Source organism: Perissodus microlepis, chromosome 11 (genome assembly GCF_051167445.1).
Source record: "Perissodus microlepis isolate ML-2025 ecotype Zambia chromosome 11, ASM5116744v1, whole genome shotgun sequence".
In the NCBI taxonomy this organism is placed as follows: Eukaryota; Metazoa; Chordata; class Actinopteri; order Cichliformes; family Cichlidae; genus Perissodus; species Perissodus microlepis.
Genome location: NC_140471.1, coordinates 23,437,938 through 23,500,747, shown reverse-complemented (window position 1 = coordinate 23,500,747; position 62,810 = coordinate 23,437,938). Strand labels below are relative to the sequence as shown.

General features: G+C 41.2%; 2 protein-coding genes across 6 annotated transcripts; one reads left to right on the top strand and one right to left on the bottom strand.

Moving 5' to 3' along the window:
* Positions 1-5,399: 5,399 nt before the first annotated feature.
* Positions 5,400-34,155, top strand: fam131bb (family with sequence similarity 131 member Bb). Of its 5 annotated transcripts, none has more exons than XM_084943379.1 (9): positions 5,400-5,634; positions 16,787-16,824; positions 19,554-19,589; positions 19,970-20,063; positions 22,440-22,664; positions 22,780-22,920; positions 25,368-25,675; positions 26,575-26,838; positions 30,464-34,155. In XM_084943379.1, exons 1-9 carry the CDS (start codon positions 5,607-5,609, stop codon positions 30,677-30,679), a joined length of 1,350 nt encoding a protein of 449 aa, XP_084799505.1. In that variant the 5' UTR covers positions 5,400-5,606; the 3' UTR covers positions 30,680-34,155. The 5 variants fall into 5 exon arrangements, with proteins under 5 accessions (XP_084799505.1, XP_084799504.1, XP_084799507.1 ...); XM_084943378.1 differs by having other exon boundaries at positions 5,402-5,634; positions 19,970-20,072; XM_084943381.1 differs by lacking the exon at positions 19,554-19,589 and having other exon boundaries at positions 5,402-5,634.
* Positions 34,156-36,061: 1,906 nt separating this feature from the next.
* clcn1b (chloride channel, voltage-sensitive 1b) lies at positions 36,062-61,936 on the bottom strand. The gene is made up of 23 exons (XM_084943383.1): positions 61,551-61,936; positions 54,923-55,145; positions 53,827-53,958; positions 53,572-53,700; positions 53,306-53,439; positions 51,979-52,056; positions 48,712-48,790; positions 46,892-47,017; positions 44,858-44,942; positions 44,615-44,716; positions 44,068-44,152; positions 43,555-43,710; positions 43,351-43,420; positions 43,157-43,267; positions 41,319-41,532; positions 41,091-41,224; positions 39,669-39,850; positions 39,499-39,583; positions 39,323-39,405; positions 39,005-39,049; positions 38,783-38,887; positions 38,025-38,111; positions 36,062-37,735 (listed from the first exon to the last, which is right to left on the bottom strand). Exons 1-23 carry the CDS (start codon positions 61,602-61,604, stop codon positions 37,280-37,282), a joined length of 2,955 nt encoding a protein of 984 aa, XP_084799509.1. The 5' UTR covers positions 61,605-61,936; the 3' UTR covers positions 36,062-37,279.
* Positions 61,937-62,810: the final 874 nt, after the last annotated feature.

Genomic DNA, 62,810 nt, shown 5'->3' with positions numbered 1-62,810 from the left:
TTGGTGACTGAAGTTTGGATCAGGCAGTGAGAAGGCAGCTCCAGGGTCCAATGAGTGTGAAGGTAAAGCAAAAAACAGGAGGCTGTTGGAATCAGAGCCAGACAGACTGGAATGTGGCCAAGCCTCGGAATGAACAGTTCCTCCACCCCTCCCTCGCTAAAGTGCCATATCCCCCCCCCCTCTCTATAATGCTGGATTTTTTTCACCACTTTTCTTCTCCAATTGCTTCATTTCTCAGTCTGTCCTCCTTACGCTGCAATTTTCTTTCCTTTCTTTCTTTTTTTAAATTTTACTTCTCTCTGTCCACCACATACTGTGCGTGAATCAGTACTTGTAATACCTCAGTGCTTATGATTAAAATCCTAACAATTTCCTGTCCATACAGAGGCATGGTCGCTCCATCTCTCTTCCCCCCCCCCCCCCCTCTCTCTCTCCCTCTCTCTCTTTTAATAATTTCTTGAGAACGTGGGAAACCATTTGTATGCAAGGTGATTGAAATGTTTTTAACTTTGAACTGCTCATCCAGAATAAATTAAATGATCCATAATAACTTATCTTGTACATAAATGCATCTTTAGCTTTTTAATTTTGTGCCCTTGCTTTTTTAACATTAATAAGGTAATTAGGTAACATTTAATCCAACTCAGGTTATCCAGTGACCCCTTTAAAGAACTTTATGTAAGAAATAAGGCTAACTTCCACTTTTAAATTCAGCAAACAGTGGTTTCAGCTGCTTTTCATGGCTACTGCACCACATTAAGAATCGGTAAGCCCTATATCCTCAAAGCAAGAAGGTCCTGGGTTTGAATCCAGGCTGCATCTTTTCTCTGTGGAGTTTGCATGTTTTCCTGTTATCTCTGGGTACTCCGGTTTCCTCCCACAGTCCAAAGACATGCATGTTAGGTTAAGTGGTGATTGTAAATTGACTGTGTTTGTGAATGCAAAACTGAATGGTTGTCTGTCTTTCTGTGTTATTGCTGCAAGCGACTGATGTCCTGTCAAGGCTGTACCCCACGTCTCTATGGTCTCTATGATATGGCCTGCAGCACCTCCACGACCCTGAATTGGATAAGTGGAAGAAAGTGAATGGTTCTGTTATAACTAAGATAAGATAAGGCACAAGTTACCCAGTATACTCACTATCAGCTTCAGCATTAGAGTAATGCACGCATTCTTCACCTTCTATACAATCAGTAGCCAGTTTATTGAACAGATAGCTAAACACTAATACAGACCAAGATAATTATCCTGCAAATAAATGTCAGTAAAGGTTATACAGATGTTATCTTTACTTTGTTTATCAGGTTGCCAGCCTGAAAGCAGGCTAAATAAATTTAGACTGGAGTGTGAGAAAAAGCCGATGAAGAATCTTTCATGTGAAAATCCAGTATAAACACAAAGTGCAGCCTGCAATAGATATGCAAAGCAAACGGCATGCACATAAATCTGCAAAGCATAAATTCCAGGTGCACATCAGCCAAGATGAGAACCTGCATATTTGTGGCAAAACATGTCCTCGTCACTCAGCACTGAGAGGAAAAGTCTCTTCGCTGCCAAACTGGCTTCCAATCAAAGCCAGGGTTAGACTGCAGTGTCCTAATCCCCCCAGCAGGTGTCAGACTGATATTCATTACTGTGCTGCACACAGCCCAGAATCAAATGGCTTGAGGTTAGAAGATTCCCCCACGTTCTCTGACAGCAAGCAAATCGGCTCGAGCTAGAGATGTGTTAAAAGACAGAGGTGTGTAAGGTGGAAACCCACAAATTCAGACGTGACTCTTAGAGATGCTGAGAAGCTGAAGGAAACGAGCTGAACGCAGAAACGTATCTAAGGACGAACATGCTGCATGGTGGTGGTGGTCTAGACAAGGAGGGCTGGAGCGAGAGAGAATGTAGGGTAATTGCGGGAGAAGAGGAAAGAGAATTGTAAATAATAGAAGACAGTTGGGAACTCCTCGTACGCAAGGTTTTGCCTGGTGTAACGGCTGCATAAACACATATACGCACAAGTCATGCACAGAGAGACTCTATACCACCCACACACAAATATAAAACAGCCCAAAAATATGTGTGCTGAAGAATCCAAGCTAGAAACTGTGGCTCAGTGCGCCAGCTAATAATACACATAAACTCTATTCTCCCACTGGCTAAAACAAAGCTAATGACATAAACTCGGTCATTAGAGAATGTCTTATCAGAGACTGCCTCTTCTCATAACAACATTTATATTGCTCCCTTGTTCCCACCCACCTCCTACACCCCCTTGCCTCCTCAAAAACAAACAATTTAGTAATTCCCTCCCTTTTTTTTTCTCATTCCCCCTTCATCTTCTTTTCTCTCCTTGTCTTTCGCATCAGTTCTCTTTCGCCAGTTTCAGCCAGATGCCACCCCTCCTCTCATCCCCTTTCTCCTTATGGCTAACTTAGCGAAGGCAAGTGTGTAACATGTGGTTCCAATTAACACATATAATGACACACTCTAGCAGTTAGATTCATCACAAAAAAGCCAGACAAAACAGTAGACAGTCACCGACTAAAGGTGGCAGAGGGTGGAGAAAAAAGGGCCTTTCTCAAAGGAGTTTAACCAGTCTGAGCTAGTTTTTAATACTACCTTTAGAAAGACTGGAGCAGGCATTCCTGTGCATCAGCCAGAACGCCTTTAGATTGTCTGAACAAGACAGTATTGAAGCTGGTATTCATTATCCTTGAGGTGTAACCTACATAGCAGCCAGGAGCTGATAAACAAATAGTGACAGGTACATGAAAATCATTGATTACAGAAATTATCTGGGTGTGAGTCCCCAAGGCAATATTAAACAGGAGCCACTGCATCTAAATTCAATGCAGCATCATCACCCGAGATAAGAAAACAAGAGATGCGGTGACAGGAACATGATAGAAGTCGTCTGTGTCATGTGTTGCGAGGCCGTTTTACGTCACGGTATCTGCTTCTTTTTTTGTAGTCTCCGCGTGTGAGAGAATAAGTAATGAGACGGCGACGACGATGAGAGGCAGTCACATTTGTGAGTGGCCTATGCATCATGCGTGAGATTAGTGTCAGGAATTTCCTCCATCTATGGCTGACCTTGTCTCACATTGCTAGACGGTATCATAGATCACCATGTTGTCACAGACTGTCTGAAAAGGCTGCTGCTAAAATTATTTTCCATTATTGATTAATGTGAAAATATTATCCTCGGTTAATCTTTGCTTTACAAACAAAAAGAAAAAGAAAGCAGTGAGAAATGTGTTATAATATCTTCTTTTGTTCAGCTGAAAACAACAACAGGAATAATTTGTTATGTGAGAGATTTAAAAGCGGCGTCTCATGAACTGGGATTGTGGGTACGACGTCTCTTTAACGGTTAATCGATTTTCAAAATAGTCAATCAATTAACCCTTATAGAAGCACAATGTATAAAGTGTTGTAGGAGAAAAGGAGTATAAAACGGGAATCCTATTGACAGGGAAATGCAGGTAAAGCAGGATAGATACGCCTAGATTAGCTGAGGATTTTAGAGACTTCCACTGACTGACATGCAGTGATGGGCAGATGGAGTGAGAACTGAGACAGAGATTTAAAACAACAGCGTCAGTCAGTCAGCTGCAAACAGGGTTAGAGGGTTCAGGTTCATGTTATAGAAGTGAAGCTGACCCCTGCAGAAACCCCTGTGGGAGTTGACAAACAGAGCTAATACACATGGAAATCCAGAGTGCAGGGATTGGCTGGATTATGTATGTATGATTTCTAATGTCTGGCAACCCCCCCCCCCCCTTTTTTTTTTTTTTTTTGCAGCATCACAACCATGACTGTATATTTCCAAGTGACCATCATTTTCTTTCATCCATTCTGGAGTGCTAATTTTTATTTCACACAGCATCCTCTCCACACCTCTCCCGCACATGACTCCACTGTTCTCTGCCTGCCTTGCTTCTCATCACTCCCTCCATCTGCGCCTTTTTTCCTTCTTTCTGTTCTTCCCTCCATCCATCTGCCCAGCTCTTTTCCCTCTCTCTCTGCTCTTTACCCAGAGAGTTCAAAGTCAACAAAAAAAAAATGACCACAAATAAACCTGTCTCCTCCGCCCTTTTTCCACACACACACAGCTTCTTGCTGTCCAGACTGCTTAGAAACAGCACACATCAAAGTAAAAATAAATGCACAATTTCATAGAAAACCGATGAGAGGAAAGGTTTTGGTATGATGGCGTTATAGATATAGTAGACGGAGGGTGCAGAAGTCATAATGATAATTGTTTTGGTTCATATCGAGGTCTTCTTTGAGCGCTAAGTTTAGTTTAGGGAGCAGTGATGTAGGGCTTTTAGGGAAGGGCCAAAAGGCACATGCTGTGAAGAAACTGTGAAACAGGTTGTGTCACAATACCCATTTTATCTCGATTATCTTCTTTTCACCCTCTTTAGAAAGCAAAACTGTGGCTGAACGTAAAACGTGATTAATTACACAGACTTAATGGAAAGAGGCACAGGTCTAATGAGAGATGCAGAAAGAGCTGTAGATTAAGGAGACAGGTTTTGTTTTTTTTGGGTTTTTTTTACCAGAATAGAGAAGAGTGTAGCAGGCAAGGCGAAAAGGGGATAAAAAAGGCAAAAAAAGGGGGAGAATGTAATCCTTAGTGAACAGAAGAAATAGACGCAGAGATGACTGTGGGCGGATCAATAGTGAGGGATGACAGAGGGAGGAGGTGGAGACTCAGCAGCAGTTTGACTGTGAAGGAAAACCCTCTGCTGCTTTTTTCCTCTCTCCTCAGGATTGTTTCATGTTGGTGTATGAGAATGTTTTTTGAGCGATGAGTGTTGGGGAGGTTGGGGAGAGGGGGATGCAAAGAGGGAGGAGGTGTTGGGTGATTGAGAGGGAGATGGCGAGGGGAGGAGAGGAGCGAGGAAACCGCTGCAGTGCATTGTTAGGCTGAACGCACACGGGAGAGGGAGACAGAGAGAGAATCCCCCATTTTAGCTCAACAATATTACAGCAGTGCAGTGATATCTACAACAATGGCAGACCGACACTCTCAGCACAGCTATTGATCTTAGTGATGGCACGTCACTGCACACATACTCAGTCCAATTGTTGTTTGACCTGTCTTTAAATGACTGCATGTGGTGGATATTCAGATATTTTGTCATCGTCAGACTCTTTAGGTTAAATTATTTGCGTGAAAAGTCAGAACTCCTGCCACTTAAATTAAACATTAAAAATTAAATGTTACAGGTAATAAAATACGTTGATATCCTTATTATTGATAACTATAATAAAAAAAATATGATACATGTTTTGAAATAATTACAGTAATGCATCACATCTTTATTTAGTCCTAATCTTTTCCCCTCAGGCATACTGACTTACTAACCGGATCTCTTCTAAGACACTGCACTGGAGAGAGAGCAGCAGGGAGAGAGAGGGGGTGAGGGAGAGAGAGTGATCGAGCAAGCGCAGGAGGGAGAGAGAAAAAGAGACGGCAGCGGAGAAGCGAGAGAAAAGAAGCCAGAGCTGAGAGAAAGAGAGAGTCGCAGGAGGAAGGAGAAGGAGAATGCGCCGTGTCTGGGTAACACTTTTACGCTTGTGTCCAGGGCCTTTGTGAATACACCATGGGATGCATCGGCTCCAGGAGACTGAGTAAGCTCCACTTCTCTTACTGCGGGCTAGAGGGAGGTTGGGGTGAGGGGTGCAGGGGTGCAGCGGAGATGCTGGAGGATGCGGGTCCATACAGGAGCAAAGGGTTTGTGTAGACTAGGAGCAGTCTTTGTATGTGTTTGTGCACGGGAGCTGCTTGCCTCTGTTTCTGTGCAGTCTCAAGGCAAGCTCTGGACGTGTGGTCACAGAGGCAGTATGCACAGTATACCGCCTAGATGTCAAAAGCAATATGTGTTAAAATGTGCTACTGTGTGTGTGGCTGCATCCCCCACCTCCCTGCTCCCCTTCTTCCCTCCTCCCATCCCATGATTTATGATGCTGTTTGGCAGTATGTATATGTGTGAGTAGGAGGCAGAGGGATGGAGAGGAGAGAGAGAGAGAGGCGGGAGAGGGAAGCGCGGTGAGACTGCTTATTTATAGGGAGACATAGCTTGGAGAAAGAGAGAAGGGATAATGCCATTGTTTGGGACATTTGCACAGTTTATTGTTATTTGCATGAATAATAGGCATAGAGTGGAAGGGGATAACGAGAGAGCAGGAAGAATTTCAGTGCAGGCAGGGAGGAGAAGAGATGGGCGGATGGCGAGGGAGAGAGGGGGAGAGGGGGAGAGGGAGGGGCAAATGCATAGGCGAGGGTGTGTGGCAGTGATGGGAGTTTTCAGGTGAGGATAGTCCTGGATAAACCCGTAGCTGTCGTGTTGACAGCGCCGGCACTGAGACCGAGAGGTGCTGGGGGAAAAAACCAAAAAGCTCGGGTAAACAATCACTTGTTTGCTTAAATGTATTCGGGTATGTTGCAGTGCACGCTTACGCGTCCTAGTGTGTAGCATCAATCACGTGCCGAGGTAAAAATAAACACAGACTTTCTTTGCTGTTAAATATTCATGTCTCACTTAGCACATCCAGCTCTTAAACATATTTATGGCACAGCATGGGTCTGGACACGGTGGTCACTCACTCTTCTAAAACACTCAAGCACAGCCTTTACAGGGCTACCAGAACCCTGTTGCAAACAGGGTCCATGCTGCGCCTTTCCCAGGCCCCTTTTTTTAAAACTAAATGTAAATTCTTCTTAAAAATATCTAGAATATGCAAAAAAGAGTACAAGATGACACAGTTAGGAAGGCAGGTGTGAACTGAATACAGCAGAAACAGCAAATCCAGCAGCTCTGGCTGTTTTTTCTTGACACAGTGTGTAGCAGCAGAAGAGACTGGGATCCTATTTCAACACTCACATCAAGACAGAAGACCCTACAAGCCTCCAGATGTTGGAAATAATGTGACTGAAATAGGCAGAAAGCTTTGAAAAGGTGCCCCATTAATCTAATGGTGAGTCACCTGAATACTGATGCTTGTTTTTATACATGCGATCATGGAAGCTTAGGAATTTAATAAGGCAGCTCTAGTAATTGCAATTATGTTTTCGAGTCAGGGATAAGCGATAAAGATAAGGGAGAATATGTTTTTAGACCAGCAGCCCAGAGCAGTAGAGATTGTAGATCCACTAAAAGGAATATTTCCCTTCAGTTTGCAAGTGTTATCTTAAGCTGTGTGCACTAATGCGTAAACAAACAGTAGTTAAGAGAAGGAAGGCTGGGCATTTTCAAGCAGCTTGTGTGACTCGGTCTGATTTCCTTGTAAGTAACAGAATCAGCAGCAGTGCTGCCTGTCCAAAGGCGGGGTTGTGTTTATCCTGGGTGAGAATGGCTTCAGTGTGTGCTATTGATCGACCAGCTCAACTGCAGTGCACGCTGCCAAACAGAGATCAACAGGAGGAGCAGCAGGCAAAAGGAGTGGATCTGTCTCTGCACGGGAGTAGCCCTGATGTATCTGTCTGCTTTCTATCTCTCCCAGCTCCATTATATCTGGGAGTGCACTCTGTGGCCAGGCTCTGATATCAGTTTGTACTATTGTTCGATTCTTCTCACAAACGATACGGCTGTGCCCAGCCTTTGATATAGTATACTGCATAGTATCCCTCAGGAAATAGTTCTATATTGATTCTGTATTTTTTATATTAGAAATGTGAACCAAAAGCTTTATTTGCCCCTTATTTTACTCTAAAGGTGTCGGGTGTCAGGTTAAACTGAAAGATCTCATCCGAAAGACTCAGTAACTGATGCACGTAGGCAAAAATAAACTACAAATTTTTAAGGCTGTGCAAATATTTTATTTGTTCGCTTGTTATTTTGCCAGGCAAAGGTTTGGCTTATAGCCTTATCGACCTAATTGCATACAAGTACAGTAGGCTCGCTACAGTATATGATAGTGGTTGTTTTGTGTTACTGATTGTTACCGAGTCAAGCGAAGACAGACGTACAGACAGCAGATAAACTGTCTGCATCCATCCATCACCACTTCAGAGGGTAAAAGGCCTTGAGATGCAGCAGATGGGAGATGCGCATTCTTCTTAACCTTGTCAGTGACAAAAGGCACTACATTCTATGACAAAATTAGAGTTTAATTGCATCTTTAAGAGGAACTTCCCGCAGAAAAGCCAGTGTCAGTGTAAAACTGTCACAGCCCCACGATGCCGATCATATTTCTCAATGTAATGCAGATAATCTAATCAGTAATAACTGTGGCAAAAGCTACACTTGAGCTAATTTTCCTGTGTCCACTTACCAGGCAGCACTATACCTGCAACTCCTTGAAGCATTAATCACTATAATTTAGGGCATTGTGTGCTTTGTGACTGTAACTGCTGTAGTTCAGGCTGCTGTGGTGAAATTATAGATATGAATGTGGGACATTGTGATGACTTTCACCTGTTTGTGCAGCCCTTTATCTAGACTCGTCACTACCAGTTAGCTGACACACTATTTGCTGATTCAATAAGCAGTAAGAGCCAGTTCTAGTATGAGTGTGAGTGAGCGTTTGTGGTTGTTTACTTGCTTAAGGCTGGGCATCGATTCACAACGCTTTTCTGGGCCTGAGGTGACTGAAATGCGTTTGTAAGAAAGAGTATTGCATGTGTAAAAGGATGTTTTGTTTATGATTTGTTCTTTCATTTTATTTTATTTTTTTATCAACATCCTATTAAATAAAACTAATTAATTGTAGAAAATCATGTTTACATTTAGTAACATATTATTAAAAAAGTAGAATGTTGGCATTCAGCCCATTCAGTTTTCAGAAGTTTTGGTGTCTTTGTGCCTCCATGGTACTGCATGTGTTTGTGTATGGACCCCCAGTTTACCTGCGTCTTGTGGTGTAGCGGTCTTACTGAATTTTTTATGTTTTGTGTGGGTGTGAAAGCGCCATGTGCACCAATGTTACTTCAGCGCTTTCTTCCATTGCTCTGTTTCTGCTGCGTTACAGCGAGGGATTCCCTGCCATTAAATTTAAAACCGAACACCCCCGCTACACCATGCCTTTACACACACACACACACACACACACACACACACACACACACACACACACACACACACACACACACAAACACACAACAACTGACACCATGTCCCGGATTTGCCAGTTAGCAGTCTGCCTGTAAACTAGCAAATCTGGCAGAGGTAGAGTCTGATTGATTGGCTTCTGTTCAGGATAGAAAAGCCTTGCGCTCAGGAGCATATTCAAGGTGAATGACTCAGTGATGTAGTACTCAGAGACTCCTGGTGAGACCTGATGACCATTGTGTGTGTGCGATGGTATGTGTGCTCAAAGAGTATTCTTATGTTCAAGGATTCTAATGTAACAGATATAACACAGGGTCTTAACCTGAAGGTGTATGTGTGTGTGTGTGTGAGCGCCTCTTTGTCACTTCTCTGATGTGCGCTATTATAATTTTCCTTGTTACCAATACCAGGTTACAAACCTGGATGATTATAGGTAGAACATTGTATATTGTATATGTGCATGCAAATGTGAGCTTGTGTGTATGTGGCAGATCAGAAATAAGAGGCCTGTGTGTGGGCACATGATGGCAGGCGATTCTATAAACAATGTGACTCAGCCGCAGAGTGAGTTATGAAATTGAAATATAATGCTGTGAAGGAGAAAATTCATCTCTACAGTTTGATCTCTGAGTGTGTGTGTGTGCTGTGTGTGAGAAAGAATGAATATATGTGCGTTTGTGGATGCGCTCGGCATTAGTGTGCGACCGGCACAGATTGTCTCTGTGTTATCTGCAGCTACTAACCACTTCAGTGCTGATAAAAAAGGCCATGTTCTCACAGATGGGAAGTCTCCTTTGAATATCAAAGAGCAAGGAAAACAAAGATTTCCTGCATGCAAAGTACACGAGCTGCCTCATACTTTAATGATTTCTTCTCTTTCTACAGGTTTCCATCCATTTATCTAAACAGAACTGGATAACAGCATTTCCTCCTTTTCAGGTCTAAATGTTCATTATATATTTAACAGGCTATTAGGGTGTTTATTAGAGTCACAATGATGGGCTTCAGGTATATCTGCCAAAGGCTTTTAGTTACCACACTGCACAGGTGACTGCTGGAAGTTATTCACCCCGTATCAGTGATGGAGACCTGCTCGGGATAGCAGCCACATTCGTGCAGAGACAGATTAATGAAGCGTGTCAGGAAGAGGGCACAAACCTTAGAAATGCCATTTCACCAGGTTAATGGTCGTCTCGTGCTGTGTTATAGTGTCAGTATGTGTATATCAGGGTGTCTGCATGTGACTGGATCATGTCCTGAGACACAGTTAGCTCAGTTTTCTGCCATCTCTCCCAGCCATCTGGGCTCTGGTCCTCAGCTGTGTTCTTGCTGAACTCTGACGCTCAATAACCCAGCATCTGCACATATCACTGCAAGAGGGCTGCCATCCAAGCCAGTACCCCATCGTGGCAACCAGCCTTACTGCAGCTGTCACGGTAAACAAGCACCAAACCCCCTGGATCCTCGCTGTTATTGCTGCAGGGCACTGGGTGTAAAAAAGACAGATGACGCTCAAACGATTCCCACTTCAGCAGGAGCCGTCAACCCACTACAGCCAGAGCTGGAGTTGACAGTGCGGCCGCTGCAGATCTTTAGTTGTTCGTTACGCACAGTCGCGTTACTCCCTTTTTATTCCCTCCCTCTTCAGTCTCTCTGCCCTTCCTCCCTTACAGCTACTTGCTCCTTTTCCTCGGCTGAGCTAAGCTGGGGGTATCCAGAGCGCTGCACTGCTGTGTGTGCGGTGGAGGAGGGTGAGTGCCAGGGGAAGAAAAGCTGGCTCAGAGCTCTGGTCATGTGCTCTGTTGTTGTTGCTGTTTCCTCGAGGAGGGATCCGTCCTGCAGAATAACACATTCGCTCACTGTGCCGCTGAGAGCCCAACAGCATCACCTACTCGAGTGCAGAGATACAGTGTATGCCATGATAAAAAGAAACTACTGAGATGCTGGATAATGACTACTGACCCATCATATATAGAGATTTTCTGTGAACTACGAATAACTGACTAAAAATAGCATGATTCAGACACAAACTCTCATGCCTCACTTCACAAAATCTTCTTTGATGTAATCGCAAAGTAAATATACTGTGCATACAACTATAGCTGTATACACAGTTAATGTAATGTTTCTGGTCCATTGCTGTGTAAAGGCTGGAGGTCTTCCCAGTGGTAGGTTGTACCTACTCTTTTGCCATATTGTGATTCATGCGTGGGGAGAGTGACTGCTAATCTGCTAATTGGCCAAATGAGGCTGAGGGATGCAAGGGAGAGAGACTGTAAAAGCTAAAGTGAGGGAGAGTGGGAGTGGCATGGTGTGAGTCACTGTGCAGTGTACTATACACTAGGTTGCTGGAGGCTAGACTCAAGTGAATGTGCATGTATGTTTATGTAGTTTGTGTTTGCTGGGCAGATTTTTAACCCAGATGGGGAAGAAATCTGGGACACTCTCTCCCACCCAGGCAGAAAATGAGACATCTCCCCAGCTACCTGATATCAGCCAATAAATAACCCCATCACACCTCAATCCTCAGTGCTAACAATCACACATGCATGATTAATCCTTCCGAGGTCACACAGAGTTCATTTCTAATCGTTAATTTATCGCTTGAATATTGATGCGTCCGTCCACTCATTGGATACAAAGTGGTCTCTTTATTTCTGCAGTTTGTGGCGGAACCATCAGCTAATCTACGATAATGTTTCTGCCATATTCCACGAGTCAATTGAAAGAAAAATGTGCATTATTATGTATGCTGTTAGTTCCATTTAAACATAATCAGAAGATTTAGATACTGTGATCATCAGTGGAAATGTTTTATGTGGCTCACATGTGTCACTAGGAAAGGGTTCATCCCTGTGTCTGACATTCATCCACAGTTTAAGTCATATTAGCTCATCAGTTCTAGTCATTATGGCAGGATTCAACTTCCTGTCTTTGGAGCCGAGTGACCAAACTGAAATTTTACACAAAGTATTATCAAAGTAAAATTATAGTCAGATCCATAACTGTATGATTACAATCGCACAGTGAAGACAGCAGAAAAATAAATAGCCTATTTAGTATTTGATTATTGTCTGTAAACATCTGCATATGTACAATCATGTAGCGTTTACAGAGTCTGTAGTTTGGTCAATAGCAAACACGCTGCATGATAATCATGTTTGAGCACGCTTTTCTTGCATGCAGGTAAACAGTCAGTGTGGAGAACAAAAAAGAAATCGCACTTGCCAAAATGTATTCTCTGTGTTTTTCTGCACTTGTAAACACTGACAGGCAGGAGGAAATAGAAATCGTGGCGTGGATCACCACTGGTTACACATCAAGCCAGCAGTCTAACTTATGCGTTGCCATATTGGTATTTGTTTGACTCTTCATTTAAACATTGTTAAGTTTAAAAGAATGTTTATTTAATCACCATGTCCAGGCTGAGATACAACTGTTAACAAACTCCTTGTAATTTTACCTTCAGACCTAAACTACAGGCATCACTTTCAATGTCCCTTAGGTGAATTTAATCCAGTAATATCTATCCAAGCAGCTATTTATACATACAGTAGCGTCACACATCTCCTGTGCAGATGTCCTGAGGTATTAAGAGAAACAAAAGAAAAAAAAACTTTGGATGGTTGAGGAAAACTGGGTCGAAGAAAACAGGATGATAAACCACAGTCTCTCCTGGAAGAAACACTTTAAATATATTAAAACCTACAGACTTATGATATATGCCAATACTTTACCCAAAATTCCCACTGAAATGAGTGTGATTCCTGTGTCCAAAGAAATATGCACATCCCTTCCTGCTGAGTAAAGAGGGCCAATTTCTGGAATGAAGCCTGTCCCTTGTCCACTGCCCTTGCAGTGATTTGATGTGACTGGATGGAGTTCAGAGGGAAGGGTAATATCTGAGAGCCCAACAGAGACAGACCAGAGCTGATGTTTCTGAATCACTGGGTCAGTGGGTCACAGACATCACTGGACATCTAGAGAGCCAACAACTCTCTGTGTTTTTTTTTTCAGAGCTCCCGAGGAATCGCTCATGATTGCCAAATGCAGCTGTTGAGAACCGCGATTGGCTCAGCAACACACAAACACGCAAACTCAGACACATACGCAGACTCACAGTGTGCTGATACAGGAGTAAGCCCCTCTGAGAGTTGTACACACAGAGCACAGACCCTCTGATACAGAGGAGCACCTAGAGACTGAGGCCGTGTTTAAACTCCATTACCGCCAACGACTCTCTAATTAAACCAATGTTTTAATTAGGATTTGGACAGCCAGGAACGAGGAGGGATAATAACGTTCATTTATCCAACAGAGAGGGTGTATTTCACACAAGTCACACCTACAATATGCAGGGTGGACAGCTTTGTATTTGATCTGCCATTTTAAGCAGTACATTGCTAAGTGTGATGCAGGCGTCAATATTTATTGGTTTTATAGGGACACAATAGAAGCAAAGTAGTCTATTAGAAGTCTGCGATATGAAATCTTACTTATGTAAATGTTCAAAAGTTTACTTAACAAGATGCAGTTAAAGTATGTTAGAGACTGCATGACCACAAATAGATTAATCAGCTTTCAAATGTCATTTTTCTGTACAGTTAACTACAAGTTAAGATTGCAGATTGATGCAGTGGTGTTGTTTCCTCTCTAGTATACTTCAGAATTTGACCAAAATACAATCACTGATTAAATTTCCTCTGTTGCTCTCCAGCACTGGTCTGCATTCTAGTGATTTGAAAGTAAAACCTGCAGGGGGCTGATAGAAGCTCTCAGCTAAACAAGGAGGTAATGGTCTTGATTGAGGCATAGTAGACTGACCAGGTCTGAAATGCAGAATAACAAAATTTTAATGACAGCTTAAAGGGTTCAGCCAAGAGTCAAACTTGGGAGAAAAATCTTTTATTTACTCCAGTCTGCTTCACCATGAACACTTAAAGGCTTCAACAAAAGGAGGAATATGTTGGTTTGTTGAATGTGTTGCCATGAATGCCGAATGAAGGTAATTACATTTTAAGGTCGTTGTGTAGTAACTCTTGTTGTGGCCACTAAGTGAGCTGCAGTCAGCATCCTGTTACTTGCACTAATGCCAGGTATGTAGGCCTGGGCTAACATACTAGGAAAAGCAGTGATAATGCATAACAATGAACAGAACAGACTGAAGTCATGTTGATAAGTTACTAAAGGTACATTGTTACTGTAGTCCGACTGTATATGTAAGACAAGAAGCACTCAGCTGGAAAACTTCACCATTGCAGCTCACTCTCTCGGCAGTATTTACTTTTAAAGGAATTGTAACGTGTTTTTTATATATTAATTTTGTTTTCTTTATCTTTTTAAACATACTTTAAGAAGTTTGCAGTGCAATAAAACTCACATGAGGATTGCATGACAGATATTTACTTTTATAACGCAAACATTATGCAGGAGTAGTTGATGGGTAATAGTAGTAGAAGTAGGCAGCTCTTTCTCCTGATGATCTCTTTAAAGATGTAACACATTTTGGGGTCAGCTTTTAAGAAAGGCAGCTGTGAAATGTAAAAGTGAGGTCACAGGTCAAATATGACATGATATTTACATGCAAACTATAAAGTTATATTTAGAATCCACATGTACCTGTATCACTTCCTAAATGCTGTCAATACTAACAAAGGCGGTAGAATTTTAAACATAGTTTTAAAAATGTTTGACCTTATTTGACCTTGAAGAAGAGGTCAGAGGTCCAAAGCAAGTGATATGACTACATGCCAGTAAGAAACAGTTTTAAATAACTCTATAGAGCATTGTTATCACTTTGACCTTCGGCGCAATCTATTGACCTTGAGGGAGAGGTCAGAGGTTAAATGTGATATGATAGTTCAAATCTTTATATGGTATTTTCTATATGTTTGCAACACACACCACACTTTTAAGAACCATGGTTTCTCAGTTATGACGCTTTTTGTTTATTTATGACCAACAAATCATTAAGTTGACCTTGAACACCTCAATGGATGTAAACCAAATTTTTATGGATCGTTAACATGACCTCTCTCTGCACCCCTACAAAGTTTAATCAGGATTAGTTCAAAGCTCTTTGAGATATCGTGTTTACAGCCTTAATGACACAGAGGTAAGTATATGCTGTGGCTGAGCAGTATTTTTCTCAGCCATACTAACTTCCGGTAATAAAGGTGAAGAGCCACCTTCACCTTTATTGTACAGGCTTGGGTACAAAAATCAAGAACTTTCTGTTTCTCTTCGTATCATTAATGGGGCTAATATTTACTATATATATTTCCTTTTTTAGTGCACTATTTGTCTTATGCGTGAATATTCATGTGGATTGAAAATGTTACAAACCGTGATTCACCCCAATGAGAACAGCTGGCTTGGTCACATCTCTTTGCAAGATTTCAATGTTATGGTGTCCGACACAGCACAGAGATGTCCAAGGCGTCCTTCATTAAGGACTAACGCCTTAATGAGGTTAGTTAGCCTACATAAGTGGAGCGCTCCCTGTTAGATTCAAGTGAAATGGCAGCACGGACTCACAGATATGCTGTTATTCTCCTTGATATTTATTAATACCCGTCCTTTAATTAATTAATACATCACCAAACATAAAGAAAGTACAGAATATGTAAAAAAATATATATACGTATTTATAAATATATTCCTAAAACAATTGTCAATTCAATTTCTTGGTTACAAACAGCCATTAAACCCTCTGTTTATATCATTTTTTATATATAAATTATTGACTCTCCTCACTGGTGTAATTAAAGATTATTTAGACTGCCACTCATCAGTGCTGCATCACTAACATCGTGTAGTTATGTCTGACTGTGAGAGGCGATTGGTTGACTAACATAAATGGTTTTATAAAACTGTTATACATATGTTATAAAACATTGCCATCTGTTTGTCTTTGTAAAAGTGGAATTGTGTGTTTGTTTTTTGTGTGGTGTGTATTGGAATCCGCTGTGCAGTGAGCCTCTATTTGTTGACATTAGCAGATTGTATTTCTAAGGTGATTCTCACCAGTTTTACGCACTGCTGGTGTTGAGGAGCAGAAAAGGATGAGACTTAAAGGTGATTGGATTTTCCTGGAAAATCTATCCAGATTCATTGAGATTGAAAAGGCTGAGAGGAATTCAGGGAAATGTCCAGATTTTTATGTGACATTAAATCTGAGAAATCTGTTCACACATTTGCCAATAAGTGCTTAGTGGATAAAGATTGCTGGGTATTTTTAGGTACAAAGCCTTTATTTGATTTATAAAGTATACATGCATTTTTTTAAATTGGGGGCATTGGGGTGATGCCGAAAATAGTAAACTTATTCATTTATTTGTTTTAGGCAATAATTCAGAACTGACAGCCTTTCCCAATAGCACTCAACCTTTCTAAGAATACTGATAATGGATGCTGATAAATGGGTTGTATCGAGTCCCTCATGATGACACACGTCATGGGTGTTTACTGTTTTTCTTATATATATTTGCTGTATGTATTTATTATAATTCAGGTGTGACACTTGTGGTTTCATCTGAGTTATTGGTTTTCTTTTGGAGGTGGGTCTTACTACTATTTTTATAAATAAAGTGTAAAAATGATTTGAAAATGATTTTGTGGAAGCAGTTTTGTCACTGAATGTAATTAAGAATAAATCTTAATGTTTCTTTCTCTTCTCCCCCCTCTTCCCTCTCTGTGTGCCTCTCTGTCTCTCTTGTTCAACACGTTCTCAGCGTCAGATGGCGTGCCAGTCCAAAAGGATGGGGAACAAGTAAGTCTTCAGTGATTCCTCCTGCTCATCCGTGTTGTTGACTTCCTCTGACAGTGAACTGTTTTCCACTCCACCTGAGGAACCAACATGGCCACACGATGAGCTATAACACCAGTGCTTATGCTAGTAGATTAGCGAAGTAGATCACGCCATGGCAATGTCAGTCGCTCCCGCTACACTTCCCTCGCCAAGATGGGGTGGTGTGGCTGGATGACTGAATAATCGCTGGTTTGGTTGGCTTATTGCTGTTGCTAGGATGTCTGAAGCTTGTTATAGCTGTCTGACAGAGTCACTCCTCAGTGCTGGTTCAAAGCAGAACGGCAGAGGCATCACTCCTCTCTTTCTCCAACTTCCTACACATCATTATCACTGTACATTTTCCTCTCCTCTCCTCTCCCGCTGCATTACTGATCTTGTGCTCTAAAACTGATGCCTCTGAGAAAGGACACAGGAGCAGGATCCATTTTGGACTAAAGTGTAGAGACCTTCACTTTTCCACCAAATGCACTGTGGACTGATTGCATCATTTATTTATGCGTCGTGCCCCAGAATGCCCCCGTGGTTCTGCAGAGAGGGGAAAAAAGACAGTCACACACACACACAAACACTTTCTATACATATATATCAGTGTTGTCAGGGCTATTGGAAAAGAACATAGGGAAAGCTGCTCCAGGCAGCCCAGCTCTCTCCTCACACCCACTCCTGTGAATGGAGAGCGAGACAGGGACGACCAAAGAGCGAGTGATGGAGGAAGTGGGAGCAAAGAATAGAATTACATGAGGGAAGGAAGAGGCAGACATTGATTAACATAAAGCATCTAGATGTACCTGAAGGAGATTATAAACACTCCCCTCTCATCACACTCTCATTATTATATTATCTTAACCTAGAATTGAATTACATAATCTTTACATTTTACTCTATTGACCACTGAAGATAATTAACAAAGTTTTGCAGTTTTTCGATAAAGTGCTTGCCGTGTAGAGAATAAAGCACTAAAACGTGACTAGCAGAGCAGTCAGTAAGACTAACAAAGAACTGTGTTTCCATTGAACTTTAATTCATTTCTATAATTATTTAACATTACACTGTTATTTTTAATGTAGCTAAAAATTCTAATTCTAATTTATTTACTTCGAGTTGAGCATATTTTACATTGTATTATTACTTTTTTTTTTTTTAATTTGATGTGGTGCAGTATGTGAAAATAGATGCTGAGAATACAATGAGGAGACATTACTATAAGCTAAATATATAGTATAGTGTTTTCTCTGGGACCTATACCTGCAATTACAAAAACATGCAAAAATGTACTAAATTTCCATGAAAGTCACTTTAATTTTTTTTATTACTGAAAGAATAACAAGCATATTATGTTTGGAAGTGGATGGAGTTTTCTTCACATCACAAAACTGGTGCTGCACCTTTACCTCATGTAATTAGTAAGCCTGCATGGGTGCAGACTCAGTATTGAGGGAAGTCTTTATTCTACTTTTACTTAAGGATAGTTGGTTTGGAACAGGACTAAATGTGGCAGATCCTTTGCATGAATTTGCAAACAGCATGACGTGTAAGGGCCGGACTGGAATGACTTTCCCGAGTTTTAATTCCTGATTAAATGGAGGTTTAAAAGAAACACAAAGCTACAGGCAGCAGGTAGTTAAATAAAAACAACTAGTCTAAAACTGAAAATTCCACCTATCAGCACCATATGTTGTTTGTTTAATCTGCATAAATGTGCAAAAAAAAAGGGCCACAGCTGTTTTTCTAATTACAGGCTATTTCTTCTCAGGTGGCACTCTGTTGAGTCTGCAGATTGACCAGAAAAAATAAGCTAATGACACAAATCTAGGAAAAGAGGGATTTGAAGACTAATTAAGCATTTAAATGTTAATTAGTGAGTTTAAGATGTGCTTTTAGGGAGACTTTGTGCCAGGCTACATGTTCCCAGGTTTATGCAAACTAGCTGATGTATGTAAAGGCATCACTGACCAGTAAGTGAAGGATCTTCAGACTTGTGCCACCAGTGCAGCTTGCATTGCATTTATCCAGAAGAAAGTAGATCTGGAGCTTTCTGACAGTCTTGACTGTCTGTCTGCCGCTTGTGTACATCAACAGTAAAGGGGACAAAATATCAGCTCAGCCAGTAGCACACCAGTGTTCCCAGTGCAGTTAGTATCAGTCCAGCTGATAGAGAGAGTGCTTATCTGCTTTGTTCTCAGCGTCTGCCTTCGCACACATAAACACATAATGTCCCCTTCCTCCTGAAAGCCTCAGTCCCCTGTCTGTGTGCAGGATCAGATACAGTTCAACACACTATTGATATCTCGCTCTCGCAAACACACACAGTTTTCTGCTGGCTTTCAATGTTTCTGGCAGCACATGTAACCGAAGAGGAAATTCATTCATCCGTAGCGTATTCAGTTTGCTTTACACAACTAAGCAAATATAAACTGATCCCTGTTTAATCCCCTCCCTTCTCCCTGTCATTCTGGCTCTTCACTTTCCTTGTTCCTGGAAAATCCTGTGTGTCTGCCTCTTATTTTCCTCTCCCTTCTCCTAATTTCTTCCTCCGCATGCTTGATGTGCAATCAACCCCTCTGTCCTCCCCCCACTCCCCCACTCCCCCACCCCCGATGCATGTCAATGTCCTCTCTGTCCTGTCACTCTCTTACTCTTTCCTGCTCCTCCTTTCCCCATCCCTCTCTCCTCCTATTTCTCTTCCTCAGCATGGACGTTCAGAATTTTCATGGGAAGGAATCAATGTAAGTGTTGTGGCATCATTCCTTCATCTACTACTTTTCTCTCCCTATCTATTTGTTGCTTTTGCGCGTTTTGATTTATGACACCCCCACCTCCTGAGCCGTATAGTCCGTCTTGCGGTTTATTATACTGGTGTGAGCACAATCAGAAACCCTAGATTTATATGATATTTATTTTGTAGAATAGCTCTTGAATCAAATTTTGGGAAATGCAAATTCTGTCTCTTGTATTAACCCAACACTTCCATCACTTGTCGTCTCCACTCACCCCTCTGACACACACACTGTCATGTCACACTGTCTCTGTGTGGCCTCTCACACCATCCATGCTGTCCTTTTCTCCACACTTTCCTCCTCCATTCCTCTCTCTTCTCTCCTTCTAGCTGTCTATGGAAGACACCACATCAATCCTGCCCCGGCTCAAGAGGAACTCAAACGCCTATGGCATCGGGGCTCTGGCTAAGTCTTCTCTGTCAGGTGTGTCAGGTGTGTGTCTGTGCTGTAACTGGTAAACGACCCCATGCTGGCTCTGTCCTCAGACGGGCCCTGGAGTCAGCATGGTACCCTAAATGGGTTCCCCTGTATCACTTCCTCTCCACGCTGTGATATCAGTCGTCAATGACTCCTCGTGAGTCATTGACGGAACAAATTCAGCTTCAAAAACAACACACACATACACACACACACAAACACAGCTTGTTGCTCTAAGGAAAGGTGAGTGGGAAGTGTAGTTTTTTATGTTAAGTGGTTGTGAAATTGTGGTGTTCTGAGCAAGTATTAGTATGGATGTTTTGACTGTGCAAAGTGCCGTGTCGAACAGAGTTAGTGTAGCGAAGTGCTTTCTTTTAGTGCAGCGTTTTTTGGTTTCATCCAGCTGTTTTGTGTAGTGCAGTTTATTTGAGTGCAGTGAATTGTACTGCAGTACAGTGTAATGAAGTCCAGCTGCTATACCGTGTGCTGTGGTACGGATTTGTCCTATAATTTATTCATGAATCCCATCTTCATGTGCTACCATCAGAGAGAATCAGGCAGCCAGGGATTTACAGTACATGTCATCATATGTTAGTCGCGTGGAAATATGGAGCAGAGCTGTTAAAGAGATATGAGTTTGCAGTGGCATGGCACCAGGAAATTAAATGTATGTTCAGCAGCTTTGAGTTTTCCGAAGCGCAATAAAGAGAAAAAGAGGAGTTTTTTGTTTACCCGGCGCAGCTTAGCAGAGGTGTGAAGAAGCTATCATGTCAACAAGCCAACCTCTCATTATTCATACCACACAGCCACCTCACCCCAATTAACCTGCTCCATCCCATGATGCACCTTTGTCAGACAAGACACGTCTCCTGCCATCTCCCCTCCATGTGATGTTAACAGTCTCACTAAACACGCGAATGTCACCTCCACAACCCTTTTTCATTTCTCTGAGCTTATAATGGGTGTTCATGAAAACCCTCTTTTAACTACAGACTTTTGAATAGTTGGATTTGGCTGATAATGTTTTCCTTACAAACAGTTATTAATTTAAGATATTCAATATTTTAATAAAATGAGCAGTCTCAAACATTCCAGAGGCGTTTGGGTATTTTGTTTACTTCTTAAAGGCGGGCCTATTGTGGTTATCCTTGTTTATTTCTCTAAAGATAAATGTATAGATTGATATTCACTAGCAAGGACTAAAGCCCCAGATGCGAATGAAAATGTTTGTTAATAGTGAAGCAACGAGCTATGCCACAGACTCGCTGAGGCGGTGGCTCCCCTGATACCTTTGAGAGAGGCTTACAAGCAGAGAAAAATTGATGATGGGCCAAATAGGCACTTATAGAAATACGGCTGGAAAAGGAACTGTTGTGGGTGTGGTCCTGCTCCTGAACTTTAGATAAATAGTCTTGAATAGGCTTATATACTGGTACAGTTCTGGATGCTAATATTAAATATGGTTAAAGTTTTAAATAATGAGGTCAGCGTGTGTGAAAGTAATCCCAGCAGGCCAAAAGCTCAGGCTTCACATTGCTCTAATCGCTCACTTTCAGACCACTTCAGACACGTCAGTGAATGCGGATATCCTTAATGTGGTTATCTCAGGCACACAGCTCTGGCTGTGAGCACATGAGCTCCACCACCTGCTGTTCAAACCTTTTGTTTGCAAAGGGCAGCCAATCAAAAGAAAGCTGGCTCACAGGTAAGGTGGATTTCAGGGGAGACAAAGTAAAACTGTATGTGATGAACAGAGAGGCTAAACCAAGGCACAGTGTAAGATGAGAGAGTTTTATTTTGATCCCGAGTCATTTAAAGCCACTCCAGTGAAGTCCAAGAATTAAAACGTGAGTTAATAATGAGCCTAATAGGTCCTCTTTAACATCAAAACAAATATATATAATACATCAGGCGCTTTTATTGCAAATGATCCTTAAAAATGGGAATGGTATGCTATACTCAAACTCGTTCTGGTTAATCATGTGAGGTAAACCCAATTTCAAACTCAACAACTCCAACACTGAAAGGTTTATTATTTATATGACAGTTGCTTAATCAATTTATCAGTCGAACCGTGCCGGATATCCATATTCCCATGAGCCATCACATCATAGCGTCATACCCTCCTCCACCCAAAACCAATGCACACTTGATAATAACGAATCTATCTTATGTCTCTTCCTTCCTCTTCTTTTGTTTTTTCCCCCATTTGTTCCCCATCTGCCGGTTCATTCTCTACTCCTTCCCTCAACTCGTCTTATCACCTCTCTCTAAACCTCTGATCTTTTAATTTCTCCTCTTACTTCCACCCATTTTGTTTAAATTGGCCACCTTCCCTCCTCCTTCTGCTCCTTCCTTGTCTGGGTCTTTCTCCTAAAACAGGTGTCACACGCACAATGAAGGAAAGAGTGACCAAGCCCACAGCCATGGCCCAGGGTCGTGTCGCTCACATGATTGAATGGCAAAACTGGGGCATGACGACGGTGGGTTCGGGGAGCGTCCTCCAGTCCCGCATCACTACCCAGGAGCGAGAAAAGGAGCGGCGGCTGGAGAACGACGCCTACAGTGACCTCAGTGATGGGGAGAAAGAGGCTCGCTTTGCAGCAGGTCGGTTGGATGAGGACAAGAGTTTCACACCCTATTAACTGTCATCAGCCACTTGAGTGGTACTGCAGGTCTTAGTAACAATTATCCTGACTTGCCCTCTGAATTCTCACCTCAGGCATCCTGCAGCAGTTTGCAATCTCAGAGGCAACGCTCCTGGCGTGGTCGTCAATGGATGGTGAGACTCCGCAGTCAGGATCAAACCAGGGAAGCGTGGCTCACCTCAGTGAGGTCAACCAGGAGAGCATCACCAGTCGAGGTAAAGGACTTCAAATATGTCTGAGGCTTAAAGTCCAGGTAACTGCTGTCGGTGAAACACAGCCACATCATTTATGAGTAAGAAATTGGAAGAGGTTGGAAAGTGGCAAATCAATTTTAAACAGAGTAGTTAGAGTATTGTGTTACAGCGTCTCGTCTCTCTAGACCAGAGATGTCAAACTCACTTTAGATTGTGGCCAATGGACAGCCCGCTCTGATCGTAAGTTGCCTGGACAAGTGAAACTCCTCTTTCTGTAAGCGTAAGCAAGTTTAATAAAACAAACAATGCACTGCTTTCTTTACATGACAAGAAAGTGCTGCTTTGGCCATAAACTGCAAGAAATAATTTGGTAAATTTAGAGAAAATGTTCTGCTAGCTCGTTGCGCAGACTGTCCTATAATTATAAAACAGAAAAGTTTTGTTAATTGACTGAATGTCCTCTTTTTGTTTTCTTGGGCTTTTTTTTTTTTTATTTTTATTTTTTATAATGAACCCACTGTAAAAGTCATACATTTCTATAGTAGATGGCGTAAAAACAGGAACTTTCCTATTTACCTATTACTTATTTACTTGTATATTTTAAACCAGTAGGAAAAGCTGTAAAACTTATGAACACAGAAGTCTGGAATTTATGCCAATCTTCCATTTTCCAGAACTGTCCAGTGGGCCAGATTGGAGACTTAAGCAGGCCACTTCTGGCCCCCAGACCTTATTCTAAGGAGCTTGGAAAGAAAAGCGTCTGGACTTTAGATGGGGATGGACCATTAGCAGTCTATCTGCATCTAAAGGACAAAGGTCACTCCTTTGAGGATGCCAGTGTTCACATTTTGGACAGAGAAGACAATTTGGTTTGAAAGAGGAGTGAAAGAAGCCATCTATGTCTACTGTGAACGGCCATCTTTGAACAGAGGTGGTGGTTTACTACACCAACTGTTTGCCATCTATAATCCAGTTTTGAGATCCCTTCCCAGACGCCTTAACGCCTACTCACATCCTGGGCCTTCGGACCTCAGGAAATTGCATGATAGGGTGGGGCCAGGTTTCGCAATGAGTTCACCCGATTGTGACCTACACCCGTTTTCACACCTTGGCTTGTGTGATTAGGTAGAGGATCATTAGGGGGTCCATTGTCCCCCTTAGGCGGACACTCCAACGGGGCTTAAATCTGGGACTCTCCACCATTTGACCTTAGAACTGAAGAAGCTTCTCGGATCAGAGGTGAAACGTCTTCAAGCAACTTAAAGAAGTCCAGATGCTCTTCTTTCCAAGCTCCTTAGACCACGATGACCTGGATGACTGAGAACCTTCACAGACCCCAGACTAGACTTGTAGTCAAGACCGCCTAAACCAAGACCAAGACAATACCAAGACCAGAGGGTATCGAGACCAAGACAAGACCAAGACCAAGACAAGACCAAGACAGACTGAGTCAAGACCAAGACAAAGTCGAGACGAGACCAAGACCAAGACAAAAAAGTCTTTAAACTGCAGCCAGATGCTGCTTCGTTTACGGGTGTCAGGCATATTTATGTGTTTTTGCGATGCACTCGCAGAGCCCTCCTCACCGCTGTCTACTGAGTCCAAATCTCTCGACCTCTATGCCATTCTGAGACAGCAAGACCAAGACAGCGAGACCAAGACAAGACCGAGGGATCCGAGACCAAGACAAGACCAAGACCAAAGTCTGTTGAGACCAAGACACGTAAAAGTGGTCTCGAGACATCCAACTCTATCCCAAACCTTATGTTTGACACCTCTGCTCTAGACTTTAGGCCATTTCAGTTTCCAACATGAACTTTTGGAAGGTAAACCCAGACACTGTATCGATATAAACAGTGATTTTGGATATTTGCAGTTTACTGCAATGTTGCCTTAGCACAGACTTCTGAATGCAGAAAATTAGAGTAAGTGCTTTGCTGATTTAAAATACACTTTCTTAACTGCACCCTGAATGCATTAGTCTTAACTGATCCCATCGTTTTTAAGTCAGACACTTAGCAAAATATGTGGCTGTGAGCCCACTTTATAGCCCTCCAACTTTGAGTAAGAAACACTGGAGGCAATCAAAGCTCTGTCTGCACTATACAGTTTGACAAAATGATGACTCAACAGTGCGAGGTGTGCCAGTGTTCAACTCTGTTCGGTTCATACTGGAGAGTTTCTGTCATAACATTTTCACCCAGTGTGGAAAGATTTCAGCTGAGTTTTTTTCAGAGTAGTTAACAGCCAGATCTACATTTATCTTAACAGCTATTAGCTTCAACTGTTGGTCATTAAAAGTTGGAATTTCAAGATTTTAAGAAATTGCTCCTTTTTTTTCCAATTCCAGCAAATTTGAAAAGTGGGATTTTTGTAAAAATCATAAAACACAGTGTTCCTGCATCCATCTGCTGCCCCCATTTTGAAGAGTGCTAACAGCAGCTGCCACATTTTTTTATTTCCTGCAGATCAGATATTGCACCACTCCTCAGCGGAGGTGTGGCCTCACACATACGTCTCCCAGGGCCACTACTGCCTCTCCTCTTCCGACGCTTGGGAGCCCATCAACAACGATCCCTCCGTTGTGGCGTCTCCCCCTGCTGGCTCCTACGTTATGGGTACGGAGGGCTACGATGGGCAGGCCGCAGCTCACTTCCTGTCTCAGCAACAACAGCAGCAGTTCACTCTCCAGCAGAGTCAACTACAACAGCTGCAGCAGATCCAACAGTTTCAGCACTACCACCAACAGCAGCTTCTGCAGTATCAGCAACAGCAGGTGATTGATTGAGAGTGCCGCCGTCTGGGTTTTAATCCAAATGAGACACTACATGTTGCTGCTAATGCGTAAGGCTTGAGTATCAGAGATGGTTGTTATAAAATACTGTCTGGTAAAATAAATTTATTAACACATTATTTTATTTATTTGTTCACTTTTGTATAGGCACAAGTACAGCACATGAACAAACCCACACATCACAGCATTTATAGACTAAAAAAGCTGGGCTTTTATTCAGAACATGTTCTCAGAAACTCTTACCTGCTGGGTTTCATGCTCAGTCTGAAATTCGCTCTTGACTGTGGAAATAGAAATTCAACAAAATAATCTTAACTCAAGATTTTTCTATCTAATCATCTCCTTTTATTTGTTTTTGTTTTTGCATTACTTCATAAAAAAGATTTTAGCCTAAGCAATGACTCAACCGCATCTGATGTGAACGCTGACACACCTCACACTGTTGAGTCATCACTCTTGTCAAGAATCCTTCATTAAATGCTCAGCTGAACCTGCAAAAATATGACATTCTTCCAAAGGGAAGCATCCAAATCATTTTTAAACAAAAATGTAAAAAAAGAATTCCATGGATGAGGAATTAACGAAGACCGATCTACCGCAGGTACTTACACCCCGTTAGCTTTGTCAGAACTTATTCGACATGCATCTTTCAGCCAAAATAAATTAAAAAAAACTTGATTTCTTATACTGTACAAAAAGATCTGCATATCACCTCTGTTGCCTAATGAAAACAAAGTCAGCTTACTGCATACTGACATGGGGAGCATGTTATGAAACATTCAAGCTGGCAAACAGGTCGCAAACGACTGACAGATCTTATGTCTTTCAGTCACTGCTCATTCCTCACATTTTACTGATTAGTCTTTTCTGTGTGTTTCAAGTCTCTGGAGCACAGGCTACACAGTGCCAACCACTCTTTGCAAGCAACACCCAACAGCACCATCCACAGTCTGGTTCATCAAATTCACCCTCCGCTGGTTGATCTGTGGAACACGGGGCAGATGGAAACCTATCAGGCAGAAGCCGGCGGGTACATGGGTGTGGCGGCGACAGTGGAGCCAAGCCTGTGCGTTCCCACTGGTGAAGAGATAGTAGGAACGGAACACTCCCCGCTACTGGAACAGCAGGAGGAGGAGGACGTCAAGGTGAGTTGAACATGGGGTTGCATTACATAAAATTATCTCTTCAGTGATTAATATTTGATTTTGTAGCTTTCTAAGCGAGTTCTCAGAGGCAATTTGTCAATAGAGGGGATACTGATTGACATTTTTGATAAGAATTGTCTGCCAGTACTTTAATTCAGTTCAGTTTTCTTTGTACGCATAGCACCAAATCACAACAACATTCACCTGAAGTTACTTTATATTATAAGCTAAAAAACCTACAATAACAGAAGAAACCCCAACGATTAGACGACCCCCTTTGAGCAATCACTTGGCAACATTGGAAAGGAAAAACTGTGTTTTGACAGGACCTCTGAGTGAACCATGGTCAGGAACGGGCAGTCATCTGCTGTGGATGGTTGGGGGTAATGGCAAAAAGAGGAAAGTGAGGTTTTCTAGCTTTTCCTTGGGTACATTTAAAAGTTTTAGTACGTTAGCCGGGCAGCTGTGTTCTTGGGTAAGATACTGAACCCACTTTTCCCCCGAGACATCGATCAGGGTGCGAGTATGTGCATGATTGTTAGAAGGGTTAACACCATCACATCCAGAAGGTCCTGGATTAGGATTTGTTTTCCCATGTGGAATTTGCATGTTCTCCCTGCACCTGTGTGGGTTCTATATGGGTACTCTGGCCACAGTGCACAGACGTCCATATTAAGTTAATTGGTGAAATAGGTGTGAATGCTTATCTGTCTCTCTGTGTTAGCCGTGCAACAAAATTGGCAACCTGAGCAGTTGTACCCTACCTTGGTATCGGCTCCAGCCTCCTGACCCTTGAATTAGATAAGCGGAATAAACTGAATGGATGGATTTTTTAAACTTTTGACCTGCCGAAGACATATACTTTTACATTTCCATTATTTTGACTGAATTGATGACAACATTAACTGATGATAAAAATATTGGATTTGGCTACAAATCCTGCCTAGACCCCTTCGGGGGGACGTAACAAGCCTCAATAAGATAAAGAATTTGAATAGATTAGATAGCAGAAATATCAGGAAACAAGAGGAGGGAGAGTTGAAAACCACAGTTGCGGCAGGCCTCCAAACTTCAGTTATTTTGGGGATAAATTATGTAAAAGGTGTGAAGAAAAAGGGACTGCTATGAAAGTTTTCATGAAAATTGCAGGGAGCAACCTTATTAATGCACAAAACGATCAGTCACCTATATATCTAATTCATGAAGTCCTCATCTTCAGGTTGATTTTGCTGTGCAGCTCAAGAAGTCAACACTTTTTAGCAGCTGAGCTCTTGTTGGCAATCCATCATTGAATAAGCAGTGGTATAGGATTGGCTGCTCTTCCTTATGACAAAAACCGTAATCACAATTATTTTGGTCCATATAAATGGACTGAATGCTGAATGGTACTTATGTAGCACTTATCTGTTCTAACTGAGCACTCAAAGCATTTTATACTACGAACCTCATTCACCCAATCACATACACATTCATACAAATCTACACCTAACCGGTTTTATCTAACATTCACACACACGCCAAACTCTGATGGATGCGTCGTGACTGATCTTCTGATTGGTCGACATCTTGCTCTACATCCTCAGCTACAGCTGCCCCTATAAAACACAATCATATAACACAATAATTGTTTTATCCCAATTGGATATATTGAATATAATTTTTGACTTTGACAACCTACAGTGGTATCATGGTAGCACAAAAAGCTTTAGGAAAAGATTCATTGGCTTTTCCACCCATGTCAACAAACATGCTAACATTTCTACCTGTTAGAGAGTAGTAAGCTTATTCCTGCTTGTTTATGTCACAATATAGCTGCAATTTTACTGAGAGAAATGGGGGGAAAGGGGGAAAAACGGTAACAGCCACTAAAAACTGACTATTATGTATCCCAATAGTGTTTTATTATAGTGCAGAGAGGCTGATAGGTTGGTCATTCGATTTCTGACTACATTTAAGAGTCTTTGAGCAAAACACTGAACCCCAAGTCACTTCAGAATGTCTGTGTGAATGATAAGGACTGCAAAGAGCTCTGCAGACACAGCTACAGTTAAAAGGCATGCTAAGTGCAGACCATTTACCATTAAAAATTAATTATTTGGACTTTGGAAACCTTGACTTTAAACCAGCATTGACTTGAGGTCTGCAGAGAAAGATTATGTATTGCAAGCTTCAAAACAGTTTGACAGTTGGCCTTGAGTTGAGACCGTCTTGACAAAGTGTACTTTGATGTGTCACGGTTATCTTCATATTTGCCAATCAGTCTGTTAGCTGATACAGTTGGAGAAATCTGAGGATGGATTTTGGCCCACTCCTCTTTACAGAAACTCTTTAATTCCTTCAGATTTCTTGACTGCCCATTGGCAACTTGAAGCTTCAGCTCCTTCCACAGATTTTCTACAGGACTGAGGTCTGGAAACTGGCTTTGGCTCAGAGTTTCTCTTCTCCAAAAACAGCGGGTTGAGTTGATACCAAAGGTTTTGGTTTCATCTGACCACACTGTTCACTGTTCAGTAGAAAACCTAAGACCGATCTTCACATGTTGCTTCTTGAGCAGGGGGGACCCTATGGCGTAGTGTGTTATCAGTGGTTTTCTTGGGGACTGTGGTCCCAACTGCCTTCAGATCAGTAATAAACTCCGCCTGTGTAGTTTTAGGCTGATCCACCACCTTTCTCATGATCATCCTCAAAACATGAGGCAAGATCTTACGAGTGAAGCTCCAGGAAAAGGGCAATTGATGGTCATTTTATATTTCTTTCATTAGCAAATAGTTGGACCAAGAGTAGTCACCTTTTCACCAGGCTTCTTGCTGATGGTCTAGTTGTATATCCCAGCCTTGTGCAGGTCTATAATCTTATCCACGATATCCTTTGACAACTCCTTGGTCTTTTCATGGTGGCGGAGAGGCTGGAAAGAAAGAAACTGACTCTGTGGACAAGTGTGCTTTATAAACATAATTGAGATCAAGGGCCTCTGTTATTGGTTGCTTGGTTGACTGGTTGATTGATTGGTTGAATGATTATACCTATCATACTTACTTCACTCAATGCTATGCAAATCAATTTATAACTTTTATATAATGTGTTTCCTGGATTTTGGGGTGATATTCCATTAAAATGAAAATATCATAAAAACCTGAGACTGTTCATTTCTTTGTAAGTTAACCAAACTTACAAATTCAGCAGGGGATCAAATATTTGTTTTCACTACTGAAGAGGACAATAGGTAAAAATCTATCCACATACATAAGTTAGTCATCTAGTTCAGCGGTCCCCAACCCCCGGGCCTCGGACCGGTACCGGTCCGTGAGTCGTTTGGTACCGGGCCGCGAGAGTTGAGGCTCAGGTGTGAAATGTATAGTTTTCAGGGTTTTTGTCAGTTTTCAGCGTTATTTTGTTATCGTTTTTATCGTTTACTCGGTTTTCCTTGGTCTTTTCACGTGTATTATGAATAAATTTTCTTTTTTTCGGTACCGGTACTAGTTTTATTTTGTTGTTTTTATCCGCGACACCTTAAAGGCCGGTCCGTGAAAATATTGTCGGGCATAAACCGGTCCGTGGCGCAAAAAAGGTTGGGGACCACTGATCTAGTTGACCTTGTGTGTTTCACTCTTTCTGCCCTGATCAGGAAGAAGATGTGGCACTGTGCATGGAGCAAGAGTCGGCCACATTGACTCCACCCACACAACAAGGGGATGCTTCTGGTGGCAGTAGTCCGGGGCAGCTGCCAGCAGAGCCAATCACAGAGCGGAAGTTGTCTGATGTCACTTCTGGTCTCATTCAGACACTAGAGGAGAAGGAAGAGCCAGAAGAGGGGCCTCCTGCTTCTGTGGCAGCCAACTGAGTTTGTGGCAGCCAAGAGACAAATGAAGAACTGACTGGGGAGTCAGCAAGATATGAACATAATAACACAATATATCTCTATTACTCTGTTCCTTTTCAGGTATCAAAACCACAACTTTTTTGGTTGCAAGGTCATTTCTTCAAAATGGTGAAAAATAGATTTGATAGTGGACTCCCAATAACAGTAGAGCTGATGCAACAATGGACACCTGTTTCTTTGCAAGCCTTACATCCCAAAGGTAACTGAAGAAAAGAGAGATGAAGGCGGAAGAGAAGCACCAACCGAGTGAATTATATCCACCGGGAAACTGCACTGAGACAAAAAAGAGGGGAATGGAAACATGCATGCTTTTTATGAGACAAGCAACTCGACCCTGTCATCATCTAATAATGATAATGGAAATCTAAAGTAATAAAAAAAATAACAATAATTTTGTAATAAAAGAAACAAAAAAAAGAACAACAATCTATGTATAAGTGTATGATAAGATATGAGATTTCCAGTGGGAGAACTACTCTGTTTACAGCTGTTATTCAACACATAAGATAGAGTTTAGTCAAATTTATTTCCCCATTGCATCAAACACATGCACTATACTTTACATCTGGCAACCCAAGCACTTTCACAGATGATTGAAGTAGGCCCAGAAAATCTCAGCATTTCAGTGAAATGCAGTTTTCCCCGAGGCACAATCCAGGGACAGGCCCGCCCTGCTGACTGGACACCCAAAAACCCTGCACAGATAAGGATTGTACTGTAAGATAGCGTGCTTCCTACTCTGTCTCTCTGTATGCATGTTTCTTCAGAGTACTATGGAGTACCTGTACTATACAGCACTGTATAGACTTTGCACTGAACCATAGTATCCCAGGTGTGGCCACAGTGGCCCCGCAGTGGGCCTGCGGTGGGTTTGAGCGGTGGCTTTCATGACTGAGAAATAAACACAGAGCTGCATATGTGAATCTCTGTTGCACTGATGCAATCCCAACAGATCAGAGGTTCCCTTTGGACTGTTGAGGTTACCCAGTTTCCGCTCTGAAAGCTTTCACCGACAACCAAAACCGAGCCACTTGACAACGCGAACCCTCAGCTGCTTTTTTTTTTCCATAGACGTAATTGCGATGAATAAAGGATGATAACCACTATTTTGAATGTACTGGAAGACAGGCGGCAGTACACGAGTGCTGCTTTGATGCCTCCTCCGTGGTCCACAAGAGAGAGAAGGGAGCGCTGTTCTTATGAAACAAAAACAAGTGGGGGAGTCTTTCAACCATGTTGGAAAGTGGATTCACTGCTGGCTCACCAAGACCACAACAACACACACACACACACACACACACACACACACAGATATGAATATCTAAATTGTAACCAGCAATAGGCAGGCGAGACACTGGCTTCCCAGATCAGTGTCAGCTCTGTCACAAATATGTAAATATTCTGAGTAAATAAAGAAATTGCCTCTCGCTCACAATCACAACTGTTCTATTACAGTATGATTTCTTTATTTTTGTACACCTCTTGGGTCCCACCTTATTTTGGGGATTGCTCTCTAACTCACAGCTTAGCCTAGCACAGTTTAGTTTTTTCTTCTTCTGTGTGCAACAACACAAAGACAAAATCGGAGGAAATGGGAGGGATGTTGTGTTTTAAGTTGGGTGATCGAATCAAACTGAGGGGCATTCAACTCGCTGAGACCATCGGCGGTGGAAAAAGTTTGGCGACGGCGACAGGAGGTTGCCACTCAGTCAGCCAATCAGGGAATAGAGCGGACGATAAGGACTGAACACTGGAGCTGAAAAGATCGGTGTCTTCCTGCTCATCGTTCTTACTGTGAAGCAGCTGCCTGGATGTTTGACAAGCATGGTTTATTTTTTGTGGGTTTTTGTTTTTCTTTCACCGGAGGAAGGACGGTGTTTGCTAGCGAGACGTGGAGTTAAACAGCGGCGGTGAACAAAGTGGACTTTCCGTGCATGGCTCACTGACAAAACTTTACGACACTACAAAACCACTGTTTTCTCTGTTGGAGGAGCACCTTCTCTCACTTTGATGATTGTGTGAGAAACTTTTAAGATGATAAGATATATGGTTTATTGACTTGAATGAATTTATTTATTGATTGCTTCTTTATGCAATGTTGGGGACAATGTTTATTTTTCTACTGACCTGCTGAATTCTGAGTTAGAGTAGGTGTCACGGCTGTAAAGCACTCTCGTTTTGTCTGGTTTTGAGCACTTTTAACCAAGAAGAGATGGAGCAGTTTGGCAGCTCACTGTTTTTAAAAACTTCAAGAATTTCAGTAGTGCCAGGTGACAAAAACAACTTGAAGACTGCTCAAAACTGCAAACAGAATGTCTTTACGCACTGGCAAATATTAATTTATTTATTGAAAAATTACTTGGTGGGGAGGAAAAATAAGACATCTTGTACAGAGTATAATTTCACGTGGGTACCAACCCTTCTGGGAGCAGTATCTTTTTTTTTTAATGAGTCAGATGACGTAATGTGGTGGAAAGACCAATGCTTTATATATATTTCTTTGACCATCGCAGCTTATTTGGGCTTGACTGTTTGCTAATAAGCTACATCACAAGGAAACATGCATGAACTCCATTATAGACACTGCTTCGCTTTGGGTTATTTTTATTTATTTATTTATCTTTTTATTTATTTTGTGTTGTTGCTTTCTTTCTTTTTTTCTTTTTTAATTAAATCTCAATGAATGAATAAACAAATAATAAGAAGCCAAAAATATTTCTGTGGATGTTAAGGTTTACTGATCACATCTTTGTTAACCTGCTGGTTTGCAGTTGAGTCACTCTTTTTGTATTTCTACTGCCATCTTCCAGTTACAGTTACAACTTGTCTGCAGGCATGATGCTCAAAATCTGCTTCTGGTCCTCTGCCTTGCTCCTTCTCTTCCTTTCCGTCTATCTCTTTGTATCTGCTCTGTATATTTGTGTCTGTCTGTATGTCTGTCTGTGTACAGTAAGATGTCCACTGTCTTGTTGGAAAAATCACTGCCAAAAAAAGAGAGAAAAAAACCCCCAGAAAAATAACTTGACGTTTTCACATCAGTCATAGGGAATTTGATAATTATAATCTGGAAGTGTCTGGCAAAAAAAGTAACTGCTGTATAAAACGCTGTATAAAATTGGATGGCTTCTGTAAAAGTCTGCATAAAATTGGATTTGTTTGAAATGAGGCAGTGTGACTGGTGATACCAGTGAACACTTATAACACTCCCACCTATGCATGCTTGTTGGATGGCTGTCACAGGATGGTTCTTCCGTGCTCCCCCCCCCCCCCCCCCCCCCCCTCTCTCTCTTCTGTCAGCTCTCCGTTTCTTCCCGTTTCTCTTCCTTTCCCCTCTTTTTCCTGCACGACCTCCTATTGACCCTCCGGCTCCTTTTACCTGTCTCCTCTCCTTTTCCTCTGGTGGAGAAAGAGCAAATAAACAAAACCAACAAATGGCATTTCTTGTGCACACGTGTGGTTATGTTTTCACAGGTTGGAAATAATTAGATTCTCACATGTTCACCTCCTTTCTCTCAAGAGCTTAGTGATATGTTTTTTTTTTTTGGGGGGGGGGTTCTTTTTCTTTTTTGGACTGACAGTGGGTGTCTGCGACCATGTGCTTGACAGACAAAAACAGCAGTCACAAGGAGCTGGCAGCAGAGTAATCCAGCCTGTCATGCTTTTCCAAAAACATCCCTCTCCAGTCCTTATCAGGGACTTTTATGCCAGGAGAATATTAACACAGCCAGGCCTCCTCCATAGGGACTAACTGCTGATTTGTTCAAGCTCACATAGGAATCAGAGGCTGAAACACACTGCTGACCTTCACAGCACAAAAATGTTTATATGCATGCAGATGTTCTCTTTTTAGACTTTTTTTTATTACCCTCGCTCCTTTTCTTGACGTAGTATATCCCAACAATTACAAAACTAATTTGTACAAACATTAATGCTCCTCAGTGGATAAATAATTGTGTTCCACTTAAGCTTTACTTTTACTGAATGTGGAGTATTTAAAAAAATATGAACTACGCTTATATCATGTATAGATGTAATATATACTCTATAGATACATGTTGTAATTTTCAACAACTTATTATACTTTGGGTTGTTTAATCTGTGATCTATACACCTTGCAGTAATTATTAAGTTGATATCTACATTATGGAACCCAGAAACTCTAAACCAAAGCTCAACACTAAAAACTGTGAGCGCCTTAAGAAGTTGCTTTGCAGATCTTGTGTTACCAATGCTAAACATGAAGTCATGGGAGTGACATACAACAAGACAGTTTTTAATTTAAATTTAACCTTTATTTAACCAGGAAAATCCCATTGAGATTAAAAACCTCTTTTTCAAGGGAGACCTGGCCAAGATAGGCAGCAGCAAGTTACAGATTTTTTCCAAAAATTGCCAAAATGTCAGTAAGATGGCCAACCTTTTCTCAGATCCTGCAGATTAAAAAGTCTGTCAAATTTTAGAAAAATGTCAGTGGTGATAAAATTGTGCGTTTAAAAAAAATTGTGGGTTCAGCAGCAGGTTAGAGAGAAACGCTCCCCCACGCCCACTAAATTTGTCCACTCCAGCTCTGAAGTTTCTGTCTATTTACCTTATAATTATGATAATTATTAATACTATCCCTCTTTGGCTTTTTTGTGACAATAAAATTGCATTGCTTTACAATAACTGTGTCAAACAACAGATCAGTGCTATGAGATAATATAAAAATAGAGTACTGAAGGTGAGTACAACCGTGCTAAAGAGCACTACTTCAGTAACAGCACTGTTGCTCTCCGCTGCTGACATTTTCCTAATGTTGGCATGCTAACAGACTAAACTAAAGCTAGCTCAGGCTAAACTTGAAGGTGATAATGTTACTAAAACCATCTGAGTACAGTCTCTTCAAATAATCCTGATAAATATAGAAGATTTCTCTTTATAATTAAAAATGGATTTGCAGTTAGCTGGATAAAGTTTTATTTGTTTTATTAGTTGTTTTATCTTCTCCTGGGTACGCTGATACAGGATTAAGTAAACTGGGGGTGCTGCAAAATTGCTGTTTCAGACCATAAAGTCAAATCAATCATTCTCCAAACTTTTGTTTTCCATCTGCTAATCTCAACCTTCTATAAAAACATTTCCTTTTTAATGTGTTAAATATTTCTTCAGTGACAAAGAGTGACAAAACCCACATTTTTAGCATTGCGTCTCAATCCAGAAATAAATGAAAATATATTTATTTTAGCATTTAGCTGGAAGCACTGCTGCATCCAGACTCACTGAGAAAGATATTTAACAGCAGTAAAGAACTCAAATAAGCCAGTGGACAAATATAGTATTTATTATTTTTTAAAAATTACAAACCAGTAATAATGATTTAGATTCACAATACAGAAAATACATAATAAACATGTTATAACAAGTTATAATTTTAAATTAACCTCAATCAGTAAACTTTAAATGTGTGATCTCTTTGACCCATCAGTCAAATTAATTAAGTCTTAGTCACTATATTATTTCATTATAATACAATTCTTTACTGTCAGCTACCCTACAGGTACTTAAAGGTATAATATGCAGGATTTTCCTAAAACAGTAAAATCTCTCAGTTTTCCTTTACTGTTGTATTTATCTGCACAGACTGATTTAATATATTCTGTTTTTCCTGTTTTCTGTACATTCCTGGGTTGCAAGCATTGGGCAATGGTTGTGTAGCCCCCAGCTAATAACAACAGGAGGGCGGGATTACATCACTGCCTCTATTTCTTTCCTCATAAATATTATAAAAGAGCTGTTGTGATGTTAGTTTTCATTGCATGTTTTCATTACACCAACATCCAAAATAAGAAAGAAATTTTAATAATTAGACTGGAATAACTACTACTGACTGGCACTCATGTTTTTGTGGTTTCCAGTGTCACACTCTGGGTAGTAGCTACTTAAAAACTACAGAAAGTATTAATGCAATGTTATCTGGTAATGTTATCATACGTGTTATAGTCATTGTCAACACCAGTTTATAGCCTAGAGCCACACCTAATTCACACTAAATTAAGAAATGCAGCACCTTCCCTGCTGACTTGTGTGATTTCTGCTTCAGAACTCAATCATTGTAAAACAATTAGAAAATTATGCTTCATTGCTTTTTTCTTGCTAAAGCTGTTTCCTCCATCCTCATTCTCAGGCCAAGTTTACAATAACTGACCATTGCTGCATATTATACCTTTAATGACATTAACAGATCTTAATACATGTGAAAATCAGCTGTTTTTGGCATTTCAGAGATACGCTTGGAAGATTGAACTTCAGTGAAATGGTTGTCAGCAGTTCAGAAGACACGGGAAAGCACCTGAGATTTTAAAGAGTGGAAAAGTGAAACTATCATAAGAATAGAAAAAAATATCCTGTACTAAAAGTTTCTTGAGCTTTGTGTGCACCAGTTCCTCCTGCCCACCGAGAGCTGAATGTCTGTGACAGCTGCAGGTCGCTTTGACTCCTCCATCTAAACTGCAGCTTTGTCTTTTCGGAAAAGGAGTGACATTAAAAGAAGGTAAAAGTTTTTCTTCTTGAAAGCCACTTCTCCTAAATGGGCTCATCAGACTCCTCGCTCTCCCTCTCCTCCTGCAGGGAGGACAGTGTGAGGACAGGGCTGGTGGCTGACATGGGAGAGGCAGGGGCTGACGGCGAGGTAGAGGAGGAGGTGGAGGGGGATGCTGCCTCCTGAGCAGGGCCTTCGGCCCCTCTTGTGGAGGTGGAGCTACTATCGCTCTCCATGGTGCTGGGGGAAGAGGAAGCAACGTCACACCCAGGAGCTCCTCTTGAAGGCTTCCCTCGGGAATCATCTTTGGACTCCCTCCTCACCAGCTCCCCTTCCCTTCTGCTACCCTCCCCCCACAGGTCTCTGTCCCGTGTTGGCGAGGAAGTGGTGGATGAGGGAGGCTGGTGCTTCTTGGCTTTCCTACTGGTGTCTCTGAAACTGGCCAGAGGAGGACGAAGCCTCACCCCGCTCCGAGTTGAGCCCTCTATGGCTTTCTGCAACTGTTACAAGAGTGAAAGAGGTTTAAACATCCACAGAAGCAAAAAAAAAAAAACCCAAACATACCACGAAGCAGAGCAACAACATAAGATCATTAAAGTGAACATCCAGCGAGATGAGTTGTGAGGGCGGTTAGTGGAATAACTGCATGAATCAGAGCGTAAAGAATGATGCACGCGGTGACAGAACAGCTCACAGCTCGTCATGCCACATTACCGGATCAAACCCAGAGAGGTGACAAAAAACAAGCCGATAAATTAAAACAAAATGAAAAGCAAAAAGTGACTTTACCTCTTTCAGTGCCACAACACCCACCAGCTTACCAATGCTGGTGACATAGGCGTGACTGAGACCCAGCAAGGAGAACAGAGTGTGGGTCTGAGTAATGAGAGAGGAGAGAGAGGACACGATCCAGTCAGTGTTAGATGTGCTGTACTGTGACAGTGTTCTGCTTGCATGACTGCACTGTTTCTCATAAGCAATTTTTCTGCAACAAAAGAGGAAATGCATGGCTTTGCTACATAGATGCATAATAAAAAAAATTCAAGTTTCAAAGTTTTATCATTTTATCATTTATCAAGAACAAACAGGGCGTTCTGTTTGTTCAGACTCTTAGGCCAAGCTGAAATAAGTCTAATGTTTCATCACAGCTTTCAGAAAGCTCCTTTAGAGCTACAGTTGGCAGACAGGTGGGCTTGGTATGCACTTAAAAAACTGAAAACTGAAGTTGGGACAGATGAATCAAAAACTCTTGGATGATGTTAGTGATGTCAAAAATCCTTAACTGGATCATCTCAGGAACACAACTATGGAGCTCTGGGCACAAAAACCTTACCAACCTGGTTTTTGACCTTTTGTCTGCCAGTCACACACAACAAAGCTGGCTCAAAGGGAGCATAGCATTTATGGGAGAGAGGCTAAACAGTTTGTTTCAGACTGAAGAGTTTATTCCTCCCGTTTCCAGTCTGTGAGCAGAGATCATGACATGAAAATAAGTCATAGCTGTAAGTGTGCAGAACCAGTATGTGTACATGATTTTTGATGATCACCTTATGCAGAGACGTTCTTTCCACCAGCTGAAATGGAGAGGGGTCTATGCGTATCTGCTCCATATCAATTGGTTTGTTCAGCTCTGCCTCTTCCCAGGCTTTGATCTGCAGCCAATCACAAAGTAGAGAGATGAAGGCGCAAACTAGGTTGTAATTATCAATTAGAGTGGTTTGTTGGTCCATCGTTGAGTATGGGGCTGCGCAATCAATAGTGTAAAGTACCTCCTCTGGAGACATGGTGTCAGTCAGCTGAGGGGTTGTGGTCTCCTGAGAAAAGTGGAGGAAGAAAGAGATGATAGACCAAATGATGAAAAGAAAGATAGATGCCCCCTGCTGGTTTTAAAGTATTACCTACTGCAAAAGCTATCACTAGGTCAGCTTCGGGTTATGCCCCCACCCCCCTCATCACATTATTGAGGCTGGCTTAGACTGCCATCCCTGTCTTAGCTGTCACTGCCAACACAGTAGCAGATCACTGATGCACTGCTTCTTTGAGTGTTTAGCCTCAAAGCAATGGATACATAAGGTTGATCCCAGTACCTGAGTATCTGTCTGGCCTGACAAAGACGTGGAGGAGAAGAGTCTTTGAAGGGTCCTCCTGACAGATGGCAGCTTGCGCTTGTCTGGGGATGTGGTATGGCAACGCATGTCAGAGTAGAGACAAGTGACATGGATGAGTGAACCTGTCCTTGTATGTAGTGGAAATAACGTGTTACCTGAGTCTGTGTGGTTGGCGGAGGGCTCCTGAGGTTTGGGGGCAGGAACGGGTCCATTACATTCTTCCTGCACAGGAGTGGTGGTCTGACGGACACAACGCTGTTAGTAAGGGGGTTGCAGACACAAACAAACAACACCTGGTGGTCAGGAATAGGTCACATTTTTCCACCTTGTCGGGGCTTTCCTCGTCTCCCTCCTCATCTACAAAGGTGAATGACTCCCAGCTGATTTTGGAGGCTTGACCCGGTGAACTTTGACCTCTTTCAAAGACTCGTCTTTGAGGTGAAAGCCACCAGTCCAAGAGGGCTTGAAGCTCTGTCCTCTCAATTGAACCTAGCAGAATCATAGATTCTGCAAAAAAGGAAGTTTCACAGGGAAAAAGTTTGGCATTCAGGGGGAAACTGTTGATACTTACATGAGATCAGCTTAGCACCAAGTCAGAAAAAATAACTTTAAGGTAAAAAACGAATTTAATGGTCCTTATTTTCTGTCATAAATATATATATATATATTGTTACAATGGATAATGTTGACAGTGGCCAAGGTTCCAAAAAAGAGGTGAGAGTAATCCCTGTTAGACAAAAGCTCAGGCTTCAGACAGTAAAAGCTGTTTTCTCAAAATTATCTCTACTCTTGGCTCCATATGATATCATTAGGAGCTGATATCTCCCCAATATGATCATCTCATGGACACAGCTCTGCCTCTGCGCACTGAAGCTCCACCCACATGTGATTAAACCCTTCTGTTTACGAGGGCGGCCAATCAGAAGCTTGTTTCAGACAGATAGTCAACTGAAGATCTGCACCAAGGCTAAGAGGAATTATTTTGAACTGTTAATCATGGAAAGCTACTTATAGACCTGGTCTATCCCATTAGTACTAAGCCTTTTAAAAGCAAAATAAAGTATTATTGTTATGGTTCTGGGTCGGTGACCCAGTGTTTTTGGTTTTTGTACTTTTACTTTTGATTTCATCATGGTTTGTGACTGTTTGTGTTTTGGGTTTCTATCCTAGTGTTTCTAGCTCCCTAGTTTCGTGGTACTTCCTGAGTTCTGATTTTTAGGTTTCGTTATTTGACCTCCCAGTGTTAATTCTGTGCTCCCTCTGTTCTGTGTCATCCCTACCTGTGTATTCTAGTGTAGTCAGGTCTCTGTGTAAAGCCAGACTCTGAGTCTGTCTTCGCGCGTGTTTTGAGTTTCCTGTTTTATTGTGAAAGTCTGTGTCTTATGCCAGTGTGTTCAGTTTGTGTTTCCCCTGTCTCGTCTTGTTGATCACAATCAGCTGTGCCTAGTTTCCTGTGTGTATTTATAGTGTGTGTTCACTCATGTTAGTTGCTAGTCCCTCTGTGTTTCTTCCCTGCGTGTTTCTCCCAGAGTCGTCCATTCAGGTTCGTTTTGTTAGTTATTCCCAGTTTAGGTCACCTTGAGATTTTGCTTTGCTCGCTCTGTTTGTGCCACCTGTGTTAAATAAAGCTCGCTCACTTCCAAGCCAGTGCCTGCGTCTGGATCCTGTCTCACACTCATCACACGTCTGCCCCCGCAGCCATGACAATTATGGCTCACAGAGACGGCAAAGATGTTGCTCATCCTACCTTTGGAGTCGACGATGGGGATGGTTTTCAGGGTCGTGGTGTCAAGCAGGTGGTTTAATTCCCGAAAGGTGGCTTGAGAAGACAGAAATCTCACTTTGCGCACCATAATGTCCTCCACAAAGATGTTATACTTGCTGGGAATGACGGGATACAACAATAAGTACAGGTTGTCTTTCATGACAGCGGTATGAAAAACAAAATAAGGACTTTTAGGTATTTTAACTTTACCTTATGTGCCCAAGGGCCAGCTCAGGCAGGTAGGGTAGCTTCTTCACCTGGATGATGGAGTCGTAGAGAGACGGCTGTAGACCCTGCGCCACCATATTAGCTAAGATGACGGCCACCATCATGGGTAGGATGTGGGAGATTTGACCAGTGAGCTCAAAGCAAATTACTGCTGTGGAAACTGTATGTGTGACGGCCCCCGTCATCGCTGCTGCACCTGTGATGGGGGGTGTGATATAATTCCTCCTGATTATTGTACATCATCATTTTCAGAGGAATGGTTTTGTTTGTTAGTCCACTTAAAACTGGCCCATGAGTCAAGCATAAAAAAGACACCAAATAAACCTGTTTTGTATCTACAACTTAGCAAAGAGTCAATATAAATTGTATCTTTAGACACTTTGTTACTAGCAACCTTGAGTTCAATCTGCAAAAAAATGCCCCAAATAACCCAGACATGAAGTCTATCTGAAAGTCATGCCCTTAATAAAGAGAAAAATATTCAGTAACGATCTGACACAGGACCTGATAAATGTCCTTCATGCCCTTCAGATGATCATCTTCTGTTCACCGAAGCAAAAATGGACACAGAGGAAGGATGGCTGTCAAGAAGCCATTATTAAGGAAGGGAAACGGGTAGAAAAGGCTGAGATATATGAAACTGATGAATCCAAATTGAAAATTTTGGGTCAAATCATCATCTGTACAGTCAAGCCCATAATTATTAATACCCCTGATAAATTTTGACTTAAATGTACTTTTATTCAACCAGCAAGTTTTTTGTTTTGTTTTGTTTTTTTGACTGGAAATGATGATTTTTTTATTTTTTATTTTTTTACCAGAACAATGCCTCTTCATCGTCTTATCATCTTTTGTGAGACGCCTGTGTCATTTCTGGTCAAAAAAACCCACTTGCCTGTTGAATAAAAGTAACTTTAACTCAAAATTTACCAGAGGTATGAATAATTATGGGCTTGACTGTATATACAGAAAAGGTCAGGAGAGAGGTACAACAGCGAGTTTCTACAGCCGTCTGTAAAACACTGACAAGGCTCTGTCATAGTTCAGGGCTGTGTTTCAGTCACTGGTGTTGGGGATTTTACAGTGAAAAGTACAGTGAGATTTTGATCCACCCTGTAACACCATCTGGAAAGTGTCTGATTGGCACTAACTTCATTTTTCAGCATGAAAGTGATCCCAAATGCACCACCAATGCAGTAACAGCATATCTGGATAGAAAATAGAAGAGCCTGGACCTCATCATTATTGAACCAGTGTGAGATCATCTTAACAGAGAATGGGACAAAAGGCAGGGGAACCATCCTGAAGATTACTTAAAGAAATTATAAGAAAGTTTGAAAGAGTTCAGACTGTTGAAACTTTTACTTTTAAGCTCGTCAGAATTGTACAAACTCTGTTTTCGGTGTATTTCAATGTGGTTTAAAGTTTCAGTAAATCACTACACCTATTTCAGCTAAATAAAACAAACCATCAATTAGCTTTGAAAGCATTATACTATTCATGACACAGTAAATCAGAAAACCTTAGGACCGTCAAGAGTTTAGTGGTCTTGTGAGGCAGATAAAGTACATCTAGTTTTAAAAAACAGGCTTACAACACTCAGTTGTTATCAAATGTAATATTTTGTAATGACTTTTTAAATTATAATTTGTTTATTTTAGCACACAAACTGATCATTTGGCATGTTGGGGGGGATTTCTGCTGCTAAATCTGCAGCTTGAACAAGAGAATATAAAACACCAAAAAAGGAAAGAACTTTTCTTAAATCTACAACTCTTCAAATAGCCTTTGGGGACCTGGGGGAAGGTTAACAGACTGACCAATGACAGCGTAACCTCCTGGCAAGATGCGGTAGACTATCCCATCAAACAGGATTCCATTTGGGAACAGAGTGGCCATGATCTCTCCGACAAGGCGACCGAAAGCAGCTCCTTGAGGAGAGAGATAAGGCACTCTGGTAAAGACAAATTGAACTGAAGATCAGCAGGAGACTCGCATTACAAAATCCTCTTACCTAATATGAACACCGGCATAAAGGCACCTGAGGGGATGGGCATAGTGGTGGAAACTGCTGACATCCAGAACTGCAACACAAAAACAGGATCAAAGTAGGATCGAGACCGATCCCAGAGGTTTTTCACGTTATCGCACACAGTGCTTTTCAAGGCAACACCCACTCCATACACAATGTGAGGAGGAGGCAAGGAGGGAGAGATACCTTCATGATGAAGAAGAGGAGAAGGATGATAAAGACACTGACACGAGGATGAAGCCACGCGGCAGAGCGACCCAGGCCGGGGGGAGCAGGGTATCCTGAGATTTTGGTCCAGGTGAAATTATCAAAGAGTGAGTTGATACACTCTCTAGGCATCAGCTGCAAGAGGAAACACAAACACACAGAAAAAAATTGTCCTAAACAAGGTTTACATAAACACAAAATCATCACATCCTGATGACACTACATGTTCATAATAAAAAAAACTGAAATGTGACATGTAGTATAAAAAATATTCAGGAAGAATAGAAATTATATATGTTCCAGTCCATTTACATTAAAAGAACAATCCTATTAATTTATAATCATGCAACAGACAGACACACTTTCACAGATAAGGTTTTAGTGTTTGCGGACTTAGTGAAAAGTCACCTGATTCATATCAGGTTTTAAAAAATACCACCAGAAATGAACATGAAAAAAGTCAGAGAATTAACAAGATTGATGAATTCTGACCTCTCCAGCCATAAACTGTCCAAATCCAGGAGGAAACGTGATGGTGGCGATGATCAATGTCACTGCACCTGGATAGATCAAACGACTGGGACAACACACAGACCGAGACACGCACGAGTTCATTAAAAGCAGCAGTGTATCCCCAGAGGACTACAGTTGTCTTGTCATAGAAATAACCAGTGTGTGTGAACCAGCGCTGATTGTAGAGCTCTCTTGATGCTGCTACTCTCTTTTCTCTAATGGTGAAGACTAATGTTCCCTGACTGTTGAGTCTCAGAGGGTAAGTGAATCTCCCCATTGAATGAATAACTGGCTGAAAGGTTGTTAAGGCTTTGCTGCTGTCCTGACCAGTGTTGTGAGACTGATGAGTTTGGAGAGTGGAGCTGAGAAACATTAAGAGGAATTGGATTTAAATGCACAAATGGTTTCAGTTCCAAGAAACAGTTTCTGCTACCAGAGTCACAGCAGTTTAAGGGCTGAGCGCCACATTAATCCACAGCAGCGGGGAGGTCTCTGTTATGTTTCTGCATCTGTGTGGGGATCTTACTGTTTGGTTAGAAAGCGTGTAAGAGCCGTAGGCCTTCTCATGAAGAGAACCACCTGTCTGTTCAGGTAAACGAAGAACGCTCCCAAAAAGCCACACGAGATCCTGAAAGACGAAAGAAAGCTGGGTTAAGGAGCAAGGATGCAGCTTTTTACGTGACTATCGCGGATTAAAGGAACCTTGCTGACTCATATTATTTCAACACAAACACATGCAGGCATGCAAGTGCTCACAAAGTCTCCTCACCCTATTATTGCAAATGCAGGCAGTTCTTGAAGGTCAAAGGGAAAATCCATCCGAAAGTTTGTTTTGAAGAGGGCTGTGATTGTGACTGAGAGGAAGAGAGGAATAACTGTTTCACACCAAGTGAACATGTGGTCTCAGTCTGTCATTCCTATGCTAATACTTTGACAACAGGGACAACAAGATAAATTAAACAAAGTATAACAATAAAAAACAAATACTCCAGTCCACCTGATGAGTCTGAGCCCGATATTTAAGCTCCCTTAGCTGTTTTTATGTCTCCATCAACTCCTGAAGGAAACAAATGATTCTTTATGTGGCTTGTTTCAGTCCACAATGTGCTGCTATGTAATATGCAATGGGTTCCCTAACTTTTAAAAACAACTCTCTCTCTCTGACAGTTTATTAGGTACACCTGTTCAACTGCTTGTTAATGCAAATATTGGCTCATCCAATCACGTGGCAGCAACTCAGTGCATTTGGGCATATAGACACGGCCAAGAAAGCCTGCTGAAGTTCAAACTGAGCGTAAGAATGAGGAAGAAAAGTGATTTAATTAATTTTGAACATGGTATGGTTGTTGGTGCTGTACGAGCTGGCCTGAGATCTGGAATTTCCCCATCCAACCACCTGCAGGGTTTGCAGAGATTGGCTGCTTGATACCAGAGATCAGAGGAGAAAGATCACACTGCTTTGAGCTGATTGGAAGGCAGCAGGAACTCAAATAACCAGTGATTATTTGAGCAGAAGAGAATCTCTGAATGCACTTTATGTAGATGGGCTACAGCAGCACAAGGCCACACTGCGTTTCACTCCTGTCAAATAAAAACAGGGACCTGAGGCCTCACCAACATTGAACAATGGAAGATTGAAAAAACCTTGTCTGGCATAATAACATTCAGACATTAGGGTCAGAATTTAGTGCAACCAACACGATTGCATGGATCAGTCCTGCCTTGTATCATCGTTTAGGCTAATGGTGCTGGTGTTTTAATGTGTGGGGGATATTTTCTTTGCACATGAGTAACAACTGAGCATCATTTAATCACCGCAGCTTACGTGAGTATTGTTACATGCCATGTCTATCCATTCATGACCACACTGTACCCATCTTCTAATGGCAGCTTCCAGGAAAGTAATGTGCTATGTTACAAAGCTCAGATCGTCTCAAACTTGTTTCTCGAACATGCCTCCACAGTCAACATTACTCAATCCAATCCAGTACTTTTGGTATTTGGTGGAACGGGAGATTCACATCATGAATCTGCAGCAGCTGTGTGACGCTATCATAATAATACAGGCCAAAATTGGTGAATCTATGCCATGAAAAATGAAAGTTTTTCTGAAGGTAAAAACAGCCCAACCCTACCAAGGTGTGCCTAATAAAATGTCCATTAGTTGTATATTAAAAGAGCAGTAAACAGTAAAGTTGCAGGCCTGAAAACCAAAACAATGAAAACAGAGCTTACAGATACTTAAATACTTTGAGGTACTTAAATACTTTGAAGTATTATGGTTAAATAATGTAAATACTGATTAACGGAGCTTCAGTGAAGAAGATTCATGAACAGTGTAGTCTGAAAAATCGAACCTAATCTAACTGGTTATGTTTGCAATAGAGAAAAAAATTCACCCTGGCACATTTCTGTAATATTTTAACATAAATTCCATGAAACTGAGGTTTCAGACTTTAAAAGATGAAGATTTCCCAAAATCTGTTTGGGTAAGAGTGGCTATGTAATGATCACCCCTTTCTGAGTTATATATTATTTATAAAATTACACTGGAAATGTGAAAATATCTAGTATTGTAATAAAGACACAGGGTCACCTGAATGCAGCTTGTAGGGATTTTAGGCTACAGGGCTGCTGGGCTGCTTTAAGACTGCGATGATGTATTGAAACATTTCAGGTTTATGTAAAGAAGCAAGTATTACTCAGCTGTCATATTCAGCTACTTTTAATAAACAGCAAGCTCAGCTGTCTTTTTTTCAGTAGTTTGTGTGTATCTGTTGAATATGCATTTCCTCCTTCTCACCAGCATCCTTGTTCCAAACAGACAGCACCCGGAATATGAAGGCACTGAATGTGGCGGCAAAGTATCCCCGCCAGTAATTCCTCACCGCAAAGTAGGTAGACGTGACCTCAATACTAAACAGCACCCCTGGTGACGGTGGATCGACAGAAAAAAAGGGGAGGAAGGACAGAGGGAGAGGAGGGATTACAGAGAAGAGCAATGAGGATGGACAGTGAGAGAAAATGAGGGGGAGGAAGAGGAGAGGAAGAGAAGGGAGAGAGAGAGAGAGAGAGAGGACGGTATTATGAGTTAAAGCAACAAAATGAATTCAAAAACACTTGAAGCTGAGGGTGTAATTATGCACACCAGGAGAACCACGGGGAGTTAACACACATTCAAACGCAGCTAAACACACACTTACATGTAGTCTCGCTCTCTGACACACAAACAGAGACATAATCAGCATGTGAAGCTATAAAACAATAATCAAAGCTGTGTGAAGCTTCTAAAAAAAGATTTAAAAAACATATTTTGGGACCAACATTATGTCAGCAGTAAATACATTCTAGTTTTCTTTGTATACATCTAGTGACTTAAGTATAGTGCTGTGCAAAAATTGTAGGCATTTCAGAAGTTTAGATTCTTATCTGTCACACACCCATCCGCCCTCGGGGAGAGTTTAATCGTCCCAAAATTATTCTGCAGCGTGACAACAGGGCCAAACAATAAGCCGCCGTCATTAAAAGAGCCACATTGGACAGTAAGAACGGGCCTTGCAGAAGACAGTCTGTCCTTAATCCCCTCAGCTCAGCATTACAGGAAGAGACAAGAGACACTGAGACAGACTAATTACCTGACAAACACCTTGAAAAGCTGAGAAGTGGTCAAAGTTAACTAAATACTATTCACGGCATTATCTTTGAAACTTTCCATTATTTTTTTTAATGCCTAAAACGTTTGCACAGCATTCGATGTTTTGTTGACTTTTGTACTTTGGTTGGTACTTCAGCTCATGATTGTTCACACTGATAATTAATAAACAGATTATTAACCTGTTCTGTAAATGATCTATCAAAAAACTGGGATCTTTACAAAGTTTTTGATTAGAAGAGTTTAATTATTGGCTTACTAACTTCAGCTGATTGGACCGTTGAACTCTTTACCCTCTGTTACTAAGGGGGATTTATTGATTTTTAATATGAACCAGTATTGAGTCTTTGAATTACTCACACTCTTTATAACTTTCAAGTAACACTTTATAAAAAATGGAAATTCAATATATTTTATTTGAAATTACAGTGTAATACTACAAATACTTAAGGGCATGTACACTGCAATAAGGGGGTAAAAAGTCAGGTTTTTACAGGAAACAGATAATTTTACTGTAAGTAAATTGAAGCACTAAGTACTAAGTTTAATCTTGCTAGGCAAGATCAATCCACTCCATAATTTGGCCTAAAAAGTGTATTTACAATGTGAGATGGGGAAATATTACCATGAAATTATGCAGAGCTTACTTATGTTTATCATTGTGTACCTTGTAAGAGTACATATTGCTTCCACTGAAGGTGTGGCTGACCTGTTTGAGCTATTTGATTGCTCACATGTGTATCTTTTAAAATGGCAACTAAGTGCATATTTGCCACTGGTCTTCAGTGACTGTAATAGTAATGCTCACTTTCAATAATTCACAAATCAGACATATTATATATGTAAAGAAATAAAGACAAGCATAATGTGTCCCCTTTGCGAAACAAACAGGTCTAAGAATCTGATCCAGTACAGGAGGACGGTTGGTGCAGAGGTTGTGGCTGAGAGGCAGTGTGGAAGATGTACAGTACCTCCTAGTGGAGTGCCAAAACAGCATCCCACTCCCACGGCACAGCCAACAGTCAGTATATCTGTGTAACCATAAGGGTTCTACTGACACAGAAAACAGAGGGGGGGGGGGGGGGGGGGGGGGTGTCACAGAGTGAGGGATGAAAGGCAAGAGATGATGAGGGGTGGTGGTGGTGTTGGTGGGGAGGACAATAACAAGAAACATGAGTGTTGACAAAAAGACAGCAGAGTGAGTCGGAAAGAGGGGGAGAGAAAAAAAGATCAAGGTGGTGAGGACAAGAGGGGGAACCACAGAGGGAGAAATGACAGAAAAGAAAATTGGAATAAAGTGAATAAATAATGTTCACTAGAGTGTGATTAGAAAAGTTATAAAGGAGGGGAAATTACACCACGAGGATATGAAGCAGAGGAGGCGCATGCCAGTGTGAGTATACAGACTTTGAGGAAGCAATTAAGCAATCAGGAAGCAAACGAAGTGGTCACATTGTCCTTGGAGACAGATCCCTGCAACTGATTGCAGACTGAAAATTGAAGGTAGCACACATGAAATACTTCCACTGATTATTCATGACCTTGAATGATGAGCTGCTGTTTAACTTTTTAGACTATTTAACTTTTTAGACTATTTAACTTTTTAGGATAGTTTTTAAAGGAATAATCTGCAATTCTTGTCTTTCTGCTGAGAGTTAACGTGCAGTGAAAAGTATTAGCCCCCTTCCTGATTTCTTACCTTATTTGTTTTGCCCATTTGTCACCCTTATGTGTTTTAGCTCATCAAACTAATTTTAATATTATACAAAGATAATCCAGGTAAATAAAAAATCCTGTTTTTAAATGATGATTTCATATTTCAAGGGGAAAAAAGCTATCCAAACACGCCTTGCAATTGTCCCCCTTGTTAAATAATGAATTAACTGTGATTACCCACATTTATGTTTTAAAAGCTGAGTTCAGAATGATATCATCATTTAAAAACTGCATTTTGTATGTACTCAAGTTATCTTTATATTCAAGTTTGTTTCATTTGCATGATCTGAAACGTCTATACATGATAAAAATATAAAAGAAATGAAATCAGGAAAGATAAATACTTTTTCGCAGCACTGTAGATGGAAACATTGATGCCATATTTATATATGCATGCTTAACATAAAGCTTAAGCCAGCAGGCAGTTGAATTAGCCTAGGATGACTGGAAACAAACTCCCCGTTTTCAGTCTTAATGTACCTTCTAGCAAATACAGCTAATTCACAAGTTCTCATTAAATTTGTCTGAACCATATAAACGACTGACTGTGGGCTATTGTGCAGTAATTCAATTCAGTTTTATTTATTTAGCGCCAAATCACAACAAATGGTGCCTCAGGGCACTTTATATTATGAGGTAAAGATTCTCCAATAATACACAGATAAATGCGTAACAACATCAACATCGGGGATTCAAATTCAGTTATCCCAACTGCATTTACAAAATCCAATATTCACCTGACATTGGTCACTTTTGTGGTGTTTAATGGAGCCTATTATCGCTCCATATTTTTATTATTGTACTCTGCCAGAGGGGTGCCACAGTTTTGTAGCACTGTCACCTCACAGCAAACAGAAAGACTAGGGGTTCGAAGCAGCTGCAACCAGCAACAACTGGGATGGGCTCCAGCTTCCCTGCAACCCTTAATTGGATAAGTGGGGAAAAAAATGGATGGATGAATGAAGTCTACTAGAGCAGATCTTCATGACTGAGAGAGCAAACCAATCCTTATTTATCTTATTTAGCTGGCCCCTCAGCTCCTAAACAAGCCTCATTAGCTCCAATCCCCCTCCCTTTAAAGCAGCTATTTTTCTGATTTGCTACCATGTACAAACAAAAGGTTTGAGGAACATCGTACTGTCATATTTTCATGACAGACAAGACAGAACAGTAAGTGCCCCCTTTAAAAGCCACCTCATGATTTAAGGAGGCACCCATACAAAACATCCATACAGGGCAATTTGATTATCTGCACATGTGCAAAGTTGTCAGCAAAAACAAAGTGGATCTGCGCTCCATATTTTGTTTTATTCTACATCCTCGGCCCTGACTGTTAATTTGTATTTCTTATCCTGACCTTTGCATCACGTCCAGTCAGAAAGAAAAGAAAAACAGCTCTTCCGTGATTTTGCTTTCATATTTTCTAGAGTTTAAATGTGGATTGTGTCAGACTATAACCTATATATGTTTCAGTAGCACAAAATGTATGCAAATGAAGAGACAGCACCTTTAAAATATCCATTGCAGGTGTAGCATTGATACTGATTCTAAATATAAATGTTTGAATAGTGGTTTGGTTCACTTTCAAGTAGTGCAGCACACTGATGTGAGGCCAGTTTTAACCTCCAAATTGATTGTAACTGATGTTTCTTGATGAGGTCAAAGCTGACCGTAGACCTGAGGCCGAGCGAGCAGGGCGGGACTTGCCTCCGATCGGGGCACCGAAACAAGTGGCTACTCCTACAGCACACGCACACACCAGCAGGTCCTGGTTATGGGAGCCATTCTGGGTTAAAGGTCAAGGGTGAATGCAGAGATGAATGAGAAAGCCAAGGGAAGGGAAGGGGGGAGGGAAAGAGGGAGACAGGGAGGTCACTGTTAATACACATGCCAGACATAACGGTCACACTATTAATACAGTGAGACAAACACAGACAAGGCGTGAGGGGGCGAACCAAAACAAAGACACGGGAGAAACGGGGAGGGGATGGCGTGAGCTGGATGGCAGAGACAGAACACAGCCACGGGGTTCCCACTTTTTCATTAGTGTTAAAGTTCTTTCAGCAAATTTCAGGGACTCAAAAGTGGCTTCATTTAAAATTCTATAATTAAGGGTTCAAGTACAAGGACCCTGATATGAATGCTCAACACTGACCTGTTGATATTACAGTTACAGCGTTCTGCTCTCCCAATCATCGTCTACCATGGTGCTATGATAACATTTAAGAAACAAAGCAAGGTTCTCAGGGATGTTGAGATAAATGGCACTAAATTTAAAATGAGATAATTGTAAATATCTAGAAATACCTGAACTTTTTCTGTTTTTCAGATTTAAAAAAATAATGAGAATAATAGTGAGAAAAATAGTGGGAACCCTGTAATTACAACAAAGATGTCAACAACACCATAAGTTATTACAAAAACGCTGCATTCTTCATTTAAATCAGCATGTTGACTGTGGTCAGTAAAGAGATGGGGGGTTGTGGGTAATGTAGTCAGCTTTGGTCAGGGGCTCAGCTTACCTCATAGACTCCAGAGAAGATGGACATGAATCGACTCAACACTGCGGCGCAGATGCTGGCAATGTGGACAAAGGGACCCTGGGGGTGATGGGAGGACATTACTGACACAGATATGAGTGACGTGTAATGTTATCTACAGAGACACAGAGTGCTGTCTGTAAAAACAGAGAGTCTAAACTGGGACATATTTTATCAGAACTGATAAATCACTGTGTAATTACTGGATGTGACACTTTCCATGCTACTGTAATAAGGAAAACGAATGTGGTTCTTTGCTGAGGACTGGAGTAATTTGCCTCAGTCCCGTGAGAAGCGGGCGAGAGGAACAACATGACAGAAGATGATTTATTACCCCCTCCCAGTTGGAGAGTGAGACACAGAAAAAGGACTGAAGATGTGGAACAAGATGCTGAATGAGTGGGGATAGACACAGAAGCACACAAGTAGTAAGAAGGTGAAAATATGTGTTTGCTTCAGTGCTGGGTTTAATGCAATGCAAAGCAATGGGCTAGAGTACTCAGATTACTCTGTAGTAACACAACCTGTTAGCTTTGCAAACAATCGCTTATTAAGCTGTTTTTTAAATATGTGTTATTATTAACATATTACCACATTTTCCTTCTCCTTTGCAGTGAGGAAAGAATAATATTTTTCTACATCCCTGTGAATCCTTGGCATGCATAGTGGAATGTATCTAATCCTACAGTTGTGTTAGTGCTGTAGACTGATGCAGCTCCTGGGTCTGCAAAATGAAGCCAGTGCACAAGTTTCTCAAAAGTTCCCTGTTGTATAAAAGTCTGTGATAAACGGGCCTTTTTGCTCCTTAACCTCAGTAAACACCCATGGTTCCTATTAGTAGATAAATCAGGTTTACGCCTTACACACTATTATCCAGAAGAACCTATGGTCAGTGCAAATATTAAGATCAGCTTTTGCGACGACAGACAGGGTGGATGTTACATTGCTGAGGTATTTGAATTATTATCATTGAGTGTATTTGAGCTGCCAAGGAGCTCTATGTCATATTTTTTAAAAACATCTGTAAGCTAAAACACTGGTAGTGAAGAAAACTGAGCAGATGAATGATGCTGGTGCTAAACCTGTCACTCTGAGGGAAATGAATAAGCTTGTTCCTGTTTTATGGTGGAGGAAATGCTGCAAGTACCAACTTGCTTTGAAAGGAGTCAAAGTTAACATAGTCAGAAGTAGAGCGGTAGAGGCTGATCTACTCTAAAGAGTTTCCTCAGTCGGAAACACTGTAACACAACTGATCTTGTAATGTAACACGATAGTTTTTAAAGTAATGTTGCCTAACACAGGGGTTTACCTCTTTGCCCACAGGCATCCCACTGCCCAGGCCAGCGGTTAGGCCGATGACTTTAGCTATGAAGGCTTTAAGGGTCAGATATTCTTTTAAGACTACACCTCTCAGGATGGTTTTCAGCTCAGGGATACCAGAACCTGCATTTAAAAAAGAGAGAGAAGTTATAATGTCAGTACTTTACAATAGACAAAATGAGAAAAAAGAAGCAAATACAGGAGGAAATATAATGAGAGAGGATAATAGAGGCTGACAGGTGATGGAGGGCTTACCGATGGCCTGCGGGGAAACCAGGTGACAGAAGAGCGAGGCGAACATGACAAGGATCATGGGATACGTAACCCAGGCGAGGTACTGGAGCGGTACATTGCCCTTAAGCTCCCCATGCACCCATTTATAGGCTGCAAGACAGAATAACAGTAGAAACAGAAAGAAACAAGAACAGGAAAAAAAGCACATTACACAAAGGAGCAGTGCAGAGAAAAACTGAAGATTTGAAATTGCAATAATCTCCATGACAGCTCTACCTTGCAGGCTCTTGGCACTAGCATAGTCCATACTCCAGCTAACTAGAGCCATAGTCAGTCCCAGAAGAACCAGGAAAATCCAGTCCTCTCCCATTTTTGTCACTATGTAGCGCCGCACACGAGCCAAACAATCTGGAACAGAGAGATAAAATCAAAGAGTCAGGGAGTCACTTAGTGAGATCATGGATGAAACAGATGCAGTAAATAAAGTAAATGTAGACTGATAAGTACAGATTAACTCAGTCAAATAGTCAACAAATGCATGGACTACAACATGAAAGCTCACAAAGGAAAACAGTGTAATTATTTACACAGATAGAGGTGACACTCCTATAATATAAGAATCTCAATATTCCCTGCACTAACTCCCACTTGATACAAACTGCATATTTATTTTCCTTCTTAAAATCATTGGAATTGGCTGAAACAATGACGATGATGATCCTGATTTGAGGGGCCCTCTAGGTCAGTTTAAAAAAACTCAGACAAAGCTGCAGTCACTCAAAATGTATTAAAGTCAAAATAGACATTACAGCAAAACCTAAAACAGCACCAAGAAGGTCAGAGAGGAGACTCAACCTCCCTGACACCATGTCAACATAAATACACACCAACAGTTCAACTCTGTGCACGTGTTCACAATACTGAGCATAACTCCTTCAAGTGCTTACTCTAAAGTCCCTCTTATGTCACAATCATTTGCATTTATAGCCTCCAAAAACCAAAAAGTCAAAATACAAAATACCTTCTATACCTTAAGATTTGGGTAAATGTTTTGAGTCTTGCACCTTTAGAGATTTTCTTTTTATAACTCTGGGTAGGTTACATTTAGATACCTCTTCGCAGTAGCCCTTAAGTTCAAGTGGTATTAAATCTAAGTGCCTCGTGTAGCCTGATTAAACTGCTGCCTCATATTTTATGAGCTCATCATGTTGCATGTAAAATCATAATGTGCAAAGTAACCAGAAATTGAAACCATTAGACAAATGCAAAGCTTCACTCTTTGAAAAGTCATGTAATAAAACAACAAAGTGTGTGGAAGTGGCAAAACAGCCAAATGTTTCCATATACATTTTCATAACCACATGCTGGTCACCTTGGCATTTGGAGTAGGGACGAGGCTTCTTGGTGGAGGAGGCATGGCTGTGATGCGACTCCAGGGTCACAGGGTGCTGATGATGATGCCGCCGGCCGTGGCCTTTGCGGCCTGTGGCTGCGGTATTGTCCCCTGCCTGTCTTCTCCATTGTCTCTCTGTCAGTAAACGGGCAGCCTCCCGTCGGGCGAAGTTTCCCAGCTGCTCCCTGTACTCTCCGTAGAGCTGTAACCAAAGGGACACACTGGCAATCACTATGAAACGAAAAGCACCCAGTCGAGAAATCATGTGTTTCTTGGGCTGCACAGAAGAGAAACAACACGCTAGAATGGAGAGGAGGGAGAGAACAAAAAACAGGCGAAATACCTCTGACAACTGAGACTTGGAAGAAGGATAAAACTGGATCTAGTGTGAAGAGTCTTGAGATAACGAGAAAGAGATGGGGAATGTGTGGCGTGTATGTAAGGGATACACACCAACCTGAATAGCCTGACAGACAGAAATAGACAAAACGGGCATAGAGTTTGGAAAATCCCCACCCTGAGCAAAGGCAGGGTCTGGAAAAAAGCCAGAGGAAGATATTCGGAAAGAGAGGACATTCCACACGTTCCACTTCCGACTGTGTGTGCACTTTACACCTATGACACAGACACCTACACACATGCTGTCAAACACACACACATACATTCGGTCAGCTTGCACCGGACTCGTTAAAACTGTAGAAGCTGTAAAATACTGCAGATCCGGATGCAGCTATGGTGTGTGCAACTGAAACCTACAGATCACATGCATCCCACCACACAGCAAAGCAAGAAACTGAATCATACAGAGAGCTGGCTGCCACACATTTCTGTCTCATGTTCACACAGGAAAGGAGAGCGGCCACATCCAACCATGAGGCCCAACTAGGACGAAAGCTCGGCTAACTGCACATAATTATGTGCTGGTGAAATGAAAGAAAGGTGAGACAAAAATCCACAATCTCATCTTCTCTAAAAGTCTTTAAGTCTACAGAGCGCAAGTTCATTTTTCTCCAGTTCAAGTGCACAAAAAACAGCCTCACATAACCAGTCCAGTGCAATACATGACTCACTACAACCACATGACAACGTGACTGATATAGAAGTTTATAATTAATACATGAATACACCACATAGCAGGTGGCCAAGCAGTTACTGCTGGAGGCTTTTGAAAACCTTTGATGCCTCTAAATCGTCTAGGAGGTTATTTTAAATCTCACTAAACACCACAAACCACAAACTGTTATTCAGAACAATGCTGCACCACTAACAGCTTAATACTCCTGTCCTTCAGCCCGTAAAACCTGAGCTAACAGCAGGAGAAACAAAGTATTGTCAGTTATTTGTTAATATGCAAAGAGCTGGTTGAATATTACCTCCTCAAATCGGGTTGCAAGAGTTTGCATCACGCAGGAAAACTTATATTTAAAGTTACATACAAGTTTTTCTGTGTGATGTGAAGATGGAAACTGATGAAAGTTTTTGCAACGGAAAACTTCTCCCGAGTTCTGCTGCGATTATTTCTTCCAAAGGTTGTTTTTGACAGCAACTGAAGGTACTGTCTTGTTTCTATCTGCATACACCCACTGGACACTTTATTAGACACACCTGTTCAGTGGCACAGGCAATGGGGATTTTATTTATATAATACATTTAATTCATTATATGTAAACTCAGTAGCACAAAAGATAAAAAATACAAAACCCCATTTAGGTTTACAGTGCCTCAAGGCAATGAAAACAGCAAAATAAAACATTAAAAAACACAGCTATTGAGTATAGACCTGTGTGAACAAAAGGGTCTTGAGTCTGTTTTTTGAATGTTGACACAGACGTAACTGATCTCAGGTCAGCAGAAAGCTTGGAACAGGACTACAGGAACTGAAAGCACTCTCAGCTAAAGAAGCAAAACAGAGAGGTGGAGTGTGCAGAGGAGCTTTGTGAACACATGAGATTACCATCTAAGATCATGCCAAAGTTGCCTGATTTTCTCACCATGAAAGGGAAAAAGACAAACAGACTGTCAGTCTCTGACTTTTTGGACCAACAACAATATTTCTGTCTTGTCTCTGTTCAGTTCTAAAAGGTTTTGAGACAACCAGCAGTTCATGTCATTAATGCAGCTCATTAGCTAATGAACAGAGGTCAGATCATCAGAGGAAACCGATAGGTACAACTGTATATCATCTGCATAAGAGTGGTAGGATATATTATGATTCGTTATGAGAGTACCAACTGGGAGAATGTAAATTTTAAAGTCTGTGAAAGTTGGTTGAAGACGTTTCACCTCTCATCCGAGAAGCTTCTTCAGTTCTGGCTGATTGGGACCCACACCCAGTTTCACACCTTGGCTCAGGCGATTAGAGAATCATCAGGGGGTCCTTTTGTCCCTCTGTGGGGGGAAACTCCCACTAGGTTTAAATCTGGGACTCCCCACCATTTGACCTTAGAACTGAAGAAGCTTCTTGGATGAGAGGTGAAACGTCTTCAAGCAACTTCAAGCAACTTAAAGAAGTCCAGGCGCTTAAATTTTAAAGAGTAATGGACTGAGGACAGATTCTTAAGGAAACATAAAACTGCAGAATTTAATTTAATTTCACACAAATGTCTGTCCAAGTTGTGAACAATGGATGAACATAGTGAGGGAGATCTTTATAACAGAGAAGATGACTTTGTCGCTGAAATCTAAAGGAGGCACCTTTTTACATGAAAGTGTGAGAGAAATGCAGGACTGAAGGGGACTCAGATGGTTATGCACTAAGATAATATATTCTGAAATGTTAGATTATTGTTTATAAATTTGTTCAAATTTACTGATAAAAAAATTAACAAAGAAAAAAACCCTCCATGTTTGTTGTTAGAGTTTTGTTATTCTGACGATGGAAACAACCTAGATAAGGGGATTAAGTAAAAGAAATAAAACATATCACAAGAAAATAGAGCTGTGCTAAAAAGATATCGTACTGAAAAATTTTCTGCTTCAAGTAAAGATAAAACGGTCTCCACTCATGACACTGACATATCTTATTTTCCTTTCTTTGTCTACAACCTTAAAAATGAGGAATGAATCAGTCAGTGAGCTGTTTATGATTGTTTTTGTCTGCACTACAAACGAATAAAAATGTTCTAATGTGAAAAAACATGTTTTGATTTCGGGGCAAACCAGTTTACCTTCACATTTTGCTGCTTTAAAGGCAACAAGGACTCACATACTTTTACAGTTCTTCAGTCTAGCAAAAGATCACAGAGATCACTGCTGATTACTTTCTAATTTCACCGCCTGCAAATGTATCACACAAATAACAGTGACCTCTGTCATCTTCCACTGTATGGAAGAACAGGGCAGGTAAACAAGCCGTATTTTCATACGTTTATTAAAAAAACAGCAAATATTTAACAATATGGTTTTACAGTACAGGTTTCTTGATTTTATATGTCAAAGTACACAAATCAGTAAAATGATCAATCGGTAAAATGATGGAAAAGAGAGCTACAAAAAGAAATAGAGATTCAAATTCAGTGCATGCATATGATCCAAAGTGAATTTTGAAGATTAGAGAAAGACAGCAGAGGGCTGTGTAATTAAGTCATGGCAGAGAAAACAGAAAAAAAGAATCAACCTCTGACGAGCTACAGCCTTCGGTCCTCATGTCTTTACCTGGTTCTCATCACCTGTCTGTTGCATGATGCTGCAGCAGCTCTGTCTCTGTTCTGTCTCCGTGTCCTGCACTGCACGCAAATTCACCACTGCACTACACATTAGCACCAAAGCCCTAATCCATCAACATCATCAAACAGCCGCTGGCACCAGACACCATCAAAACCAGGGACAGAAACAACAGGAACCTGTGCACTGTTCACAGAGAGAGGGAAAAAATGTGACCTCTCATGCCCTGCCTCAAGGAAAAGAGAAAAATAACTGCAGCACAGTTGATGATGTCTTTCAAGCTTCTTCTTCCTAGTGTCTATCCTTGTTGAATAGGTGTGTTGCGTATGAACACAGCTGACAGATCATGACCATGTTTAAAAGGTAATACCCAACCCATTTATTGAAAGTGCACTCCCATTTAACATGGTTAGACATTTTTTTTATTCTACACTTTCACTCAGTTCAAATGAGATTCAGGTTGCCTTGAAGCTGCTGATGGAGCCTCAAAATGAGCCAAGTGACCTTCAGATGTCTGATAAGATTTTTTTTTCACTACCACACTGTGAACCTCAAATGAATTACAAATCTCATGTTGTGTAAATATAATCTTTAAAAGTAAATATCTTAACATATTCCTCCCGTTTTAAAGTAATTATTTTTAATTAACTGGAATTATTACTCAGCCAAATCCCACTTAAGTATAATTTTACTGGTCTTATCACTTTCACTAAAGAGGTTGTGTTTCTGGCAACGTTTGTATGTGCATGTGTGTCATTCTGCCTGTAAACACGAGAGCTCGAAAAGAGTTTAATGAATTCTGATAAAACTTTGTAGGGGTGCAGAGGGGATCCATTAACATTTGGCTTACATTCACCAAAGTCTTCAAGGTCAACTTGATGATTTATTGGTCAAAATTCTTAAAAGTGTGGTGTTTGTTGTCAACATATAGAAAGTACTGTGTAAGGATTTAAAATATCATGTCACGTTTGACCTCTGACCTCTCATTCAAGATCAACAGATCGATCAAAGGGATAAATCAGTGATTGCTGCTATTAATTATTTAATTAATTAATTAAGTTTTATATCATCCACATAGTGCAGTGGATGCACCTCCTTCTTCTGCTGAGTTTTACTTGTTTGCTTGCTCAAAATCTCAAAAAGTCTAAAATCTTTGTTGTTTCAATCTCTTTATCTTTGTGTTTTATCTTAGTTTGGGGGTTTTGCATTTGTCTTCATGTTACAATCAAAAACAAATTCAACAAGTGTGAAAAGTTTATTCAAAGATGTCATATTTGGGCATTTTTGGACTGTTAATAAAGAGAAATTCACGATGTCACTTTGGGCTTTTAATATTTCTGTCACAAACTGAGCCGCAGCTCCTGCATTGTCAGAAAGTCACCTGACTGTGAAATGGTGAGACATAAAGACAAATAAAAGGTGAGAGCAAGCACGTCTCAGCAAGACAACAATGCCGACTGACAGCGTGAGAAAGACACTGAAAGCCGCGATTTATTAATGTCAGGTGACTTTGCTGTTTTCATCCCTCAGCCTTATGTTTACACTGTTTCGCGTAACCTTGCATGTTCATTACACACCGAATCTCACAATCAATCATCATCAGTAACCACAGTTTGTCCAACTTTCACATACTTTTTGCACATTTTTTGTTGCAATTGTTTGGCTCCCAAATGTGGAATGACCTTCCCACTCCAAGTCAAGAACACAAGGACATATCCCCACCTCTCCAAACTCCTCTTCCTCCTTTTCCCACACTTGTTTACTCTCCATGAGATTCCTGCGTAGCTCTCCTTGTTTTTTTCTCGTTAATCTCCGCGGACGCACGGACATAGCCAGGCGTTACTGTACGGTCCTGACACATCTCGTTATTAATTTCTCGTAAGAACCCGAGCTTCTACTGTTGTTCTTACTGCAAGTCTCACGGGATGAAGGAAATTGGAAAAATGTAAAACATCACTCCCTCGGGTTGGTTAAGACTAAAAGCCTGTATTCAAATTACGCCGATGAGCAGTCACGAGCTTTTAATTTGTTCATGGATCTGTTCTGTACGAGTTGGCTCTAACAAGATATTAAATATTGTAAAATAAAAGAAACTTCAAGTGTAAACAAAACAAACAGGTTTGCAGAGAGAAAGAGAGAGACATGGAGAGAGAGAGGTTCAGTCACAGTGAAAGCTGCTGATAGATGCAGAGGTTGAAGGGCAGTGTGACATTGAGAGTTAATTAAAAAATACAAGCATATTTCTGTGTCCCTTGTGAGGGAGCACTGCATATTCATAAATATCTGTGTGTGTTTGTGCAGGTTTCTCAGCGCACAGTCTGTGTTTGTGTCTTAAATGAACATTATGTGTGTTTATTAAGTGTGTGTGTGTGTGTGTGTGTGTGTGTGTGTGTGTGTGTGTGTGTGTGTGTGTGTGTGTGTGTGTGTGGTGAGGCCTTACAACAATATAGCCCTGTCCTGTAGCACAAGGTTAATGATAAAACCTGACCTGCTCACTGATGGACAGATCAGCAGATTACCCCCCTTACACACACACACACACACACACACACACACACACACGCACAAATCCCAGCTATCACACACACTTCCACGAGTGTCTCCATATGCATACACTAATTAGCCAGCACAATAACAATTCCATGCCTCATCCAAACACTGTTCAAGCTGTCATTTTCTAATTAAGGCAAATCGAGGCAGCCAAAAAACTGTGTCTTACATGCGAGACCACACTTCATGTTACCACCAAGAAATTCAGAAAAATCAAACCAGTGAGGCCATTAAATCCTATCTAAACCTGGTTCACGTTCAATAATTAAAGGAACAACATGAAATTTAAAGTCGGTGAAAAGAAAACGGAAGCTAGAATTCAATTATTTTTGCATACATGCATTTCATCTTGCAAAAGCAGTTCACTATTTAGGGAGGAAATAGTAAGCCTTACCAGAAACTGATCGATATTCAGACCTGTCTGAAAAGTATTGATGCGCTCCCTCATCTTCTCAGCTCTTCCTCCTGCTCACTGTCTTGCTTGTGTCCAACACTCAGTAATGCCTTCTCTGAATATCTGTGTCTTACATCTGTCCTTCCCTGTCTTTGCCAGTGTGAGGGACACCGTACCTGCTACCTGCTTCCATACAGTGAAAGAGTGTAGTGACTCTTAGGTGTGTGCGCGCGCACACGCACATACACACTAAAAAGGGAAAGCAGCAGAGGTTAATACAGACACTTGAAGCTTGACAATAAATTGTCAGCAGCTCTTAATTCAGCAGGGTAGATTCCCAGTCATGCAGCCAATCTGGCAGATTCCAGCAGCAAGATCATAAATGATACCCAGCAGGCAGGATGCAAGCTCAAGGCATGAAAATAATACCTGTTGACTGAGAGAGGACCATAAATATATTAACATTGTGTATGGATAATGCTGCACTGCTCTTCAAGTGCCTTCAGCATGAATGGCATGCTTCACTAAAACCTGGCTGAGCTCCGGTACAATGTGCCATATCATGTTTTTATTCCTCTGTTTCTGTACACAGAAGCCTTTTTTGGTGCCATTAATTAATGCTTAAGTTACATAGAAACATGATGTGAGACAGGACATTTTACACACAGTAAACCTTACTGTAAAAGCACAAATTAGCTTCCTTTAATTATAAAATACAGCCTATAAAACAGTTTAATCTTCTATAAAATGTTCATTAAAAACTCAAAGCGATTTCTTTGGTTTAAGTTGATGACCTCAGCTTCTGTTTTCCCAACTGTGGTACTTAAAATGGGTCAGTCTGGTATTCTGTTCTGACCCAGCAATTCTCACGTGGTTTATGTGCCATTTGGGGAAGAGGCAGTCTGATTTTGGATTTTTGAGATTGACGTGGCGATTTTATGGATTTATAAACTCTATAATTGTTATTCTGGATTAGTTTGTGTTTATGTGTTTACTCCAGCAATGCACTTCACAGATTAGTTAATAGCTTACTGTGAAGACACCTCTTGACTTTGTTGCATATGTGCTGCTGTGATGCATGTTCTGCCACATGTGCTGTAGAAGGTGCTGAAAGTATTGTAAACAATGCCTTTGGAAACACACAATCTAAATTACCCCAAGTTATGGTTTTCTTTTCTCTTCTGTTTGGAGAAGCGTTTTTGTACACATATTGCACAGATATGAACTGTGATGCCAGTATAGCCGCGATAAGCCGTGGAT

Coding starts and splice junctions, on each gene's coding strand:
- fam131bb (XM_084943378.1), top strand. CDS start 5,607: ATGGGATGCATCGGCTCCAGGAGACTGA. Junction 19,590..19,969: donor TTTCATGGGAAGGAATCAAT/GTAAGTGTTGTG, acceptor CTCTCCTTCTAG/CTGTCTATGGAAGACACCAC. Junction 22,921..25,367: donor GGAGAGCATCACCAGTCGAG/GTAAAGGACTTC, acceptor TATTTCCTGCAG/ATCAGATATTGCACCACTCC.
- clcn1b (XM_084943383.1), bottom strand. CDS start 61,604: ATGAGGGAGCGCATCAATACTTTTCAGACAGGTCTGAATATCGATCAG. Junction 48,791..51,978: donor TCTTCTCTGGAGTCTATGAG/GTAAGCTGAGCC, acceptor CTGTGTCAGTAG/AACCCTTATGGTTACACAGA. Junction 39,050..39,322: donor CAGGCCAGACAGATACTCAG/GTACTGGGATCA, acceptor CACTTTTCTCAG/GAGACCACAACCCCTCAGCT.